General features: G+C 41.9%; 2 protein-coding genes and 1 pseudogene across 4 annotated transcripts; all 3 read left to right on the plus strand.

Moving 5' to 3' along the window:
- Positions 1-7,833: 7,833 nt before the first annotated feature.
- Positions 7,834-11,899, plus strand: LOC309622653 (protocadherin gamma-B7-like; the record flags this gene model as incomplete). The annotated part of the gene is made up of 1 exon (XM_082378648.1): positions 7,834-11,899. Exon 1 carries the CDS (start codon positions 9,464-9,466, stop codon positions 11,897-11,899), a length of 2,436 nt encoding a protein of 811 aa, XP_082234774.1. The 5' UTR covers positions 7,834-9,463.
- Positions 11,900-12,827: 928 nt separating this feature from the next.
- On the plus strand, positions 12,828-55,050 carry LOC309622647 (protocadherin gamma-A11-like). 2 transcript variants are annotated; one of them, XM_082378637.1, is made up of 2 exons: positions 12,828-15,267; positions 32,614-55,050. In XM_082378637.1, the coding sequence occupies exons 1-2, from the start codon at positions 12,838-12,840 to the stop codon at positions 32,626-32,628; spliced, it is 2,445 nt and encodes an 814-aa protein (XP_082234763.1). In that variant the 5' UTR covers positions 12,828-12,837; the 3' UTR covers positions 32,629-55,050. The 2 variants fall into 2 exon arrangements, with proteins under 2 accessions (XP_082234763.1, XP_082234762.1); XM_082378636.1 differs by lacking the exon at positions 32,614-55,050 and adding an exon at positions 18,929-19,369.
- On the plus strand, positions 19,111-22,844 carry LOC309623079 (protocadherin gamma-B1 pseudogene; annotated as a pseudogene). Its single transcript has 2 exons — positions 19,111-19,131; positions 19,313-22,844. The product of its transcript is annotated as a protocadherin gamma-B1 pseudogene (transcript).
- Positions 55,051-58,409: the final 3,359 nt, after the last annotated feature.

Below are 58,409 nucleotides of genomic sequence, written 5' to 3' on the forward strand. Positions count from 1 at the left end.
TTTCCGGAAAGACTGGGACCCAGCGAGAACTACAGCGCGCAATGGGAGGGAGCTGCACGCAGAGATGTCCGGCCCGCCGGCGGCAGGTACTGTTTTCCTTCCTGCTGCCTTTGTTCTACCCCGCGCTCTGCGAGCAGATCCGCTACTCCATTCCCGAGGAGCTGGCCAAGGGCTCTGTGGTAGGGAATCTCGCCAAGGATCTAGGGCTCAGTGTCCTGGATGTGTCGGCTCGAAAGTTGCGAGTTAGCGCTGAGAAGCTGCTTTTCAACGTAGACGCGGAGAGTGGGGACTTACTTGTGAAGGACCGAATAGACCGTGAGCAGATATGTAAAGAGAGAAGAAGGTGTGAATTGCAGTTGGAGGCCGTGGTGGAAAATCCTTTAAATATTTTTCATATCATCGTGGTTGTTGAGGATATTAATGACCATGCTCCTCAATTCGATAAAAAGGAAATACATTTAGAAATTTTTGAATCTGTATCTTCAGGTGCACGAATATCCCTTGACCCTGCCACTGACCCTGATATAAACACAAACTCAGTTAAAGATTATCAGTTAAGTCCTAACCCTTATTTCTCATTAATGGTTAGAGTTAATTCCGATGGTGGCAAATACCCAGAGTTATCTTTGGAGAAACCCCTAGACCGGGAAGAGCAGCAGTCCCATAGTTTGATATTGACTGCCTTGGATGGAGGGGGCCCGCCACGAAGTGCCACTGCTCATATAGAAATATCTGTCAAGGACACCAATGATAACCCCCCAGTGTTCAGCAAAGACGAATATAGAATCAGCGTTAGTGAAAATCTACCCCCTGGGTCCTCCGTGTTGCTGGTGACAGCCACTGACCAGGATGAGGGGGCCAATGCTGAAATACACTACTACTTCAGGAGCACTGCTCAGAGTACAAGGCACATGTTCTCACTGGATGAGAAAACAGGCCTGATTAAGAATAACCAGTCATTGGATTTTGAGGATATAGAAAGATACACCATGGAAGTGGAAGCAAAGGACGGAGGTGGTCTCTCTACCCAATGTAAAGTAATCATAGATATCCTAGATGAAAACGACAACAGTCCAGAAATAATCATCACTTCTCTCTCTGATGAGATTTTGGAGGGTTCTCTTCCAGGAATGGTTGTTGCCCTCTTCAAAACACGGGACCGGGATTCCGGAGGAAATGGAGAAGTCACCTGTCATATAGGAAGAGATGTTCCGTTCAAGATTTATTCTTCTTCTAATAATTACTACAAGCTGGTGACAGATGGGGCCCTAGACCGAGAGCAGACTCTGGAATACAGCGTCACCATCACAGCCACTGACAGGGGCAAGCCACCCCTCTCCAGCAGCACTACCATCACTCTGCACATCACGGACATCAACGACAACGCTCCGATTTTCCACCAAGCCTTCTACGTGGTCCACGTGGCAGAAAACAACCCGCCCGGCGCCTCCATCGCCCAAGTGAGCGCTTCAGATCCAGACTTGGGGCCCAACGGCCACGTCTCCTATTCCATCGTGGCCAGCGACCTGGAGCCGCGCGCGCTGTCGTCCTACGTGTCCGTGAGCGCGCAGAGCGGCGTGGTGTTCGCGCAGCGCGCCTTCGACCACGAGCAGCTGCGCGCCTTCGAGCTGACGCTGCAGGCCCGCGACCACGGCTCGCCCGCGCTCAGCGCCAACGTGAGCCTGCGCGTGCTGGTGGGCGACCGCAACGACAACGCGCCCAGGGTGCTGTACCCGGCGCTGGGGCCCGACGGCTCGGCGCTCTTCGACACGGTGCCGCGCGCCGCGCAGCCCGGCTACCTGGTCACCAAGGTGGTGGCGGTGGACGCTGACTCTGGACACAACGCCTGGCTGTCCTACCACGTGCTGCAGGCCAGCGAGCCCGGACTCTTCAGCGTGGGGCTGCGCACGGGCGAGGTGCGCACGGCGCGGGTCCTGGGCGACAGGGACGCGGCCCGCCAGCGCCTGCTGGTTGCTGTGCGCGATGGGGGACAGCCGCCCCTCTCGGCCACCGCCACGCTGCTCCTGGTTTTCGCGGACAGCCTGCAGGAGGCGCTGCCGGACCTCAGTGACCACCCTGAGCCCACTGACCCCCAGGCTGAGCTGCGGTTTTACCTGGTGGTGGCCTTGGCCTTGATCTCAGTGCTCTTCCTCCTCGCGGTGATTCTGGCCGTTGCCCTACACCTTCGTTGCTCTTCCATCCCCTCTGTATGGCGCTGCTTTCAGCCTGGTGTCTGTGTCAAGTCTGGACCCGTGGTTCCCCCCAACTACAGTGAAGGAACTTTACCTTATTCCTACAATCTGTGCGTTGCCAATACTGGAAAGACAGAGTTTAATTTTCTAAGATGTAGTGATCCTTTGCATTCCACTCAAGACATAGTTTGTGGTGATTCTCCTGGGGCCTTAATTCCACTTCAGAGTGGGAATGATTTGACTTCACATCCTGAGACCTTAACACCGGTGAGTTTCATTTTTTTGTCTTCTGTAACATTCTACTATTTTTTTCATATTTTGGGCATACTATTTCACTCTTACATCTAGAATCATATTTAGAAAATACACAACTAATTACTGTCTTGTCTTCTCAACGTTCAGTTTTTGCTGAGTACATTTTCAAGACTTACATGGTTCATAAATTGCTCTATAATTCAGAAAGAATTGGAGATATCTTGTCAAGCTTAGATTAGCAAAACAGAGGCTGTGGTCTTGGCTTCTTACCAAATAAATAAATAAATAAATTTAAATGAATAAATAATAACCTATTCAAATCTGCTGAGATTTAAGTTGAAATTTCCATACCCTATTTATATATTTTTTTAAAGTTTAATAATATTAGCTACTCATTAAATATCCAAGCAGGTGCTCATTTCAAAGAAACATGTAGTACAAATAATCTTGTATGTGCATTTGGGTATCTTCATTTATTTTAACAATTTTTAAAACTGTAAGCATTTGAGGGGGCATGGTGAGCGGATCCACGAATTCCTGAAATTGCATGTAAAGTTACAGACGTATGCATTTTTCTTGGTAGAGGAGTCAACACTTTGATTCCATTGCCAGGTTTTCTATGGGCCCAAAATCTTAATACTAACTACCCTAGAGGAATTTTTCTCTTCAATTTTTGGTCTTTCTGGCTTTCCTTTTACTTTTCTTGGTGCTCAAATTGTACTCTTTCCCAATCCTGTTTTCTCTACATTGCAAGATAAGGAGTTTTCAAGAAAGCAAATGAAATGCTATTGTGTTCTGTGCTCAATCTCTGTCTCTGATTGTCTGATATACAATCTTTGAAGACAAAAGGTAAAATCTTTGAAGAGTTCTATACTTGGGGGCATAGGGACATAAACGTTTCTGAACAACCTGTTCTCTCTGCATGAAAGAAGTCAACCTCCAAACTCCTCCTCTTTGAGGAAAAAACTACTACTGGGTTGGTGGGGATATAGAACTGAAGATGTGTACGCCACTTTATTTTGGGCTTCCATACAACATGCAAAGAAGAGATTATTTATATAGGCATCAACGCCCTGGTGAAAACAGGTCATTTGACATAAATACGTATTTTTCAAAAACCTACATCACTATTTCTAACTCCATTTTTTACAATTGTAGCACTTGTATGTATTTCTCTTCCCACTGCAATACAGAAATGTTCCTTTTAGTTTGTGATTACCAGCTCAACTCATTTAAATAGGTCAAGTTAACTTCTAATAATATATGCCTGTAATAAAAATATATATTTTTCAAAAAATTCATTGAGGCTCAGGAAAACTATTTTAGAAAAATTGAAAACTTTTTACACAATCTTAATGCTAAACAAATATAATTAATTAGTTGATTGATCAATCTAAAATTTAAAAATTCTAAGTGAAATTTTAAGGGGTATATCTCATAGTCTCTGTATAAATGTCTACTAAACACAGATGGACCATTTAAATCAGAATTTCAAATTAAATTGTAAGAATTTTCTGAATATAGCTAGAGGCTCATAGGAAAGAAAGTAAGCATTACTTACTTTTTAAAGTGGATATATTTCTATTGGGAAAATGAGTGTTGCAAATATATATTTAATCAACTATTATCATTTAATACTTTGAGGTACTTTCATTCCACTTTATTCCACCGAGTAAGAAAACTACAAATAGTAGTTGATTTAAGGATGTCAGTTGAGAAACCAAAGAAGTAATGTAAAATAAAAATATACAACAAAAAATAGAGTAGCGTTTGTTTTCTATTGCATACACAGTGGGTGCAGTAACTTCTGAGGACTCTGAGCGCCGCTGTTCACCCACTAGGAGAGAACCGCAGCAAGTGCTCAATCCGGATTCTCAGGACTCCAACTACACAAAGCTCCACAGTTCCTGCAAACAGGCTCCAGGGATGCAGCGAAACTCAGTCCGGAATTTAAGGTGCGCAGGCTGCAGAGACTCCCTGCAGCCAGAGAAAGAAAAAGGACCCAGTCAAAACACACAGCGTGCCCAGTGAGGACTCAGCGAGAATTCCGTCACCAGACAACAATGGCCGCTCAAAGGAATAGCTCCGACCGCAGCGCGCTGGTCCAGCTCTGCCTTTTCCTCTGTATGCCGTGGCAGGCCGAAGCTCGGCAGATCCGCTACTCCGTTCCCGAGGAGTTAGAGAAAGGCTCTTTTGTGGGCAGCATCTCCAAAGACCTGGGGCTGGAGCCCCGGGAGCTGGCGGAGCGCCGAGTCCGCATCGTCTCCAGAGGTAGGACGCAGCTCTTTGCTCTGAACCCGCGAAGCGGCAGCTTGGTCACCGCGGGCAGGATAGACCGGGAGGAGCTCTGCGCTCAGAGCGAGCCGTGTCTGGTGAGTTTTAACATTCTTATGGAAGATAGGGTGAAACTTTTCGGAGTAGAAATAGAAGTAACTGATATCAACGATAATGCACCAAAATTCCAAGCAGAAAATCTAGATGTAAAAATTAATGAAAACGTCGCTCCAGGAATGCGTTTTCCTCTCCCGGAAGCTCTTGATCCGGATGTGGGCGTGAACTCCCTACGGAGCTACCAGCTCAGCTCCAATAAGCACTTCTCCCTAGCAGTTCAAAGCCGTGTCAATGGCGTTAAGTACCCAGAGCTGGTGCTGGAGCACGCCCTGGATCGCGAGGAAGAGGCAATGCACCATCTGGTCCTAACTGCCGTCGACGGGGGTGACCCTCTCCGATCTGGCACTGTCCTCATCAGTGTGACTGTTTTCGATACAAATGACAATGCTCCGGTCTTCAGTTTGTCCGAATACCGAGTGAGTGTTCCCGAGAACTTGCCTGTGGGTGCACAGCTGTTGACAGTCACCGCCACTGACAGGGATGAAGGTGCCAATGGAGAAGTGACATATTCATTCCGAAAATTACCTGACACACAACTGTTGAAATTCCAACTAAACAAAAATACGGGGGAAATAAAACTATCAGAAAATCTAGATTATGAAGAAACAGGTTTCTATGAAATAGAAATACAAGCTGAAGATGGAGGGGCATATCTTGCAACTGCTAAAGTGTTGATTACAGTAGAAGATGTAAATGACAACAGTCCAGAGGTGACGATCACATCTCTGTTTAGTCCCCTGATGGAAGATTCACCTCTGGGGACTGTTATAGCTCTTTTAAACGTGCATGATCTGGACTCCGGGCAGAATGGGCAGGTCACCTGTTCTATATTGGGGAATCTACCATTTAAGTTAGAAAAATCCATTGACAGTTATTATAGATTGGTGACACACAAAGTCCTTGACAGGGAACAGGTATCTTCTTACAATATCACAGTAAGAGCCACAGATGGAGGAAGTCCACCCCTATCCACGGAAACTCACTTCACCCTGCAAGTGGCAGATATCAATGACAACCCACCCACCTTCTCTCACATCTCCTACTTTACCTATATCCCAGAGAACAACCCCAGAGGTGCCTCCATCTTCTCAGTGGCTGCACTGGACACAGACAGTGAAGAAAATGCTCGGGTTATTTACTCCCTGGCTGAAGACACTATCCAAGGGGCACCTCTGTCCTCTTACGTCTCCATCAATTCTGACACAGGAGTACTGTATGCACTGCGATCCTTCGACTTTGAGCAGTTTCATGACCTGCAGATGCAGGTGACAGCCACTGACAGTGGGGACCCACCGCTCAGCAGCAACGTGTCACTGAACATATTCGTGCTGGACCAGAATGACAATGCGCCCGAAATCCTGTACCCCACTCTCCCCACCGACGGTTCCACTGGCGTGGAGCTGGCACCCCGCTCTGCAGAGCCTGGCTACCTGGTGACCAAGGTGGTAGCTGTGGACAGAGACTCAGGTCAGAATGCCTGGCTGTCCTACCGCCTGCTCAAGGCCAGCGAGCCAGGACTCTTCGCGGTGGGGCTGCACACGGGCGAGGTGCGCACAGCGCGGGCCCTGCTGGACAGAGACGCGCTCAAGCAGAGCCTGGTGGTGGCGGTCCAGGACCACGGGCAGCCCCCTCTCTCTGCCACCGTCACGCTCACCGTAGCTGTGGCTGATAGCATCCCAGATGTCCTGGCTGATCTGGGCAGCTTGGAGGTCCCGCACGCCTCTGATGCTTCAGGCCTCACGTTGTATCTGGTGGTGGCGGTGGCCGCGGTTTCCTGTGTCTTCCTCGCCTTTGTCATTGTGCTGCTGGCGCTCAGGCTGAGGCGCTGGCACACGTCGCGTGTGCTCCGGGCTTCTGGAGGCGGACTGGCAGGCGTACCAGCCTCTCACTTTGTGGGCGTGGACGGGGTGCGGGCTTTCCTGCAGACCTATTCCCACGAGGTCTCGCTCACCGCGGACTCGCGGAAGAGTCACGTGATCTTCCCGCAGCCCAACTACGCGGACACGCTCGTCAGCCAGGAGAGCTGTGAGAAAAAGGATCCTCAGTCTTTGTTAGATGATTCGAAGTTTCCTATAGAAGATACCCCTTTGGTGCCAGTGAGTTCTATTTTTGTTCCTTTTCTCTCCTTTAAAAATTATGGTTGGTTTTACTTTTAGGTTTGCAGCATGTTGGTGGAAACTTAATTTTTTCACTTTTCCCTCCATTTCAGTGACATTTGCTTCTTGCTGAAACATTGAAGAGTAGAACTTGATGGTTATTAAGGCTGATTTGTTTTTACTTTCTGGTAACTATTCACCTAATCCCATGAAGGTTTATTGTGATAGGCTGTTATGAGCAGCTTCACGGAGTCTTGTATTTTATAGTTTTGTTGAGCATAATACTGACAGTTTCTAAGAGAGGACTTTCATACAGAAGTGTCTTGTCAATTTGTGTGCTCTCCCGGTGGCTACATGTTGAAATCCCAGCCCCTTAAACAACCCTGCCTCTTGCTTTGAAGGCAGGTCTGGTAAGAATAGGTAAATGTCAGAAACAAGTGCATTAGCCTCACTGGAAATCCTACCCATTTTCAATAATATTCTATTAACAATTCATAACAATGTGTGCTTAAATTTTTTCAAGTGTAATCATACCTGGTAACACTGCAGCATCCATTTTGCCTGTGATTCCAATTTCATACTGTCATGTGGGAGACATACCATTTTTAAATTTATTTATGTATTTATTTATTTATTTTTGGCTGCGTTGGGTCTTTGTTGCTGCGCGCGGGCTTTCTCTAGTTGTGGCGAGCGGGGGCTACTCTTCGTTGTGGTGTGCGGGCTTCTCATTGCGGTGGCTTCTCTTGTTGCGGAGCATGGGCTCTAGGCGCCCAGGCTTCAGTAGTTGTGGCGCTCGGGCTCAGTAGTGTGGCTCACCGGCTCTAGAGCGCAGGCTCAGTAGTTGTGGTGCACTGGGCTTAGTTGCTCCGTGGCATGTGGGATCTTCCCGAACCAGGGATCGAACCATGTCCCCTGCATTGGCAGGCAGATTCTTAACCACTGTACCACCAGGGAAGTCCCAGAAGACATACCATTTTAATTTTACTTTCCTTGCTCAATAGGGATTCCAGAGAGCCTGTAGAAACAAGTTTGGGGTTCTGTTCTCTCTGTACTTTTTGTTAAATTTTCCAATTTCTAAGGATGAAAAAATATATATAATTTGGAATTTGGGGAGATAGAGTGGTACATGTTCCCAAGTACAGGGGCAAACGTGTGTGCCAAAAGCATTTCAGTGACTCTTTATATAGAGAAAGAAAGGTCCACCTGAAACTCTGCAAACTCTGTAATTTAAAGTCAAAATAAACTTAAAGTCAAGAAAGAGATGTCATTTCTGTATGAGATCGGAATACAAGCAGAGAAGTACATAGAATTATAAGCGGATGGTCAGTGGAGTTACTGATGAGCCCATTTAGTTAAGTGAAGATAGTGATGTATTTGGTTTGATCTCTTATAATTTATTACTAATATTCTTCTAAACTAATATGGTAGCGTAAAGTCAAATCATGTCCTAATGTGTTTCAAAATATTTATGAGACCATGACTTTTTTCATGTCATTCAACTTTTGTTCAAGGATATGTCTGTGGAAGGAGAGCATAGTTATTATCTTTAGAGTCATAGTTATTAACTTTTATTTTTTAACTTTTAAATCATTGAAACTGTCATTTAAAATTTCTGCCCATGAGAGTCAAAATTAGTATGCATCTATTTCAAATAATTCTATTATTTTGAAAAATACAGGTTAAAAAAACCCTACTCTTTTGGCATGGTAACTATTGTAAGCAAATATGTTAAAATATAATTATTTAGAAGCAATATAGGACACCTTAGATGACTGTAATGAACATGACAGTGTTTGTATTCTGGTTCCTAAATATGGGGGGATGGATTAATACTTTTCTAGCCAAATATAAACCTGGATTGAAGACCAAAAAAAAAAAAAAAAAAAAGTTTTTTGCTTATCTTTAGTACTTTCTTTTGTGGATAATTACTCTTAAAAGCAGCAACAGTGATTGCCTCTGGATGGAAGAACTGGATAGCAGTAGGCAATGGAATAGGAGACCTACTTTTCACTCTACATTCTTTTGTGCCTTTTAGATTTTGAAAGAAATATTTCTACCTATTCAAAATATATGTAAAATTTTACCATATAAAATATATAATAGTTTTGACCATGTGAAAAAAATGTTTCATGATGAAAACGGGGTCACCGAGGAATAAGATTCAAATATTTTAGTTGCGGTCATCCTGCGTTTAAAGAAAAAGACTTACTTAAATACAGCAGAGAAAAACTAAACTGCGGTTCCACACGGAGCCTCTGGGCGCCGCTGTCGGCCAGTGCAGGGCAAGCGTAGACGCCCGGGATTCCTCAGCTTCTAGCCAGGGATTTCCAGCACAGCCACCAACACAGAGAGAAGGAAACCCGCTTACACGCTGGGGCTCCTGGCCGCGCAGACTCTCCCCAGCACACACGGATTCCCAGCCCCAAGCCTGGCGGCTCCGCCTGTCCTGGACCAAATGCTTTACCAGTGCGCCAGTGTACATTTTCTCCAACTATAAAGACTGGGACCCAGCGAGAACTAGAGCGCGCAATGGGAGGGAGCTGCACGCAGAGATGTCCGGCCCGCCGGCGGCAGGTACTGTTTCCCTTCCTGCTGCCTTTGTTCTACCCCGCGCTCTGCGAGCAGATCCGCTACTCCATTCCCGAGGAGCTGGCCAAGGGCTCTGTGGTAGGGAATCTCGCCAAGGATCTAGGGCTCAGTGTCCTGGATGTGTCGGCTCGAAAGCTGCGAGTTAGCGCTGAGAAGCTGCTTTTCAACGTAGACGCGGAGAGTGGGGACTTACTTGTGAAGGACCGAATAGACCGTGAGCAGATATGTAAAGAGAGAAGAAGATGTGAATTGCAGTTGGAGGCCGTGGTGGAAAATCCTTTAAATATTTTTCATGTCATTGTGGTTGTTGAGGATATTAATGACCATGCTCCTCAATTCCACAAGGATGAAATAAACTTAGAAATCAGTGAATCTGTCAGTCTAGGGACGGGAACAATTCTTGAGTCTGCAAAAGATCCCGATATTAGTATGAATTCACTGAGCAAATACCAACTAAGTCCTAATGAGTATTTCTCGTTAGTGGTGAAAGACAATCCTGAGGGTGGCAAATATCCAGAATTGGTATTGAAGAAGACCCTGGACCGAGAAACGCAGAGCACTCACCACTTGGTGCTGACAGCCTTAGACAGCGGGGATCCGCCGCGAAGCGGCACCATTCAGATCCGAATCCTGGTGGTGGATGCCAACGATAATCCCCCTGTGTTCAGCCAAGATGTGTACAAGGTCAGCCTTCGGGAAGATGTGCCCCCAGGTACCTTCGTGCTGAGGGTGAGCGCTACTGATCAAGATGAAGGCGTCAATGCAGAGATCACCTACTCATTCCTTGGTGTGGCTGATACAGCCCGGCACGTGTTCTCTCTGGATTCGGCTACAGGAAACATTGTAACTCATCAACCCCTGGATTATGAAGATGTGGAAAGATATGCCATGGATGTAGAAGCAAAGGACCGAGGATCCCTCTCTACACAGTGTAAAGTAATTATAGAAGTTTTAGATGAAAATGACAACAGCCCAGAAATAATCATCACTTCTCTCTCTGATCAGATTTTGGAGGATTCCAAGCCAGGAATGGTTGTAGGTCTCTTCAAAACACGGGACCAGGATTCCAAGGAAAATGGAGAAGTCACATGTAATTTAAGTAGAGACATTCCGTTTAAAATTCATTCTTCTGCTAATAATTACTACAAGTTAGTAACAGATGGGGCCCTGGACAGGGAACAGACTCCGGAATACAACGTCACTATCACAGCCACTGACAGGGGCAAGCCCCCCCTCTCCTCCAGCGTTACCATTACCCTACGCATCACCGACGTCAACGACAATGCTCCTGTTTTCCACCAGGCCTCCTACGTGGTCCACTTGGCTGAGAACAACCCGCCTGGAGCCTCCATCGCGCAAGTCAGCGCCTCCGACCCCGACCTGGGGCCCAACGGCCACGTCTCCTACTCCATCGTGGCCAGCGACCTGGAGCCGCGCGCGCTGTCGTCCTACGTGTCCGTGAGCGCGCAGAGCGGCGTGGTGTTCGCGCAGCGCGCCTTCGACCACGAGCAGCTGCGCGCCTTCGAGCTGACGCTGCAGGCCCGCGACCACGGCTCGCCCGCGCTCAGCGCCAACGTGAGCCTGCGCGTGCTGGTGGGCGACCGCAACGACAACGCGCCCAGGGTGCTGTACCCGGCGCTGGGGCCCGACGGCTCGGCGCTCTTCGACACGGTGCCGCGCGCCGCGCAGCCCGGCTACCTGGTCACCAAGGTGGTGGCGGTGGACGCCGACTCTGGACACAACGCCTGGCTGTCCTACCACGTGCTGCAGGCCAGCGAGCCCGGACTCTTCAGCGTGGGGCTGCGCACGGGCGAGGTGCGCACGGCGCGGGTCCTGGGCGACAGGGACGCGGCCCGCCAGCGCCTGCTGGTTGCTGTGCGCGATGGGGGACAGCCGCCCCTCTCGGCCACCGCCACGCTGCTCCTGGTTTTCGCGGACAGCCTGCAGGAGGCGCTGCCGGACCTCAGTGACCACTCTGAGCCCACTGACCCCCAAGCTGAGCTGCAGTTTTACCTGGTGGTGGCCTTGGCCTTGATCTCGGTGCTCTTCCTCCTCGTGGTGATTCTGGCCATTGCCCTGCGCCTTCGATGCTCTTCCAGCCCCAGCGCCGCTGGGGGCTGCTTTGGGTCTGTTCTCTGCTCCAAGTCTGGTCCTGAGATTCCTCCCAACTACAGTGAGGGAACATTGCCCTATGCTGATAATTTATGTGTGCCTGGGAATCAGACTAATCCGGAATTTAATTTTCTCACATCTGTTGAACATTGTCCTGCCACACAAGATATTCTCAACAAAGATAGCTCTTCAGTGCTATTGGCTAGCGTTTTAACTCTTAGTGTTGAAGCAGATAAGAACACTTTTAAGCAGGTAAGTATTTAAAATAATGCTTTTTATATTCCAATATGCCAATATATTCTAATATAGCACTGTTATTTCGAGATTCTAGATTCCCTCTCTTGATAAAGTTCCTAAAATCTAATTCACACCTATGGGTATTACTATTAAGACTAAAGTTTATGATGCTGCATTCCCTCTACTATTCAAGTGCATTTTAAGGTAAAATATATAGAGCACTCTCAGGTCAGTTTTTCATGAAATAGAACACCTTTTAATTAAGGATATGGAATACAGTTATATATTTATATTGTGGTATTTTAAATGACAACCCTAATGCCATCCAAATTTTCTCAAACATTTTATCTTTATTTTACTCAATAAACATTGGTAAGAATTATAGTCATAATCCTAACTGTTGATTTTGTTGAAACCATGCTAGTTACACAACCACAAATGCTGTTCCCTTCAGTCAGTAAAAATCAGGAGGAACCAAATCTAACCTGTAAGTTTTCAGTTCCAGTAGTATTTGAAATTTTTTATAATTAGCAAGCCTTTTAAATAATTACTCTTTTCATAAGTGCTCTTGGTAAACCTTTAACATCACATTACATAATACTTTATTGTCTGCAATTTTAAGCTTTACAAATACTTGTGATTCTCAAAGAGGTAAGTGTGATAACTTCAGGAACATTAGTTGAGTTTTTCTTTCTCGTTGCAATAATAAGATTGGGCTCTAGGCGCCGCTGTTCACCAATTAGGGAAACGGGAAGCTGCGAGCTAGAGTCCCTCCCTCCCCTACCTCTACAACACAAAGCAGAGTGAAGTGAATATTCACAGATCGTGATGCTGGAAACTTAAAAGTACTTCTCTTCGCTCTCTAATATATTTTGGATGCACTTAGCCAGTGACTTCGTAGATGCATAAGCTGATTCAGAACCAAACAGCTCAAGAAACCGCGGAATACAGGCTCAGCCACTGCCATGGCGAATCGGCAACTGCTCCTGGACCGCAGCGGGTTGGTCCTACTGTATATTTTCCTGGGGACGCTGCGGGAGTCTGGGGCTGGGCAGATCCGATACTCGGTGCTGGAAGAGACAGACAAAGGCTTCTTCGTGGGCAATATTTCCAAGGACCTGGGGCTGGAGCCCAGGGAGCTGGCGGAGCGCGGAGTCCGCATCGTCTCCGGAGGAAAGACTCAGCTTTTCGCTCTGAATCCGCGAAGTGGCAGCTTGATCACTGCTGATAGGATAGACCGGGAGGAGCTCTGTGAGGCGGTTTCCTCCTGTTTTTTAAACTTGGAGATACTTGTGGAAGATACCCTTAAGATTTACGGAGTGGAGGTGGAAATAATGGATATTAATGATAACGCCCCCAGCTTCCGGGAGGAGGAAGTAGAGATAAAAGTCAGTGAGCATGCAACTCCGGGATCGCGATTTCCTCTTCCTAATGCTAGGGATCCAGATGTGGGAATGAACTCCCTCCAGCGCTACCAGCTCAACCCTAATAATTACTTTTCTTTGCAAGTGCGAGGCAGAACGGATGGGGCCAAGAATCCTGAGCTAGTGCTGGAGGGGAGCCTGGACCGGGAAAAAGAGGCTGCTTACCACCTCCTCCTCACAGCCTTAGATGGAGGAGATCCCATCCGCCAGGGCACTGTTTCCATCCGTGTCGTGGTTCTCGATGTAAATGACCATATCCCAAAGTTTACACAGTCTGTATATGGAGTGAGTGTTCCTGAGAACCTCAGCTCCGGAACTCGGGTGCTTATGGTAAACGCAACTGATCCAGATGAGGGAATCAATGGGGAAGTGGTATATTCATTCCTGAATATGGAAAGCAAAGCTTCTGAGATATTCCAGTTGGATTCTCAATCTGGAGAAGTCTTAATACAAGGTTCTCTGGATTTTGAGAAATACAGATTCTATGAGATGGAAATTCAAGGCCAAGATGGTGGAGGTCTCTCCACCACTGCTAAGATGTTGGTCACAGTTGTGGATGTGAATGATAATGCTCCAGAAATAACTATCACATCTTCTACTAATTCAGTGCTGGAAAACTCTCCTCCAGGTACTGTGATTGCTCTTCTAAATGTGCAAGATCAAGACTCTGGAGAAAATGGTCAAGTCTCCTGTTTCATTCCTAACAATATGCCTTTTAAATTAGAAAAGACTTACGGAAATTATTACAAGTTGATAACAAACAGAGCACTGGACAGGGAGCAGGTACAGAGCTATAATATAACGTTGACAGCCACAGATCGGGGAAGTCCACCCTTGTCTACAGAAACTCATATTTCACTGAATGTAGCAGATGACAACGATAACCCGCCCACTTTTGCTCACTCCTCTTACTCTGCCTACATTCCTGAGAACAATCCTAGAGGGGCCTCCTTCTTCTCCGTGACTGCACTCGACCGGGACAGCAAAGAGAATGCCCAGGTCACTTATTCTCTGGCAGAGGATACCCTCCAGGGAGCACCTCTATCCTCCTACATCTCCATAAACTCAGACACCGGCATTCTGTATGCGCTGCGCTCCTTCGACTATGAGCAATTCCGTGAACTGCAGTTGTGGGTGACAGCGCATGACAGTGGGAACCCACCGCTCAGCAGCAACGTGTCACTGAGCATATTTGTGCTGGACCAGAATGACAATGCACCCGAGATCCTGTACCCTGCTGTCCCCACAGATGGCTCCATGGGCGTGGAGCTGGCACCCCGCTCCGCAGAGCCCGGATACCTGGTGACCAAAGTGGTGGCAGTTGACAAAGACTCAGGCCAGAACGCCTGGCTGTCCTACCGCCTCCTCAAGGCCGGCGAGCCAGGGCTCTTCGCGGTGGGGCTGCACACGGGCGAGGTGCGCACAGCGAGGGCCCTGCTGGACAGAGACGCGCTCAAGCAGAGCTTGGTGGTGGCCGTCCAGGACCACGGGCGGCCCCCTCTCTCAGCTACTGTCACGCTCACAGTGGCAGTAGCGGACAGCATCCCCGACGTCCTGGCTGAACTAGGCAGCCTTGAGTCTCCCGCCAGCCCCGACGACTCAGGCCTCACGCTGTACCTGGTGGTGGCGGTGGCCGCGGTCTCCTGCGTCTTCCTCGCGTTTGTCATTGTGCTGCTGGCGCTCAGGCTGAGGCGCTGGCACACGTCGCGCCTGCTCCAGGCTTCAGGAGGCGGGTTAGCGGGTGTGCCCGCCTCTCACTTCGTGGGCGTGGACGGGGTGCGGGCTTTCCTGCAGACCTATTCCCACGAGGCCTGGCTCACCGCGGACTCGCGGGGGAGTCACGTGATCTTCCCTCAGCCCAACTACGCGGACACGCTCATCAGCCCGGAGAGCTGTGAGAAAAGCGAGCCTCTTTTGATAGCTGAAGATTCAGCTACCGGTTTAGGCAAATGTGATCCTACCAGTAATCAGGTGAGATTTATTTCCTGCCTCCCAATTGTTGATATCTCTGCACAGGTCTTTTAAGTTACTTTTTTCTGAGCCTGTTATAAAAACTGTTTGGGGTGGGGCATATGTTCTTATATATTTAAAGCAAAACGTGGGTTTCTGTAATTTACCTTTCATCAAATTATCATCAATTTTCAGAAAGGTTTTGTGAAAGGCTTTTTTTTTTTTTTTGGTCCTGTCAGCGTCTTTTGTTTCTTTGTTTTAATTCAAAGGTCCAGTTCAGTTATCATGGCTTGCTTTGTTGTACGTTGAATTTTAGTAATATTTTTCTATCACCAGTGTCTGGCTATCAATGTAAACTGGTTATGATTCAAATTAATGATTCATAAACATCAATTCGACTTCATATTGCCTCCACTGATTTATAATTATATTCTACCATTATTTGTTTTACTTCTAATGTTCATATTTGAGCCTGTTGATTCAATAGCATACTTACTCTAGCTCTTTATCTATAATACATATACACACACATTCACACATATACACTTTTACACACGTACGCTTCTCTCTGAGCACAAAACAATTCTGTTTTGATTTTTGGTGGCTGGTAATACATTTAGATCCTGTTGATTATTTCAACTTTGTCTCATTTATTTACCCCACCAAAACAAGACATACTGACTGCCTTTTAGATATGAGGGTCTCTTGGGAGAGGAAATGTAGCGCACACTTTTTCGTCGTAAGTTCTAGACATCTTTTCTACTCCTACAGTGAAGTCATTAGATTGTTCTGAAGAAATAGTTGAATTGTAAAACTGGTGTTCTTTCCTTTTATTCTTTTACTTGTACTTTAGTGTCTGTGTATCGTTGAAAGGTTTATTTTTTTTAATGTAGTAAATTCTCCTACAGAAATAGCTTTTAATTTTGATCCAGTCCTTCTCAAAAAGTTATTTTCAAATCTGCTAAACATGCTTACATTTTTCAGATTTATTTGTACGGAACAGTTTGTGAATATAAGAGATGGAGTGGATATTTAGAATTCATGAGACTGATTTAGCTGGTATTCCTCTGGATATTTTTGTTTGTTTTCACTATGCTTAGGAGTCTTGGATTCCTTTTTTCATTTCCTTTGTAAACTCATTTTTTAAAATTTTATTGACGTACAGTTGATTTACAATGTTGTATTAATTTCTGCTGCACAGAAGAGTGATTCTGTTATACATATATATTTTTTTCAATATATTTTAAATATATATATATATTTTTTCTGCTGCACAGAAAAGTGATTCTGTTATACATATATATATATTTTTTCAATATATATATATATTTTTTCCTGTTATGGTTTATCACAGAATATTGAATATAGTTCCCTGTGCTATACAGTAGGGCCTTGTTGTTTATCTATCCATCCATATAATAGTTTGCATCTGCTAATCCCAAAGTACCAGTCCTTCCCTCCTCCACCCCTTCTTCCCCTTTGCAACCACAAGTCTATTCTCTAAGTCTGTGTGTAAACTCATTTTAAAAATTGAAGTATAGTTGATTTACAATGTTGTGTTAGTTTCATGTAAACTCATTTTTTAAATTAAGTATAAGTATACTCAATTCTTATATTCAGAACCAACTTGTTATTGAAGCCCTGATAGTTACCTAATAATGTGTTATCTGAAGCAATGTTTAGGAAAGTCAAGGGGGAAAAGGAAACTTATCTAGGGTACTGATCTCAGGAATCATCTCCACAGTCAATTCAGCTCAGCACTCTCACACCACTTCTAGATATTTCGTGCAAATTACTTGCATGTTCATGTTCCCTTTCAAGATATCCCTTCTCATTTCAGAATTGACCTTACTATAGTTAACTATAAATTGAGTATCTAATGTTTGGGCAAAAAGAATTTCAACTGTAGGAAAGGGAAGTCCTGCAACAGATGCCTAAATTTGTCTTGAAGTCAAGAAAAATGCTAGTGTTTTGAGCATCTAGGGATAGAATTTATGCTTATGGGATTCCAAACTGAGAAAAAAGATTTAAGGCCTTTTACTTGAACTGAAATTAGATGAATAAAAAGAATATGAGGTGTTTGCTGGAAGAGGGAGGTTGTTTCATTTTTTTTTTTTAACATAGCCTGAACCTGTTAGGAGTTGGCAGCCAAGATCTTAGAGAATAAAAAGGAAAGGTTGGTTTTGACACTTGAGATTAAGAAGGTTATTTTGATTAGAGGTAGTGATAAAGTTCTGTTGAGAGGCAACATATGGTACAGTTATAAAAGGATAAAAATAAAACCCTCACATTTCATGTCATTAAATTCCTATAGCCATCTACTAGGGTATGCTTTTATATTCTCTTTATGATGAAAGTGTAAAACACTTCATAATCCTTTACATAAATCTCTTTTATAAGTAACAAGAAGACTTTATGGTATTGGCTATCCTTATCCTGAGTAAAACCTATACAGCTTTGATCTCTCCTCCAGTTTTCTCTGATGAAAGGAGGAGGAAAATCATACACATATCAGATTGAAGATAATACTGGGTGTCATTTCATGGCTGTCAAAATTTCCCCATACCACATGGTGGGGCTCTTTTTCCACGTGGTCTTTGTTCTAAATCTGGAGAGGAGACTTTGCCTTGTTCTTCCAATATGTGCCTTGCCTCTAATGAGAAAATGACAAACTTTTCTCATTACTAGGTTAATGGCTCTTCTATAGGATCCCGTCTCTAAGGAACCCACTTTGGTAGTAAACACTGGAAAACAGACCTATCCAAAACTCCTAAACTGCCTCATTCCCTATACATCAGTTCAACATATCTGTTGGAATACCAAATCCCATTATTTACAAGGCTTCTGACTGCAGTTTTCTAAATAGACTCCAAGGGCCGCTGTTGGCCAATGCGCTGCAAGAGCTAGCGTCCAGTATCTACCCCAGTGATTTCTTGTGTAGTCACAGAAGCAAGTCGGAAAGGAGAGTAGCCTGGACTCAGGCTCTCTACTTGGCAAATCTGATTCCAGAATACAGATTGGGATGTGTTCAAACTGGGAGCATTGAGTTTTCTATGTAGTCGATGTAGGTATTTTAAACGAAATTTATAAATCATCTTTTCTTAACGTTGGAGCCTGCAGCAATGCACAGAAGGATGGGAAATAAGGGGAAGCAGAGAAGCGGTACCCAGCGGCGGCAAGTAATCTTCCCTTTCTTGCTGCCTTTGTTATGCGGGGCATTCTCCAAACAGATCCGCTATTCTATTCCAGAAGAAATGGACAGAGGCTCTGTGGTGTGGAATCTCGCTGAGGACCTGGGGCTGCATGTACGGGATTTATTGACCCGCAACCTCAGAGTTAGTGCAGAGAAACAATACTTGACTGTAAACATGGAGAATGGGAAAGTACTTGTGAGTGACAGAATAGATCGGGAGTCACCCTGCCCCCAAAACCCTCTGTGTGTCGTGCCTTTAGAAATTGTAGCAGAGAATCCTCTAAATGTTTCTCACGTAAACGTGATAATAGAAGATATAAATGACAATCCACCTCATTTTCCCCAAAATAGCATTGTTTTACAAATCAATGAACTTGCAATTCCAGGAACTCGGTTTGGCCTGGAATCAACTATACATGCAGATATAGGGCTTAACTCTCTGCAGTCACCAACTCAGCTATAGTGAGCATTTCTCTCTGATGGTTGAAGGTAAGACTGAAGGCAAGAATTCCCCAGAATTAGTGTTGGAGAAGCCTCTGGACCGGGAACAACAGAGCTCTCACCTCCTGGTCCTGACAGCAGTGGACGGGGCTGATCCGGTCCGAACTGGCAAACTCAAATCAGGATCAAGGTCACTGATGCCAGCGATAACCCCCCAGTGTTCAATCAGGATGTGTACAAAGTTAGCCTGCGTGAGAACTCGCCCTCAGGCACCTTTGTGCTAAAGGTGAAGGCCACTGACCAGGATGAAGGCATCAGTGCAGAGATCACCTACTCCTTCAAAACACTATGAGATATTGGACATATGTTTGTGCTAGATCATCAAAGTGGAGAAATTAAATCCAAAGACCCTATAGACTTTGAAATCAGTAGCAGTTATACTATAAGCATAGAGGCCAGGACGTTGGAAGCATAGGCACCGAGTGTAAAATTATACTGGAAATTTTAGTTGAGAACGACAATGGCCCAGAGGTGGTTTTCACTTCAGTGTCTAGTTCCATAACCGAGGTTGCAGAACCGGGAGCTGTGATTGCTTTGTTCGAAACATGATAAAGATTCGGGAGAAAACGGGGAGGTCACATGTCTCATAAAAGAGAGAGCTCCTTTGAGAATTGGATCTTCCGCCAATAATTACTACAAGCTTGTGGCAGATGGGGCCCTGGACCAGGAGCAGACCCGAGTACACTGTCACCATCGCAGACACCGACAGGGGCAAGCAGCTCCTCTCCTCCAGCAGAAGTGTCACTCTACACATCAGCGACGTTAATGACAACACTCCGGTTTTCCACCAGGCCTCCTACGTGATCCACGTGGCCGAGAACAACCCGCCTGGAGCCTCCATCGCGCAAGTCAGCGCCTCCGACCCCGACCTGGAGCCCAACGGCCACGTCTCCTACTCCATCCTGGCCGGCGACCTGGAGCCGCGCCCGCTGCCGTCCTACGTGTCCGTGAGCGCGCAGAGCGGCGTGGTGTTCGCGCAGCGCGCCTTCGACCACGAGCAGCTGTGCGCCTTCGAGCTGACGCTGCAGGCCCGCGACCACGGCTCGCCCGCGCTCAGCGCCAACGTGAGCCTGCGCGTGCTGGTGGGCGACCGCAACGACAACGCGCCCAGGGTGCTGTACCCGGCGCTGGGGCCCGACGGCTCGGCGCTCTTCGACACGGTGCCGCGCGCCGCGCAGCCCGGCTACCTGGTCACCAAGGTGGTGGCGGTGGACGCCGACTCTGGACACAACGCCTGGCTGTCCTACCACGTGCTGCAGACCAGCGAGCCCGGACTCTTCAGCGTGGGGCTGCGCACGGGCGAGGTGCGCACGGCGCGGGTCCTGGGCGACAGGGACGCGGCCCGCCAGCGCCTGCTGGTTGCTGTGCGCGATGGGGGACAGCCGCCCCTCTCGGCCACCGCCACGCTGCTCCTGGTTTTCGCGGACAGCCTGCAGGAGGCGCTGCCGGACCTCAGTGACCACCCTGAGCCCACTGACCCCCAAGCTGAGCTGCGGTTTTACCTGGTGGTGGCCTTGGCCTTGGTCTCTGTGCTCTTCCTCCTCGTGGTGATTCTGGCCATTGCTTTGAGCCTGCGACGCTCCTCTAGCCTGGCCACCTGGTGCTGCTTTCAGCAGGGGTTTCTCCCAACTACAACAAGGGCACTTTGCCTTATTCCTACAATCTGAACGTTGCCGATTCTCAGAAAACAAGGTTCAGTTTTCTCACCATGACCCCAGAAATGGTGCCCCCGCAAGATCTTTCTAATGAAGCTCTTTTGGTAGTAAGTGTCACTGAAGAGAATAACAAGTTAAGCTCTAACTCTGTTGCTTCCATTCACATGAGTTTCAATGAATGCCTTTCATCTGCATATGGGCTTGGTTTATTTTTTAAACCAATATTTAGGAAAGAAAATCTTAAACAGATTATATCTACTATCACTTCAGTTTTGTTTGCCCTCTCTCAGTCTTCTCTGTCCCTTTCTGGGTGGGTCAGCAACTCCATTATTAACCCTCAAGTATTTTAAATATTTTGACAATTTCATCTGAGTTATTCTTTATCCACAAACAAAATCTCTCTTACTGTGAGAAGTGGGTATTATGATGCCGCTGCCATTCAAATATTTTTCTTTTTTTACAAGCTTTATTTTATTTATTATTATTTTTTAATTAATTTATTTATGGCTGTGTTGGGTCTTCGTTTCTGTGCGAGGGCTTTCTCCAGTTGTGGCAAGTGGGGGCCACTCTTCAACGCGGTGCGTGGGCCTCTCACTATCCCGGCCTCTCTTGTTATGGAGCACAGGTTCCAGACGCGCAGGCTCAGTAATTGTGGCTCACGGGCCCAGTTGCTCCGCGGCATGTGGGATCCTCCCAGACCAGGGCTCGAACCCGTGTCCCCTGCACCGGCAGGCAGATTCTCAACCGCTGCGCCACCAGGGAAGCCCCATTCAAATATTTTAATGGAAGCATAATATTTTTTTCCTTTGGGCATTTCTCTTATTCAAAACATCAATATCTTGGCATATAAGGCTTTTCTTAAGGCCTTTCTTTACTCTAGGTACAATTTGCTAGGGATTATTTGAGTGCCATTGAATAGATCAGTTTTGTGCCCTACCTTTTCTCAGAGCTACCTGTAGATTTCATCCCAGTATTAAAGATATTATTTTATGGTATACTTGCCAAACATGTTTATCCTCAGAATCTAAATATTTACACACATGAAAGCACAATAGTGAGGATTTTTTTCCTGTATTCGGATGGGCTTCCAATATATTACCAGTAAATCTCAGTAACTGGAATTAGGTTTGTTTCCCAGAAAAAGGTAAGTTTATAATTTTCTTTGGGTTCTAATTTTCCTAAACATTCTCTCTCTTTTTTTTAATTGAAGTATAGCTGAGTTACAATGTTGTGTTAGTTTCTGGTGTATAGCAAAGTGATTCATATACCATATATATATATTCTTTTTCATATTCTTTTCCATCATGGCTTATTACAGGGTATTGATCCTAAATATTTTTTTGAAATATATTAGTAGAGTACTACCCTTATTTCAAGCAAATGCTAGTTGGAATGCTTCCATTTTGTTCTTAAAATGTTACTGTGTCTTCTTCACTTGATTTCCTGCCAGGTGTGATTCTGGTAATGTGTACAATCAAGTTTCTTATTTTTAGGTTTCCATATTATTGTGAAAATTTGATTCTTAAATGTTAAATGTCAACAACATGTTAAAGTAGTTCTTCCATTTAGGCAAATTTAAGAATCTACCAAAAAATTTTGCCACAGATTTTAGCTGGGTGAGAATTTTTTAATTATTCTGTTATATAATTTCTCAAAACATGAAACTCCTAAGGAGATTCCCATAATAGGTGTGTATGTGTGGTGGGGGTGATACCAAAGCAGGTGCACTAAAATATACAGTTAAATCTACTGTTTATAGAAACTTCAAATTCATGTAAAAGCTCATTGGAAAAATCAGAATACGCCTACAGGTACAGAAAATAATCTCAAGAAAGTGGCTCTGTATGAAAAATCTAGGGAAATAAAAAGAAGCTCACTGAAATTCCAAGTAAAATGAATACTGTAGTTTTGGTTGGCTCCGCTGCCATCCCTATTTGAAGAACAGTAGGTGGAGCTATTTAAGGTTTAAAAACTAAAATCCTTTCCCGGAGTTTAAGATTGTGCAGTAATTGGTTAGGACTCTGAGCGCCGCTGTTCACCAATCAGGGAGAGAAAAGCAGAGAGAGATCCTGCTAGCCGGGCACTCGCGTTGAAGCACAAAGCACAGATAAAAACTAACCATCTCCGGGACTGTGAGGAAACTGATTGGAAGAGCTTGGGTCCCCCAACTGTCGGATTTTAAGGACGGATGAGCTGATCCGGACTTCGGTGATCAAGGGAAGAATTGGAAATAATCCTCAAGGAAAGTGACAATGACTCCTGCGCGACTGCACCAGGACTGCAAAAAGCTGGTCCTGCTGGGAGTTCTCCTGGGGGTTCAGTGGGAAACTGGATGCACCCAAATCCACTATTCGGTTCCCGAGGAGCTGGAGAAAGGCTCTAGGGTGGGGAACATCGCCAAGGATCTGGGGTTGGAGCCCTGGGAACTGGAGGAGCGTGGAGTCCGCATCGTCTCCAGAGGTAGGACACAACTTTTCGCTCTGAATCCGCGAAGCGGCAGTTTGGTCACCGCCGGCAGGATAGACCGGGAGGAGCTCTGCATGGGGTCCATCAAGTGTCAACTAAATCTGGAGATTCTGATGGAGGATAAAGTGAAAATATACGGGGTAGTGGTAGAAGTGAGGGACATTAATGATAATGCCCCGTATTTCCAGGAAGGTGAATTAGAAATTAAAATGAGTGAAAATGCAGCCACTGGGATGCGGTTCCCCCTTCCCCACGCTTGGGATCCGGATATAGGGAAGAATTCACTCCAGAGCTACGAGCTCAGTAGTAATACTCACTTCTCCCTGGACGTGCAAAGCGGAGCGGATGGTAATAAATACCCAGAATTGGTGCTGGAGCGCGCCCTGGACCGCGAAGAAAAGGCCGTTCACCACCTGGTTCTCACGGCTTCCGACGCGGGCTATCCAGTCCGCACTGGCACCGCGCGCATCCGTGTGGTGGTCGTTGATGCGAACGACAACGCACCAGCGTTTGCTCAGTCCGAGTACCGTGTGAGCGTTCCGGAGAATGTGGCCGTGGGCACTGAGCTGCTTCTGGTAAACGCCACCGACCCTGACGAAGGAGCCAATGCGGAAGTGATGTATTCCTTCCGGTATGTGGACAACAAAGCGGCCCAAGTTTTCAAGCTAGATTGTAATTTAGGAACAATTTCAACAATAGGGGAGTTGAACCACGAGGAATCAGGATTCTACGAGATGGAAGTGCAAGCAATGGATAACGCAGGATATTCTGCACGAGCCAAAGTCCTCATCACAGTTTTGGACGTGAATGATAATGCCCCTGAAGTAGTAGTCACCTCTCTCTCCAGCTCCATTCTGGAAAACTCTCCCAGAGGGACGTTAATTGCCCTTTTAAATGTAAACGATCAAGACTCTGGGGAAAATGGACAAGTGACTTGTTTCATCCAAGGGAATCTGCCCTTTAAATTAGAAAAGGCTTATGGAAATTATTATAGTTTAGTAACAGACACACTCCTAGACCGAGAACTGGTTCCTAGCTACAACATCACGGTGACTGCCACTGACCGAGGAAGTCCGCCCCTGTCCACGGAAACTCACATCACCCTGAACGTGGCAGACACCAATGACAATCCTCCCGCCTTCTCTCATGCCTCCTACTCCGCATATATCCTAGAAAACAACCCCAGAGGAGCGTCCATCGCCTCTGTGACCGCCCAAGACCCCGACTATGGAGAGAATGCCCGGGTCACTTACTCCCTGGCGGAGGACAGCCTCCAGGGAGCTCCCCTGTCCTCCTACATCTCCATAAACTCAGACACTGGCGTCCTGTATGCGTTGCGGTCCTTCGACTACGAGCAATTCCGAGACTTGCAGCTACAAGTGATGGCACATGACAGCGGGGACCCTCCACTCAGCAGCAACGTGTCGCTGAGCCTGTTCGTGCTGGACCAGAACGACAACTCGCCAGAGATCCTCTTCCCCGCCGTACCCACCGATGGCTCCACGGGCGTGGAGCTGGCACCCCGCTCCGCAGAGCCCGGATACCTGGTGACCAAGGTGGTGGCTGTGGACCGAGACTCAGGCCAGAACGCCTGGCTGTCCTACCGCCTCCTCAAGGCCGGCGAGCCAGGGCTCTTCGCGGTGGGGCTGCACACGGGCGAGGTGCGCACAGCGCGGGCCCTGCTGTACAGCGACGCGCTCAAGCAGAGCCTGGTGGTGGCGGTCCAGGACCACGGGCGGCCCCCTCTCTCAGCCACTGTCACGCTCACAGTGGCAGTAGCGGACAGCATCCCCGACGTCCTGGCTGAACTAGGCAGCCTTGAGTCTCCCGCCAGCCCCGACGACTCAGGCCTCACGCTGTACCTGGTGGTGGCGGTGGCCGCGGTCTCCTGCGTCTTCCTCGCGTTTGTCATTGTGCTGCTGGCGCTCAGGCTGAGGCGCTGGCACACGTCGCGCCTGCTCCAGGCTTCAGGAGGCAGGTTAGCGGGTGTGCCCGCCTCTCACTTCGTGGGCGTGGACGGGGTGCGGGCTTTCCTGCAGACCTATTCCCACGAGGCCTGGCTCACCGCTGACTCGCGGGGGAGTCACGTGATCTTCCCGCAGCCCAACTACGCGGACACGCTCGTCAGCCAGGAGAGCCGTGAGAAAAGCGAGCCTGTCTTGCTCTCGGGGGATTCCGTGTTTTCTAAAGATAATCATGCATTAATTCAGGTGAGTGCATATCAAATATTCTCCTCTGAGATTTGAGCAAGATATCTCTTATTACAGGTAATTAGTATTTATTCGGAATTTATAAAACAGCGAGAAATTTATATAAACATTGCAGACACCATTGACAACCGGGCCAACTTCCTTCAGGCTTTCCCTCACGTCTTATTTATAATAATTTAAAAAATATATTTGTATATGTTATATATAAAATTTTATATCCATTTTATACAGTACTTTTTAATACTCTATATAATTTTTCTAATTTAATTTACCAACTGTACAGCTCTTCCTGCTTTTGATTGCTGTTTTTATTTCCCATTGGCCGTGCAGCAGGTTTATGTTGAACGTCTGATGCCAATTTATCTGTTAAGAACACAGATTCTTCTAGAGGGGATAAATCTAATTCAATCAAAAGTATATAAATGATATTTTAAATAAACGTCTATAAATAGAGCGGCTTCTGACTACACATGAAATTGCTTAACAAATTCATAAATTGCATTTAGTTTCTTTTCAAGTGCAATAATTCTGGTCATTAGGTAAGCATACATTATACTTTCTCAGTGTCCTAAGTTATTTCATGGTTTCACATCATTCATGAAATTCCAAACATCGTGAGTTTATTTCTTATGCATTTAAAACGTTCTCACTGAAATATGCACGGTGTAAGCGTTGTCATGAGGAAAAACTGAAGAGATTGTTCATTTTTCATCCCCATTATAGAGTTCAGGAATACAAGTCTATATGTGTTTCCAGTTTAGATATTTCTTTTGCCCATTATCCACACTGATGATATTATGATGACTCTGTGGAATATTCAGAGTTAACAGATTCTGTTTTGAGCACATTTTTGATATCGTGGTAAATTTGTAGTAATTCTCTCTTCTTATTTAAAATTTCCCATAATTCTCACACACGGACAATTTTCTCGACAATGCACAGATTCTGTTTCCTGAGAACCTTACGCTTATTGTAGAATGTTGAACAGAAATCAAATGCTAAAATATATTATTCTTAGGAAAGCATTGCTGGAACCTGTGAGAAGCCTGGTTTCTTTTGGTGAATTCTATAAAGGGGAAGGAAATCATAACATCCTAATTATTTTCTCCTGACTTGTTGCCTATCTGTTTTCAAAAATACAATAGTTAATTAAAACCAAGATTTATAAAAGAGATTGAAAACGATTTGGAGAATGAAAGATAATCAAGTTGCCCTAAAATAAGGCAGTTACTGCTACTGAAATTCACATATCACTTTATGCTTCTTGACAGCCAAGACAGAAAAAGGAAATATAGAGTGGATCTATTTGTCTTATTTTTTTTTTAAGGAATTTTTTTTTTTAAAAAACATCTTTATTGGAGTATAATCGCTTTACAATGGTCTGTTAGTTTCTGCTTTACAACAAAATGAATCAGCTATACATATACATATATCCCCATATCTCCTCCCTCTTACGTCTCCCTCCCACCCTCCCTATCTCACCCCTCTAGGTGGTCACAAAGCACCGAGGTGATCTCCCTGTGCTATGCGGCTGCTTCCCACTAGCTATCGATTTTACATTTGGTAGTATATATAAGTCCATGCCACTCTCTCACTTCATCCCAGCTTACCTTTCCCCCTTGAAGGAAGTTTTTGAGCATATCTAAAATGGCAAACTTCGTATTGACATTAAGTTCCAAATGGAATTTAATAAGTAGAGCTTTCTGAATAATACCAAGGAAAATAGAGCGAAATGTAACTTCTTTTGTTTTGTAAAAGCTATCAAAATGTTTATCACGTGGCCAGTTTTCTTGTGGTGGTTGATTCAAAATGAAAGACGTAACACACAATAGAAATTATTTGGGAAGCTGAACTAGTATAGTCCAATTATGCTGACTCTGTTAATGTAACTTGATTTAGGGACAAATCATTAAGAGCTAGGGCAATGAAGAGTGATGACCCTTAGGCTGTATGTCAGGTATCAGTGATCTCAATTATGCTTCCAGTATGAGCTAAATTGGCTTCATTAAATAGTTGCTGAGTGAATGAATGAACAAATGTATGTGCTCTGGGGATTACCTAATATCAGTCTTCCAAGATGTAGTGTGACAGAGAAACATTAGCTATGTAACAAGGTAACTCCTAACTGTGTGACTTTTTTTTTTTTTTTAGATTTATTTATTTATTTATTTTTAGCTGTGTTGGGTCTTTGTTTCTGTGCGAGGGCTTTCTCTAGTTGCAGCAAGTGGGGGCCACTCTTCATCGCGGTGCGCGGGCCTCTCACTATCGCGGCCTCTCTTGTTGCGGAGCACAGGCTCCAGACGCGCAGGCTCAGTAGTTGTGGCTCACGGGCCCAGTTGCTCCGCGGCATGTGGGATCTTCCCAGACCGGGGCTCGAACCCGTGTCCCCTGCATTGGCAGGCAGATTCTCAACCACTGCGCCACCAGGGAAGCCCTAACTGTGTGACTTTTGATGTTATTTAATTGCTTTCAGCTTCAGCAAAATAGGGATTGTAATATGTCATTTGAAAGACTGTGGTGAAGCCTAGCGATAACATATAAACCATCTGGCTCATAATATGTACTTAATTAACAGTAGCCCTTTTTTTTTTAACATTGTTGATAGAAAAATGAGTCCTGCTTTCAATATCAGTACACTTTACATTCTGTTGGGAAAAGTAATAATGATTTGTGTGCTCCTCCAGACGATAACAATGGGATGACTTGTGAGTGGAGGTAAAACTGTTCTAACAGTTTTATGAAAGCTACTGTAAAAATCTTAAGTGCTTAGGCATGTTCTTGATTGAGAAGGCCCTGTTTGGGGTCATGAAAGATAGGGGGAAGATTGTTTTTGATGAGACAATTTTATGAATGTTAATTTTTCTCTCTCTGAATGATAGTTTAACTTAAACAAGGGTCCTGTGTAACTTATTATTTAAGGACCAATTTACTCCAATAGAATTGCTAGGATGATTTAAATGGAAAATGGATCACCAAAACCTGAAAGCTGGAGTTATTTGGTTTTGCCCACATGAGAATTTAAGTTAATGGCTGCACAAAATATCAATCTTAGCTTTAGGATATTTGTTGATAATTTAGGATTGATAATTAGGTTATTTTTTGATTGGTTTTTTTAGAGTAATTGGACAATGGGTTTGGATGTTTGTATTTCCTCTGGTTTCAGTAATGAAATTATGTCAAGGACTTTTCTTATCTTCCTTTGTGTTATATGGAAGGTGGGTATGCACTCACTTAATCTAGTTAATCAAAGTATTCAGCTATAACTTAAAAGTTGTAGTTCCTCTATTTTATAGCACCTAAAATTGGAATGTAATCTATCAGCATTCTTCCCCTACTTCCATTCTATAAGAGATACCCTCCGTGAAGCAGCAATGGCCTAGGATCCTTGCTGAGTCTGTACAACTTGTTGAGACTACTCAACCCATAGATTATTTTAAGCTGCATTAGAAGACTAATGATAAACGAGTGGATTGTATTACAGTTTTCTCAGTTATATGTAACAGAGTATAGCTGTGATCATGAATTGATTAGTTCTGGTGAAAAATCTGCTTTATCCTTATGCAAGGTATCAAGTTCAAAAAAGTAAACGCCTTCACATTAAATATGTGCCACTCTTTGTATATCTATTATACCTCAATAAAGCTATTTTTAAAAATTTTAAGCAAACACATAGTTGTGACGGGATGTTGATCAAACTAATGACTGTATAAATTAGGAAAGAGACAGATTTATTCTCTAATGTTACATTTGGAGTTCATTTTTAGGAAACCATACCTAATGAAAAGTTATCAATAACAGAGCACACTCTTTAGGACACATTTTTAAAACACTGATAGGAAAAGATAGCCAATGGCAAAGATAATTGAAAAAAATCTTTGATAGAGGATAAGTTTTCTGGATACCAAATTGGAAGAGCTCTAGTTCAGGAAAATGTGATGAAATTGCCATCAGATGGACCATAGAGCAGATAAAATAATTTATCTATATGTAAAAAGAAATCAGTACCTCCACAATTTCTCTGAGAGAAGCCATAAAAAGATCTACTATGTTTAATAATCATTGAGGACAAGCATAATTTCTTAGTTCATCTTTAAGTCTCTGAAGAATTTCACACAGTGGTTTGTATACCTTCTAAATACTCAATAAAAGGCTTGAATTCAATGATTAGAAAGTAATCTCTTGGGGAAAAATCATAGTGCAAATCCATTTTACTTGTGCTTTCCCTCTACATCAAACTCCTAATAAGAGCCAACTCTCTGATCTATCTATATAAAGATAAGGAACTGAAGATTTATCAAATTTTTTAAATAGGTGCCACAATCCATAAGATTTCTATGTTGTGAAACTTGCTAGAAGCTTTCTATATATTTATAGCTGAAGATCCAACCAATAGTTCATCCTGAGACTGTGTACATGAAAAAAGTAAAGCCTTTTCCCCTACCAAAAAATAAAAAGAGAGACTCAATCTAAAAATACTCTTAAATGTCTAGAAGAAATAAAAAGAAGTCATTGCTTTGATTTCATATGCTGGAGTCATTGAGAATATAAATTTCCAAGAATATTGAATTGCCTGAATAAAACTGTACTACTGCTTTTCAACTTGCAAATTCCAGTGAGAAACATCTTTCTCTTTGCTCTCAACTCTTCAGAACCTCGACCTCTAATTTCTTCAGGTTGCAGTTCTAGAGTAGGGACTCAGAGCACTGCTATCAGCCCACGTAGAAACAGGGGTAAACAAGGAGATCCCATAATATTTCCACTGGGTGACTTTCCTAATCGCACCTTGCCAGAGATCTGGGGCTAGGTGTCCAGGACTTAGTGGGCTCAGAAGCTGCAAGTTAATGTGGAAAAAGAATACCTCACTCCAAGTGAAGAAAGTGGGGATTTACTTGTGAGTAACAGGATGGACCTGGAGCAGATATGCCCACATACTATACTTTGTATCATACGTTTATAAGTGGTAGTTGAGAATCCTTTAAATGTTTTTCACATTAATATAGATATTCAAGATGTAAACGATAGTACTCCCCAGTTCAGCAGGAGTGCTATTGAGTTAAATATGTGAGTTGATCCAGCCTGGAGCAAGATTTGCAATAGTACCTGCAAAAGATCCTGATGATGGAAGCAGTTCCTTTACAAAGTTATCACCCTAACAGCAACTGTATATTTGTCTTTGAAGTAAAAGAGACCAACAGTGGAAACAAATAGATTGAACTTGTGTTAGAGAAGCCACTAGACTGGGAAGAGCAGAGGTCGCATCACTTAGTCCTGACAGCATTAGATGGAGAGGAGCGCCAGAAGCAGAACCACTCGGATCCCGACCCTGGTGGTCGACGCCAACTGCAACCCCTCAACCTCCGATTTCAGCCAGAATGTATACAGGGTCAGCCTTCAAGAAGACCTGCCCCTAGGCACCTCCATGGTGAGGCTGAGGGCCACTGACCTGGACAAGGGCATCAAAGTGGAGATCAAGAATGTCTTTGCAGCCCAGAGTACCCATATCTAGTTTGGCCTTGATCATGGTAGAGGAGAAATGAAAACCTTAAGTACATCGGAATATGAAGAGATTAAGAAGTATTCCATAGTTTTGGAAGGAAGGAATGGGGGTGTGTGGGGGGATTGGTTTCCCAGTGTAGCTGAGATCAAAATTCTAGATGATGATGACAAAGTACTGGAGTTTTTTTTTTTGGCCACAACTGGCGGCTTGCAAGATCTTAGTTCCCCGACCAGGGATTGAACCCTCGACCTTGGCAGTAAAAGCACGAGGTCCTAACCACTAGACTGCCAGGGAATTCCTCCCAGAGATTATTTTTACTTCTATTTTCATAATAATTCCTGCAGATTCTGCACCTCAGATAGTAACTGCTCTGTTTAAAACACAGGATCCAGATCCAGGAGAAAACAGGGAGGTCAAATGTCTGGTACAAGAAAATACACTTTTTAGAATTGAATCTTTCACCAATAATTACTACAAGCTTGTAACAGTTGGGGCCCTAGAGTGGGAGCAAACCCTGGAGTACAATGTTACCATCACAGCTGCTGACAGAAGTAAGGCACCACTCTCCTCCAGCAGAAGCATCACACAGCACAGTGGCGATGTCAACAACAATGCTCCAGTTTTCCGTCAGGCCTCCTAAGTGGTCCACGTGGATGAGAACAGCCCTCGTGGCACCTCCATTGCCCAAGTCTGCACCTCACATCCCAATCTGGGACCCAATGGCCGTATCTCCTACTCCACCGTGGCCAATTCGAATACTTTGAGTGAATTTGAGCTAGCCCAGAATGCCAAATCGAGACATTCCTTGTAATCAGGTAATTGTACAAATGGATCCCAATAATGGTAGTGTGGCATTTCACCAAACTTGCAGTTTATAAACACTTAAAAAATTATGTACTAACATTTGCATATAAAATTCCCCATTATATATGTTACTGTCAGTCTTTTTGGAAGCTTGCCGTCTAAATATAGCAACAACGACCACACACAAAAAGGGAAAAACAGTTACCTTTGGAAGGTGAAAATACGTAAAATGGATAATATGGAAACACTGAACAGAGTGAAAGGAGAATTACTGGTAAGTCAAAAGAAAGAGAATATTAGGAGGAAGATGCATTAGAGTGTGTCTAATTGGTTAGTCACGGTAGGGTTCCTTGTTGATGTGGGTTTTGTTGTCCAAGATATGTTAATTTTATTATAAATTCCACCTGGCTGTTGGTCCCCAAAAGGAATTCAACAAATCAGATAATTTGGCATCTTCAACCTGGATTCTGATGCTCACCTGAAAAGTTTGCTAAAGCTTGGAAACCAAGAAAAGGCAAGCATCTCAACAAATACGTGTCACTTTCATTTACTGGATTTACCTTATTTAACATTGTTCTAGCAGTATGTTAGAGGAGGCAGTGAATATTCCTGGTGAACAAGGGGCACTTGTTTTATACCTACTGACTCTTCTATTTACGTTATTTAAAGTAGTTTTTGCATATGTGGTATGAGGCAGTGATTCAGTGAGGTAGGGGTTAAGGTTCTTTTTTCCCATATGGATGCCCAGTTTTTCCAGCATCACTTGTCAAAAAAATTTTCGTTTTCCTATTGAATTGCTTTGGTACCCCTGTTGAAAATCATTTGATCTATATATATGGGTCTATTTCTAGACTCTCCATCGTGTGCCATTGATCTGTCCATCCCTTTGCCAATACCACTCTGTCTTGATTATTGTAGCTTTATAAGTCTTGAGGTCAGGTAGTAAGTCCCCCAAGTTTTTTCTTCTTTTTCAACACTGTTTTGACTATTCTTAATTCTTTGCCTGTCCAAATAAATTAAAATTGTCTTGTCACTTTCTAGAGGGCAAAAGCCTGAAGGGATTTTGAATGGGATTGATTGCCTTGAAACCATAAATCTACTGGTGGAGTGGTCATCTTAACAATATTGAGACTTCCAATCCAGGAGAATAGTATGTATTTCATATTTCCATTTATTTAGGTCTTCTTTAACTTCTCTCAGCAATGTTTTAGGTCTTATATATCTTTTATTAAATTATTCCTACACATTTGATGCTTTTGGATGTTATTGTAAAATGTATTTCTTATTTCATTTTCTGATTGCTAGTTTACAGAAAAACTATTGATTTTTGTATATTGCATATGCTTTTGAAAAACAAGAGGTGTAGGGTGCTCTATTCTCATACTGTATGAGAATATAATGTAAGAGAATATAGTATAAGCTTAAATCACCTCTACGTAAGTTCAGGCTTACATTCTGTGCAGGAGTAGGTTGGAAGAGTCCATCCCAAAACAGAGCAAACACTAGTGTCTGCCCCAAGTCTAGTAGAGTGGATCATTCATTCATTTCTGTAACAAATATTTATTAACTGCCTATTATATGCAAGACATTGTCCTAGGTGCCGAGGGTGCATCAATGAACAGGCAGATATGATTTCTGCATTAATGGGCCCCCATTCTATGATATGATCTTTTACAAGCCTGATAAATGCCACCAAGGAGAAAAACCAGGTGCTAAGAGAGCTTGTAATAGAGAGGCCTACTCTAGTCTGAAGGGTCAGGTAAGTCTTCTTTCAGGAAGTGATTCTTAGTGTGCTATCTGAAGGATGAATATAAGTTAGCTAGGTAACTTATAGGAGATTAAAGAAGAAAGTGTCAGGCAGAGGAAATAGCATGTATAAAGGACCTTTAAAAAAGAAAAGAAAAGGTGAGCAAATTAAAAAGGGCTAGGGAGGTTAGAAATGGAAAATAAGTAAGTGAGGTACATTTTAAGTAACCTTGTACTTAGGAGCTATTGAAAGGTTTTAAACAAGGCAGAGACAAGATATGGTTTAAATTTTTAAAAGATTACTCTGGCTGCTGTGTGGTGAATTGATTTATGAAGGTTATAAATGGAAGTAGGGAGAACAGAGGGGAGACTACGTTCCTGGTAAGAAATGGTGCTGGACTGGATTCAAGGGAAGGCGGTGGATATAGAAATAAATGGATAGGGACTTCTCTGGTGACACAGCGGTTAAGAATCCGCCTGCCAATGCAGGGGACATGGGTTTGAGCCCTGGTCCGGGAAGATCCCACATGCCACAGAGCAGCTAAGCCCGTGCACCACAACTACTGAGCCTGTGCTCTAGAGCCTGTGGGCCACAACTACTGAGCCCTTGTGCCTAGAGCCTGTGCTACACAATAAGAGAAGCCACCACAATGAGAAGCCGGCACACTGCAACAAAGAGTAGCCCCGGCTCACCAAAACTAGAGAAAGCCCGTGCGCAGCAATGAAGACCCAATGCAGCCAAAAATAAATAAAATAAAATAAAATAAAATAATTTATACAAAAAAAGAAATAAATGGATAGATTGGAGATGTATTTAGGAAATATATCCAACAAGACAATAATGGAGTGGGTGGAATGTAAATTCTGTAAGGGCAGGGACTGTTTTCTTTATTATTATATTCTTCATATCATTGCCTAGCACGTGATAGATTCTTTTTTTTAAAATTTATTTATTTATCTATTTATATTTATTTATTTATTGGCTGCGTTGCGTCTTCCTTGCTGTGTGCGGGCTTTCTCTAGTTGTGGTGAGCAGGGGCTACTCTCCACTGTGGTGTGCGGGCTTCTCATTGCACTGACTTCTCTTGTTGGGGAGCACAGGCTCTAGGAGCCTGGGCTTCAGTAGTTGCAGCACGTGGGCTCAGTAGTTGTGGCTCGCAGGCTCTAGAGCACAGGCTGAGTAGTTGTGGCGCACGGGCTTAGTTGCTCCACGGCATGTGGGATCTTCCTGGACCAGGGCTCGAACCTGTGTCCCCTGCATTGGCAGGCAGATTTTTTTTTCCCTAGGGGAAGGGTTAACTAGTTCCTGAGGCAGTAGACATGACAGGTTTTTGACCTGTGATATTAGATTTGGTAAATTTATAAGTAGTGTTTAGAGTCCATCCTGTGGATTGGAACTGAGGAAGACTCTAGGCAAGAAACTGATTGGGAGGCTGCACTAAAATTGAAGGCAAGCTTTTTTTTTTTTTTTAATTTATTTTATTTATTTATTTATGGCTGTGTTGGGTCTTCGTTTCTATGCGAGGTCTTTCTCTAGTTGTGGCAAGCGGGGGCCACTCTTCATCGTGGTGCGTGGGCCTCTCACTCTCGCGGCCTCTCTTGTTGCGGAGCACAGGCTCCAGACGCGCAGGCTCAGTAACTGTGCCTCACGGGCCCAGCTGCTCTGTGGCATGTGGGATCTTCCCAGACCAGGGCTCGAACCCGTGTCCCCTGCATTGGCAGGCAGACTCTCAACCACTGCGCCACCAGGGAAGTCCTCTTTTTTAAAAATTTTTATTTATTTTATTTTATTTTTTGGCTGTGTTGGGTCTTTGTTGCTGCACGTGGGCTTTCCTCTGGTTGCGGTGAGCGGGGGCTACTCTTCATTGCGGTGCATGGGCTTCTCATGTGGTGGCTTCTCTTATTGTGGAGCACGGGCTCTAGGCGCGCGGGCTTCAGTAGTTGTGGCACGTGGGGCTCAATAGTTGTGGCTCGCGGGCTCTAGAGTGCAAGCTCAGTAGTTGTGGCGCACGGGCTTCATTGCTCCGTGGCATGTGGGATCTTCCCGGCCCAGGGCTCGAACCCGTGTCCCCTGCCTTGGCAGGCGGATTCTTAACCACTGCGCCACCAGGGAAGCCCCACGTGATAGATTCTTAATAAAAAATTGTTCACTGAATAAAGGATGAAAAGGGGGGCATAAGAGTTATTTCCAGGTTTCTGAATTAAGGAACTGGATGGACAAAGGTACCATTTAGTGAGATGTGGAAGACTAGAGAAGGGTAGATTTCAAAGAAATCTAGAGTTGAGTTAGTTGTAAGCATGTTAAGTTTAAGAGTCTGAGAAACATCCAAGTGCAGATATTAAGAGTGTGGTTGGGCATATGGTCACCATTCTTTTACTCTGATTTCTTCCATTGTGATAATCCCTTCAGATGCGTAGATCTTTACCAGGTTGAGCATGATAAACTTCCTGATAGCTCTACACAGGTATGTTTTTGGGGCTCATGGCAGAGCTACTCCTGTGTTTTATTTTTCTTATTGATCTTTTTTTCACTATTAGAAACATCCAGCACCCAGAGAACCTCACTGTCTCTAATTCATACTCACCCCACTCTTGTGACTAGTCTTGGTACCCAGTTCTTTTCTGCCTCTGGAATTCTGTTTGGATTATAACTTATCAGGCTTTTAAAATTTGTTGTTGTTTAATTTTCTTTCACTTGATTGTATGTTTTCCATGGACATTTTTAAGCTCAGTTTTTCTTCACCATCAATTTTTGGCTTACAAACAGTAAAATTTCAGATAAGGAATGTTTAGGATAAAAAGTACATAGCAATAATAATACAATTTTTGGATTTTAATATTGTGAATATACTTGGAAGATTGTATACCCACACCTACCTTAAACATCCTATAGAGTCCCCAGTAACATTGTAAAAAAGATACTGCTTCTTGTTCTATGACTTTCATCTGGTACATACTTGCTTCCTCATCAATGTGTTAGCTCTCTCTCACCAGCAAGTATATAGCTCCTAGATGACAAGGATTTATTTATTTTTTCATGCTATGTTTTTAAGGCCTGTAACAGTGCTTGACACTATTAAGCTCTAAATAAATATTCCTTAAGTGAATTAACAGTGACTAAGCATTTTAAGCTGAAACCAACAGTATTAATGATCATAGAACTTCTTTTGCCCTTGAGGGTATAGAAATTTTCCATATTTTGATGGGGGTAGATTATATGGGTGTATACACTTGCCAAAACTCATTGAACTTAAGATCCTTGCATTTCACTGTATATAAACAATATTTCAATTTAAAAGGAGATTTAAGAAAATAAAACATCAGATTCTCCTCACCACCCTCACCTTGCCTCCAGACTCACCCCCAAGAGGTCGCTACTGTTAATACCTGATTATGTATACTTCCAAGCATTTTTCTGTATATGTAAATGTGTGTGCTGTTTGTTTGCACAACAGGGATCGTCTTACAGTACATATACTGTTCTGCAACCTGCTTTTCCCAGTTAATAATATCTCAGGGACACCTTTTTTGAATCCTTATAGGTCTGCTATCTATCTCAATCTTACTAATTTTCTTTTATTTATTTTACTTTGGGGTAGGAAGCACATTTACATGGTTCAAGAATCAAAACTATATAATAGGCATGTATTTTCTCATTCCCATTCCTGTCCTTTTTCTATTCCACTCGTTTCCTCCTACCCCCTTGTATGGTCAGACCACTCAAGATGGCTGTTCTCTTGCCCTCTGAAAATCCCCTGCTCGACCAGTCCCTGTTTCACCTACACACTACTCACATGACTATCCAATCCTCTTAGTCACAGAGCTTAATCACCTATGTGTTTGCCCCCTGCCCCAGCTGCTGGTTTCCCTGGTAACTGATGAACCAATCTGACATCAACTGCACTATAAATGGTAGCCTCCTTCTCCCCCTTTTCCTATAACTGAACATTCCAGGAGCAATTGTCTCAGTGTTGATGGCTTGTCAACCCAGAGGCAACTAGTCAAACCGTCTTAGTTCAACTGTCGACCACTGAAAGGCCATTGCCAACTATCGGTCAGGACGATAACTGACTTTTGCACTTGCCACCAGATCTCCCCACCAGAGGAAAACATTACAAATTGGCCCTGGGACTGGCAGTTAAGTCCCCAGTGGTTTGGGTTTGCATACTCCACAGTGTATGTGGGGAATAGGATTAGAAAGGGACTTATAGACTTCACCTGTCTTCTACCCAGCCCTACTTAAACTACTAAGGTAATTAATCAGAGACCCTTACTAGAGAACATCAGCATTATATTAACCTCCTGGTCTTGTTATACCGCCTCTTCAGTATTCAGCACCAGCTGAGGGTACTGAGGGTGGATAGGCAGTAATGGTACTGCAGGCCAAGACAAAAAACCACAGGCAGGGGTGGTATTATCTCAGAGTGCTGTTACTGCTTGTATTTTGCTCAAAGGTCATGATATTTTCTGTGTTGTACCTGTTAAAAATCTTACATTTCATCCCTAGCCTGTGCAGAGGGAGTCTGTTCACGGACTGGGCAATGGCAGCGGCCTCACTGTGAAATGTGTCTGGTTGCTGGGTCTGCAGCGAGATGCCTCTATTGATGTAGAATGGCAAGTAGAAGCCCTGGCTAAACATACAGCTGCTGCCTTAAATAATACTAGACATGCAATTACCCTCCTGTCTGAGGAGACCACCCAAATGAGACAAGTGGTCCTTCGAAACAGGATGGCTCTGGACGTGCTAATGGCAGCACAAGGGGGGACCTGTGCTCTCATTCAAACTCAATGTTGTGTATATATACCCAATAACTCCCACAGTATTTCCTCTGCTACGAAAGCTTTAGACCAGGACAACCCTGCCATAGATTCCCTCTCCATCAACTCGGTAAGCGCTTGGCTCCACAATTTGCCCACATGGCGAATGAGTATTTTTCACATACCAGCTGTCTTACTCTTGATACTCTTCAGCTGCTGGTGTCTGTGTGGCATTTGTGGTGTGTGGTTGTGGTGCACCTCTACATACCAGACATCAGGGATATCGTGGAAGAGGGGGTGAACCAAGATTGTAAGGGTCACGCAGAGTATGTAGGGGTGGAGTGTATGGTCAGGCCACTCAAGATGGCTGTTCTCTTGCCCTCTGAAAATCCCCTGCCTGACCAGTCCCTGCATCACTTACACCCTACTCACATGATTATCCAATCCTCTTAATCATGGGGTTTAATCAGTAACTACGTGCTTGCCCCCTGCCCCAGCCGCTGGTTTCCCTGGTAACTGATGAGCCAACCTGACGTCATTTCCCCCTATAAATGGTAACCTCCATTTCCCGTGAGTAGTGAAGGTTGTTGCTCAGTCCTGTTTGCTGTCTGCTGTTCATGGCGGAGTGTTGCTCCACGACCTTTTGCTTCTGACTTGTAGGATTCCCTATCCAACAAATCATTGATGTCTCTGTCACGGTCTCCGGGCTTTTTCTTCAGTCTTGCAGTTGGGCAAGTACAGAGCTTGTAGGCCTGCGGGCTGCAGCCTAACACCTGTAGAGGTAAACTTAATTAGTTTCTTAAGCATCCTTTAAGCATTTCTTTATGCAAATGTGGGTGAATTATGGATGTATGTTTGGTTTTTTAAAATTTAATTAATTAATTAATATATTTATTTTTGGCTGTGTTGGGTCTTCGTTTCTGTGCGAGGGCTTTCTCTAGTTGCGGCAAGTGGGAGCCACTCTTCGTCACGGTGCGCGGGCCTTTCACTGTCGCAGCCTCTCTTGTTGCGGGGCACAGGCTCCAGACGCGCAGGCTCAGTAGTTGTGGCTCACGGGCCTAGTTGCTCCGTGGCATGTGGGATCTTTCCAGACCAGGGCTCGAACCCGTGTCCCCTGCATTGGCAGGCAGACTCTCAACCACTGCGCCACCAGGGAAGCCCCCGGATATATGTTTTTATTTCCCCACTTTTCTTACAAAAGAGATAACATGCTATACATTGTTCTGTATCTTGCTTTCTTCACTCCTCAATGTATCCTTTAAAAATATTCTCATATTAATACATAAGAAAGCTGTTTTTTTAAACAGCTGCTTAGTATTCTATTGTGCTATTAATCAGTCTCCAGGTTAATAAATTGATACTTGGGTTGTTCCAGTCTTTGAGTATTACAAACAACTGCATTGAATAGCCTTGTACCTGCATGATTTTGTACATATGCAATATATTTGTGGGATAAATTTTCAGAAGTGGAATTGCTGGGTAAAAGAAAAAAATGGGCTTGTAATTTTGATAGGTACCTTCACAGCAAGTTTTTTTTTAACTTTTTATTTTGAAATAATTTCAAATTTATAGAAGGGTTGCAAGAATTGTACAAAGAACTGTATACACTTTACCCACTTATTGTTAATATTTTGTCTTTTGCTACATTTCCTTTATCATTTCTCTTTCATTCTCTATCATTCCTATGTGTGTGTACACATGTGTACACGTATTTATGAGTGTACACAGGTTACTGTTTTTATGAACTATTTGAGAGTAAGTTGTAGATATCATGTCTCCTTATTCCTGAGCACTTCATTGTGTATTTTCTAAGAACAAGGACATTCTTTATATAACTGAATTTCAATAATGAAAATAAGAAAGTTTAACATTGATACAGTGTGATTATTTATAGTCTGTACTCAAACTTTACCCATACTTTACAGTAATTTTTTCAAGTCCAGGCTCACACAATGCATTTAGTTGTCATGTCTCTTTAGTTTACTTTAATCTGAAACAGTTCCTCAGCCTTGTTTTGCCTTACACTGACAGTTTTAAAAGACTATAAGCCATTTATATCATAGAATGCCCTTAATTTTGGTTTGTTTTATGCTTCCTCGTGATTATATCTAAACTAGGCATCTTTTGTTAGTATATTAGTTATCCATTCCTGTGTAACAAATTAGCCCAAAATTTAATCGTTTAAAATAACAAACATTGGTTATCTTAAACGTTTTGTGGATCAGGAATCTGGCTATGGTTCAGTTCCTCATGGGTTGTTGGAATGAGGACCTCAGTTTCTTGCTGGCTGTTAGCTAGAGTCCTACCTCAGTTTCTTGCCATGTGGACCTCTCCCATAGGGCAACTCAAAATATAGTATCTGGCTTCTATCAGTCAAAGTACAGTGTTCATAGTTACTTGCAGTATGGTTATGCTATTCATTTGAAATGACGTTTATTCATTTCTATTGTATGCAATTTTAGAGTTTTTCCACACTCTGAAATTGCTGAGAGTGTTGATTGGTATCTTTTTGAATATGTAAAACATTTAATAATTAAAGTCAAAAGTGTTTGTTTTAAGGTGTACTCAGGAAATTGTTGCTCCTCCTCTCTCTCTTCTGCCTTGTTCATACCCACTCACTGTGTGTCTTTTTGCAAAAAATAAACACATATATTTATATTGTCTTCTTTCTTACACAAAAAGTAACAAGCTATGCAGTCATTCCTGGCTTTAAACAGTTACAGTATACATACATTTCACTTACCACACTTGAAATAATACGAGTCTCCTAAAAGCAATTCAAACTTCGGTTACCATGCTATATTAACTGAGTAACTGCATAAAGTACAAGTTTTGCTGTTGGCCCTTCAGTCCACAAATTACTTTGCAAATAATAGATTGGTCACTGATCGTGGTGCATATCACATGGCTTCTTCCAGTCTGTTAGTGATTGGTTACTGTGCATCTGTTATTTAGTTCATGCACAAACAGCAGAGCGTGTAGTTGTTTTGGCTTCTTGCCTCCAAGTAATAAACCCACATGACATTGTACAAAAGTGTATGGAGGGAATTGACCAACAAAGATGAAAGTGCAGCCAAGAAACAAAAGTGATAAGGCTCTAAGTGAAATTTGAACTGAACATAAATGGAGTCACAATAAATAGCTGACCATGGGAATGTTGACACTGCTGCCTTCAAGAGTCTCTAGACATGCAGCCAAAGGAACTTAGTGAAGGTGCTTTAAGGTGAAACTTAATGACATGAGTGAGGTAAGGGGTTTTGATGAGAAAAATGAAGATGTCCCAGAAAAAAAATGACACCAGCAAAACGTTCGCATTACAGGAACTCTCAGAGATATTTCATGACATTGAAAACTCAAAGGATACATAAAATGTTGGAAGTTGATCCAAACATAAAAAGGTGTATGACAATTCACCAAGGCATAAAAAAGATGCTTGCTCTGTATTGTAAGTTATAGGACTAGAAGAAACCAAACCCTCTTCAAGCTCTTCTTGTTAAGTTTTTTATTAAGAAATAAAACCCTTTAATTCTCAGTGGTTCTAATGTTTTGGGTTTTTTTTGGCTGCGTTGGGTCTTTGCTGCACGCGGGTTTTCTCTAGTTGCAGCGAGAGGGGGCTACTCTTTGTTGTGGAGCACGGGCTCTAGGCGCACGGGCTTCAGTAGTTGTGGCACGTGGGCTCAGTAGTTGTGGCTCACAGGCTCTAGAGCACGGGCTCAGTAGTTGTGGTGCATGGGCTTAGTTGCTACGTGGCATGTAGGAGCTTCCTGGACCAGGGCTCGAAGCCATGACCCCCTGCACTGGCAGGCGGATTCTTAACCACTGTGCCACCAGGGAAGCCCTGGTTCTACTGTTTTAGATTACAATGTACTAAATAAATATTAGTTTTACTATTTTACTTCCCTACAAGAGATTCTTTAATGTTTTCATTAAAACATTTTTAAAGATCATGGAAGAGTCTTAATTTCCCCCATTGTTTATTAAGATCACTTTACACAGTTTCAGTTTGCATGGTCATTTTTACATCCTGCACTACCATGCAAAGTGAGAACTGACTGTATATACTCCTTTGCACTTTGCTTTAAAATTTTTAAAAATCAATTTCATTGCAGTATAATTTATGTATAATGTAACTTAAAATTATACATCTAAATGAATTTTGGCAAGTATTCACACCTGTGTAACCACCACTATAATCAAAATACAGAACACTTCTATAACCTTCAAAAGTTCCTTCATGCCCCTTCAAAATCAATTCCTCACATGCCCAGCTCCAGGCAATCACTGATCTGCTTCCTGTCACTGTAAATTAGTTGTGCTTCTTCCAGAATTTCATCTAAATGGAATCCTGCAACATATACTCTTTTGTGTCTGCCTTCTTTTGCTCAACTTATTTTTGGAACTCATTCACATTGTTGCACGTACCAGTAGCTTGTTCCTTTTTATTGCTGAGCAGTATTGTATTATATAGATAGCACAATTTGTGTATTCACCCACCTGTTGATGGACATTTGGGTTGTTCCCAGTTTGGTTTTACTCTGGATTAATGTGATATGAACATTTATTTACAAGTCTTTTTGTAGGCATATGTTTTTTATTTCTTGGATAAATACCTAAAAGCACAATTGCTGGGTCATATAATATGGAAGGTCTATATTTAGCTTTATACGAAGCTGAAAAACTATTTTTCAAAGTTGTGATATCACTTTACATTCACATCAGGAGTGTATGAGACTTCCACATTCTCTGCATCCTCATTGATGCTTCCTATTGCCAAACTTTTAAATTTTAGCCATTCTACTGTGTGTGTAGTACTGTATCATTGTGACTTTAATTTGTTTTCCTGTTGACTGAAGATATTGAACATCTTTTCATGTGCTTATTGGCTATTTGTATATTTTCTTCTTGAAGTCTGTTCAAATCTTTTGTTCATCTTTAACTGAATTATTTTTCTTCTTAAAATTGAGTTATGAGAGTTTTCAAAAATAAATTCTAGATCTGAGTTCTTTGTCACATACATGTTTTGTGGTTATTGTGACTTGTCTTAAAGACTGACTTAACTTTTCATTTTCTTAGTGTCTTTTGAAGAGCTGAAGTTGTAATTTTGATAAAGCGCAGTTTGTCAGTTTCTTTCTTTTATAATTTATATTTTTTATTTTCTGTTTAAGAAGTCTTTACCTACTGAAAGTTCTGATGATTTTCTCCTATGTTTTCCTCCAGAAATTTTATAGTTTTATCATTTACAGTTTGGTGTATGATTCATTTTGAGTTTTTGCTTGTTTTTTGGTGTGAGGTAAGGGTAAAGTTTCATATTTTTCCAAAGGGATATCCAGGTGTCCCTTTGAAAAATTTTGCTGAGAACACTATCCTTTCCCCACTAGATAATCTTGGCACCTCCTTAAAAATCATTTGACCATATATATGTGAGTCTTTTCCTGGAATCTCTGTTCTAATACATATATATTTGTAGCATTTTAATAAAGTCTTGAAACCAGGTAGTGTTAGTTCTCCAATTTTGTTTTCCTTTCCAAATTTTTTTTTGCTATTCTAGATCTTTTAATTTTTATATAAATTTTCATATCATCCTGTCACTTTGTTTAAAAAAAAAAGCTTCTGGAGTTTGATCAGAATCTATTGCTTCAATTTGGGAAAATGTATTGAATTTTTCAATCCATGAATATGGTATGTCTCTGAAGAATTCTTTAATTACTTGAAGCACTGTTTTGTGTTTTTCATTGTGCAGATCATCTTACTTTGTTTTAAATTGAAGTATAGTTGATTTACAATGTTGTGCTAATTTCTGCTGTACAACAAAGTGACTCAGTTATACACATATATACATTATTTTTTAAATATTCTTTTCCATATTGTTTATCCCAAGGGATTGGATATAGTTCCCTGTGCTATACAGTAGGACCTTGTTGTTTATCCATTCTAAGTATAATAGTTTGCATCTACCAACCCCAAAGTCCCAGTCCATCCCTGTCCCTCCCCCCGCCCCTTGGCAACCACAAGTCTGATCTCTATGTCTGTGAGCCTGTTTCTGTTTTGTAGATAGGTTCACTTGTGCCATATTTTAGATTCCACATATAAGTGATATCACATGGTATCTTTCTCTTTCTGATTTACTTCACTTAGTATGCTAAACTCTAGTTGCATCCATGTTGCTGCAAATGGCATTATTTTGTTCTTTTTATGACTGAGTAGTATTCCATTGTATATATTTACCACATATTCTTTATCCATTCATCTCTCAATGGACATTTAGGTTGCTTCCATGTTTTGGCTGTTGTGAATAGTGCTGTTATGAATATAGGGGTGCATGTACCTTTTTGAATTATAGTTTTGTCCTGATATATGCCCAGGAGTGGGATTGCTGGATCATATGGTAATTCTATTTTTAGTTTTCTGAGGAACCTCCATACTGTTTTCATAGTGGCAGCACCAACTTACATTCCCACCAACAGTGTAGGAGGGTTCCCCTTTCTCCACACCCTCTCCAGCATTTGTTATTTGTAGATTTTCTGATGATGCCCATTCTAACCGGTGTGAGGTGATACCTCATTGTAGTTTTGATTTGTATTTCTCTAATAAGTAGTGATGTTGAGCAGCTTTTCATGTGCCTCTTGGTCATCTGTATGTCTTCTTTGGAGAAATGTCTATTTAGGTTTTCTGCCCATTTTTTAAATTGGGTTGATTGTTTTTTTTAATATTGAGTGGCATGGGCTGTCTATATATTTTGGAGATTAATCCTTTGTCCATTGATTCGTTTGCAAACATTTTCTCCCATTCTGAGGGTTGTCTTCTCATCTCGTTTACAGTTTCCTTTGCTGTGCAAAAGCTTTTAAGTTTCATTAGGTCCCATTTGTTTTTGTTTTTATTTCCATTACTCTAGGAGGTGGGTCAAAAAAGATCTTGCTGTGATTTATGTCAAAGAGTGTTCTTCCTATGTTTTCCTTTAAGAGTTTTATAGTGTCTGGTCTTACATTTAGGTCTTTAATCCATTTTGAGTTTATTTTTGTGTATGGTGTTAGGGAGTGTTCTAATTTCATTCTTTTACATGAAGCTGCCCATTTTTCCCAGCACCACTTATTGAAGAGACTGTCTTTTCTCCATTGTATTTCCTTGCCTCCTTTGTCATAGATTAGTTGACCATATGTGCGTGGGTTTACATCTGGGCTTTCTATCCTGTTCCATTGATCTATATTTCTGTTTTTGTGCCAGTATCATATTGTCTAGATTACTGTAGCTTTGTAGCTCCCTCAAGACTGCTTTGGCTATTCGGGGTCTATTGTGTCTCCATACAAGTTTTAAGATTTTTTGTTCTAGTTCTGTAAAAAAAAATGCCATTGGTAATTTGATAGGGATTGCATTGAATCTGTAGATTGCTTTGGGTAGTAAAGTCATTTTCACAATATTGATTCTTCCAATCCAAAAACATGGTATATCTCTCCATGTGTGTCGTCTTTGATTTCTTTCATCAGTGTCTTATAGTTTTCTGAGCACAGATCTTTCGCCTCCTTAGGTAGGTTTATTCCTAGGTATTTTATTCTTTTTGTTGCAATGGTGAATGGGATTGTGTCCTTAATTTCTCTTTCTGATCTTTCATTGTTGGTGTATAGGAATGCAAGAGATTTCTGTGCATTAATTTTGTATCCTGCAACTCTACCAAAATCATTGATTAGCTCTAGTAGTTTTCTGGTGGCATCTTTAGGATTCTCTATGTATAGTATCATGTCATCTGCAAACAGTGACAGTTTTACTTCTTTTCCAATTTGGATTCCTTTTATTTCTTTTTCTTCTCTGATTGCCATGGCTAGTGCTTCCAAAACTATGTTGAATAATGGTGGTGAGAGTGGACATCCTTGTCTTGTTCCTGATCTTAGAGGAAATGCTTTCAGTTTTTCATGATTTTGAGAATGATGTTTGCTGTGGGTTTGTCATATATGGCCTTTATTATGTTGAGGTAGGTTCCTTGTCTGCTCACTTTCTGGAGAGTTTTTATCATACATGGGTGTTGAATTTTGTCAGAAGCTTTTTTTGCATCTATTGAGGTGATCATATGGTTTTTATTCTTCAGTTTGTTAATATGGTGTATCGCGTTGATTTATTTGCATATATTGAAGAATCATTCATCCCTGAGTTAAATCCCATTTGATTATGGTGTTTGATCCTTTTAATGTATTGATGGATTCTGTTTTCTAGTATTCTGTTGAGGATTTTTGTGTCTATGTTCATCAGTGATATTGGCCTGTAATTTTCTTTTTTTGTAGTATCTTTCTCTGGTTTTGGTATCAGGGTGATGGTGGCCTCATAGAATGAGTATGGGAGTGTTCCTTCCTCTGCAGTTTTTTGAAGGAGTTTGAGAAGGATGGGTGTTAGCTCTTCTCTAAATGTTTGGTAGAATTCACCTGTGAAGCCATCTGGTCCTGGACTTTTGTCTGTTGAAAAATTTTTAATCACAGTTTCAATTTCATTACTTGTGATTGGTCTGTTCATATTTTCTGTTTCTTCCTGGTTCAGTCCTGGAAGGTTATACCTTTCTAAGAATTTGTCCATTTCTTCCAGGTTGTCCATTTTATTGGCATAGAGTTGCTTGTAGTTGTCTCTTATGATGCTTTGTATTTCTGCGGTATCTGTTGTAACCTCTCCTTTTTCATTTCTAGTTTTGTTGATTTAAGTCCTCTCCCTCTTTTTCTTGATGAGTTTGGCTAAAGGTTTATTGATTTTGTTTATTGATCTTTGCTATTGTTTTCTTTGTTTCTATTTCATTTATTTCTGCTCTGATCTTTATGATTTCTCTCCTTCTACTAACTTTGGGTTTTCTTTGTTCTTCTTTCTCTGGTTCCTTTAGGTGTAAGGTTAGATTGTTTGAGATTTCTTGTTTTTGAGGTAGGATTGTATTGCTATAAACTTCTCTCTTAGCACTGCTTTTGCCGCATCCCATAGGTTTTGGATCATCGTGTTTTCGTTGTCATTTGTGTCTAGGTATTTTTTGATTTCCTCTTTGATTTCTTCAGTGATCTCTTGGTTATTTAGTAACGTATTGTTTAGACTCCATGTGTTTATGTCTTTTACGGTTTTTTTTCTCTGTAATTTATTTCTAATCTCATAGCTTTGTGGTCAGAAAAGATGCTTGATATGATTTCAATTTTCTTAAATTTACCAAAGCTTGATTTGTGACCCAAGATGTGATCTATCCTGGAGAATGTTCCGTGTGCACTTGAGAAGAAAGTCTAATCTGTTGTTTTTGGATGGAATGTCCTATAAATATCAATTAAATCTATCTAGTCTATTGTGTCATTGAAAGCTTGTGTTTCCTTATTAATTTTCTGCCTGGATGATCTGTCCATTGGTGTAAATGAGGTGTTGAAGTCCCCCACTATTATTGTGTTACTGTCGATTTCCTCTTTTATAGCTGTTAGCATTTGCCTTATGTATTGAGGTGCTCCCATGTTGGGTGCATATATATTTATAATTGTTGTATCTTCTTCTTGGATTGATCCCTTGATCATAATGTAGTGTCCTTCCTTGCCTCTTGTAACATTATTTTAAAATCTATTTTATCTGATATGAGTATTGCTACTCCAGCTTTCTTTTGATTTCCATTTGCATGGAATATCCTTTTCCATCCCCTCACTTTCAGTCTGTATGTGTCCCTAGGTCTGAAGTGGGTCTCTTGTAGACAGCATATATATGGGTCTTGTTTTTGTATCCATTCAGCGAGACTGTGTCTTTTGGTTGGAGCATTTAATCCATTCACATTTAAGGTAATTATCGATATGTATGTTCCTATTACCATTTTCTTAATTGTTTTGGGTTTGTTTTTGTAGGTCCTTTTCTTCTCTTGTGTTTCCCACTTAGAGCAGTTCCTTTAGCATTTGTTGTAGAGCTGTTTCTTTGTTTGTTTGTTTTTAATTTATTTATTTTTGGCTGCATTGCGTCTTCGTTGCTGTGTGCAGGCTTTCTCTAGTTGCAGCGAGCAGGGGCTACTCTTCATTGCAGTGCTAGGGCTTCTCATTGTGGTGGGTTCTCTTTTTGTGGAGCACGGGCTCTAGGCCCAAGGGCTTCAGTAGTTGTGGCATGCGGGCTCAGTAGTTGTGGTGCGCAGGCTCTAGAGCACAGGCTCAGTAGTTGTGGCACACGGGCTTAGTTGCTAGGCAGCATGTGGGATCTTCCTGGACCAGGGCTTGAACCCATGTCCCCTGCATTGGCAGGCGGATTCTTAAATGAGCCACCAGGGGAGTCCCTAGAGCTGGTTTGGTGGTGCTGAATTCTCTTAGCTTTTGCTTGTCTGTAAAGCTTTTGATTTCTCCGTCGAATGTGAATGAGATCCTTGCCGGGTAGAGTAATCTTGGTTGTAGGTTCTTCCCTTTCATCACTTTAAATATATCATGCCACTCCCTCTGGCTTGTAGAGTTTCTGCTGAGAAATCAGCTGTTAACCTTATGGGAGTTCCTTTGTATGTTATTTGTCATTTTTCCCTTTGTCTTTAATTTTTGTCAATTTGATTACTATGTGTCTCGGCATGTTTCTCCTTGGGTTTATCCTGCCTGGGACTCTCTGCACTTCCTGGACTTGGACGGCTATTTCCTTTCCCATGTTAGGGAAGTTTTCAACTATAATCTCTTCAAATATTTTCTCGGGTCCTTTCTCTCTCTCTTCTCCTTCTGGGACCCCTATAATGTGAATGTTGGTGCATTTAATGTTGTCCCAGAGGTCTCTTAGGCTGTCTTCATTTCTTTTCATTCTTTTTTCTTTATTCTGTTCCACGGCAGTGAATTCCATTTTGTCTTCCAGGTCACTTATCTGTTCTTCTGCCTCAGTTATTCTGCTATTGATTCCTTCTAGTGTATTTTTCATTTCAGTTGTATTGTTCATCTCTCGTTGTTCGTTCTTTAATTCTTCTAGGTGTTTGTTCTTTAATTCTTCTAGGTCTTTGTTAAACATTTCTTGCATCTTCTCAATCTTTGCCTCCATTCTTTTTCCGAGGTCCTGGATCATCTTCACTATCATTATTCTGAATTCTTTTTCTGAAAGGTTGCCTATCTCCACTTCATTTAGCTGTTTTTCTGGGGTTTGTCTTGTTCCTTCCTCTGGTACATAGTACTCTGCCTTTTCATTTTGTTTATCTTTCTGTGACTGTGGTTTTCGTTCCACAGGCTGCAGGATTGTAGTTCTTCTTGCTTCTGCTGTCTGCCCTCTGGTGGATGAGGCTATCTAAGAAGCTTATGCAAGCTTCCTAATGGGAGGGACTGGTGGTGGGTAGAGCTGGGTGTTGCTCTGGTGGGCAGAGCTCAGTAATACTTTAATCCACTTGTCTGATGATGGGTGGGGCTGAGTTCCCTCCCTGTTGGTTGTTTGGCCTGAGGCGACCCAGCACTGGAGCTTACAGTCTCTTTTGTGGGGCTAATGGCAGACTCCAGAAGGGCTCACGCTAAGGAGTACTTCCCAGAACTTCTGCTGCCAGTGTCCTTGTCCCTGTGGTGAGCCACAGCTGTCACCTGCCTCTGCAGGAGACCCTCCAACACTAGCAGATAGGTCTGGTTCAGTCTCCTATGGGGTCACTGCTCCTTCCCCCTGGGTCCTGATATGCACACTATTTTGTGTGTGTCCTCCAAGAGTGGAGCCTCTGTTTCCCCCAGTCCTGTCAAACTCCTGCAACCAAATCCTGCTAGCCTTCAAAGTCTGATTCTCTGGGAATTCCTCCTCCCATTGCCAGACCCCCAGGTTGGAAAGCCTGATGTGGGGCTCAGAACCTTTACTCCAGTGGGTGGACTTCTCTGGTATAATTGTTCTCCAGTTTGTGAGTCACCCACCCAGCGGTTATGGGATTTGATTTTATTGTGATTGCGCCCCTCCTACCATCTCATTTTGGCTTCTCCTTTGTCTTTGGATGTGGGGTATCTTTTTTGGTGAGTTCCAGTGTCTTCCTGTCAATGATTGTTCAGCAGTTACTCGTGATTTCAGTGCTCTCGCAAGAGGGAGTAAGCGCACGTCCTTCTACTCTGCCATCTTGAACCAGTGTCCTGTCACTGTTTTCTACTTTAGCAGTTCTAATAAGTGTATGATATCTCTTGGTGGTTTTAATTTACATTTCTATAATGGCTAATGATGTTGAATCTTTTCATATTCTTATTTGTCATCGCTTCTTCAGTGAGACGTCTGTTTTTGTGTTTTGCCCATTTTCTATTTGGATTTTTTATTACTGTTGAATTTTGAGAGTTCTTTATATATTCTACCTATGAGTCTTTTGTCAGATACGTGGTTTGGAAATATTGTCTTCCAGTCTATAGCTTGTCTTTTCATTCCCTTAACAGGATCTTCCTAAAGCAAAAGTTTTAAGTTTCAGTGAAGTGCAATTTATTTTTTGGATCATGCTTTTGGTGTCAGGTCTAAAAACTGTTCACATACCCTAAGCCCTGAAGATTTTTCTCCATGTAATCTTCTAACATAGGGGGTATTTAGGTATTTATCCAAGAAATAAAAAACATATTCTATCTTTAGGTTGAGAGTCAATTTTTTATCTATGGATGACCAATTGTTTCAGTACCATTTGTTGAAAAGACTACACTTCCTACATTGAATCACTTTTGCAATTTTGTCAAAAGTCACTTGGCCATGGGAGTTCCTGGTGGTCCAGTGGTTAAGACTCAGTGCTTTCACTGCCATGGCCTTGGTTCCATCCCTGTTTGGGGAACTAAGATCCAGCAAGCCACGTGGCCAAAAAAAAAAAAAACCCCAAAACAAACAAGAAAACCACTTGGCCAAACTAAGTTGAAGGGAGGGGTATGCTGGGATTTAAGAAAGATGTTTTTTATTCCTCAGGAAATGGAAGCATGCAGGAGTTAGTAGCAACCATGTTAAGACCACAGAGGAGGCAGGCAGCCTTAGTGTGGAGCTATACCAGGAAGAATACCATTGTATGTTAAATAGAGGAAGGGAAGAAATCAGGTCCTTTGTGACATATTTATGCTACTGGAGCAAACTAATCATGACACCTACTTGCTTCTGGACTTGAGTTGTGTGAACCAGTAAATTTTTATGGCTTAAAAAAAAAAAAACTAGTTGGCCTTACTTGTGTGGGTCTATTTCCCTGTTCTCTGTTTTGTTTTGTTGCACTGTGTGTGTGTGTCTCTCTTCCAACACCACACTGTCTTGATTACTGTAATATTTTGTAAGTCTTAAAATTGGTTAGAGTAATACCTCCCACTTTTTCTTCTTTTTGAAGATTGTTTTAGCTATTCTGTAGGGCCTGTGCCTTTACATATAAATTTTGGAATAAGCTTGTCTATATTACAAAACATTTGCTCGTATTTTGATAGGAGTCACAACCTAGAGATCAAAGTGGGGGGAATTGACATCTTTACTATATTGAGTCTTCCAATCCATGAACATTGTATGTCACTCTCTCCATTTATTTACTCTTTAATTTCTTTCATCAGCATTTTTTAAGTTTCAGCCTACAAGTTCTGTGCATATTTTGTTAGAGTTATATCTAAGAATTTCACTTTTTGAACAATTGTAAATGGTGCTGGGTTTTTCATTTCAATTCCACGTGTTCATTGACAGTATATAGAAATAGAATAGATTTTAATATGTTGATCTTGTATCCTATGACCTTGCTGAAGTCACTTTCTGGTTCTAGGAGTTTTCTTGTAGATTCCTTGGGATGTTTTATGGAGACAATCATGTCATCTGCAGATAGCACAGTATTACTTCTTTGTTTCAATCTGTATGTCCTTTCTTTTCCTAGCCTACTGCACTGTCTAGAACTTCTAGCATTATGCTGAAAAAGAATAGTGACAGTGGACATCTTTGGCTTGTTCCTAACCTTAGGTGGGGGGAATTTAGTCTTTTACTGTTAAGTATAATGTTTGCTTTAGGTTTGTGTGGATGCTCTTTATTAAGTTCAGGAAGATCTCCCCTATTCCTTGTTTATTTATTTATTTATTTTTATTTATTTATTTTTGGCTGTGTTGGGTCTTCGTTTCTGTGCGAGAGCTTTCTCTAGTTCCGGCGAGTGGGGGCCACTCTTCATCGCGGTGTGCGGGCCTCTTCACTATCGCAGCCTCTCTTGTTGCGGAGCACAGGCTCCAGACGCGCAGGCTCAGTAGTTGTGGCTCACGGGCCTAGTTGCTCCATGGCATGTGGGATCTTCCCAGACCAGGGCTCGAACCCGTGTCCCCTGCCTTAGCCGGCAGATTCTCAACCACTGCACCACCAGGGAAGCCCTCCCCTATTCCTTGTTTTCTGAGAGTGTCTTTTTCTTTTTCATAAATGGGTGTTAAATTTTGTCACATGCTTTTTCTGCATCAATGTATATGATCATGTGGTTTTTCTTATTTAGCCTGTTGATATAGTAAATTACATTAACTAACTTTCAAATATTGAACCAGGCTTGCATCCCTGGAATAAACTCCACTTGGTCATGAAGTGTAGTTCTTTTTGCATATTGCCGAATTCTATTTGCTAATGATTTGTAAAGGGTTTTTGTACCTACATTCATGAGGAATATTGGTTTGTAGGTTTCTCTTTTTTTTGTGCTTTCTTTGTTTGCCTTCTGATATCAGGGTAATAGTTGCTTCATAAAATGAAAGGGAAAGTGTTTTCTCCTCTTCTATTTTCTCAGAGACATTGTAGAATTGGTTCTAATTCTTCTTTAAAAATTTGGTAGAATTCTCCAGTACAACCATCTGGGCTTAGAGATTTCTTTTGGGGAATTTTTAAACTATATATTCAATTTCTTTACTAGCTATAGGACTACTTAGATAATCTGTTTTATATTGGGTAAGTTGTGGCAGCTTTTATTTTTGAGCAAGTGGTCCATTTCATCTAAACTGTCAAGTTTAGATGCAAACAGTTGTTCATCATATTCCCTTATAGTCCTTTTAATGTTTGTTGGGTCTGTAGTGATATCCCCTGTTTCATTGTGGATATTGGTTTGTCAGTCTTGCTAGAGTTTGTCAGTTTACCAGTTTTACTGCTTTTCAGAGAACCAGCTTTTTGTGCCATTGATTTTCTCTATTGTTTTTCTGTTTTCAGTTTTATTGATTTCTATTTTTTCTTTTAAAATAGTCTTATTGAGGTATAATTCACATATCATAAACTTCACCCATTTTAAGGGTGACAAGTTAGACTAGTTTTAGTACTTTGTACTGCCATGCTACCATCCTCACTATCCAGTTTTAGAACATTTCCTTTACACCAGAGATTTCCTTTGTGTCTGTATGCAGTTAATTCCTACTCCACGCTGAGCCCCAGGCAACCACTGACTTGATTTCAGTCTCTATAGTTTTTCCTTTTGTAGAAATTTCATATAAAATATGTAGTTTTTTGTGTTGGCTTTTTTCACTTAGCATAATGTTTTTGAGGTTCTTCCATACTGTAGTATGTATCAGCACTTCATTCCTTTTACTGTTGAATAGTATTTCATTGTAAGGTTATACCACATTCTGTTTATCCATTTAACCATTGATGGACATTTGGTTGATTCCAGTTTGGGGCTATTGTGAAAAATGTTGCTGTGAACATTTGCTACAAGTCTTTTTATGAACATATGCTTTAATTTATCTTGGATATATACCTAGGAGCTCAATTTGATTGATTTCTTTTTTTTGATAAACTTATTTATTTATTTTTGGCTGTGTTGGGTCTTCGTTGCTGCACACGGGCTTTCTCTAGTTGCGGCGAGCGTGGGCTACTCTTTGGTCCGGTGTGCAGGCTTCTCATTGTGGTGGCTTCTCTTGTTGCAGAGCATGGGCTTTAGGCATGCGGGTTCTAGAGTGCAGGCTCAGTAGTTGTGGCGCACGGGCTTAGATGCTCCACGGCATGTGGGATCTTCCCGGACCAGGGCTCGAACCCGTGTCCCCTGCATTGGCAGGTGGATTCTTAACCACTGCGCCACCAGGAAGTCCCAATCTGATTGATTTCTGCTATTGAATTTATTATTTTTTGCTTCTGCTTGCTTTGTGTTTATTTAGCTCTTTTTCTAGTTTCTTGAGGTGAGATCATAGTTTATTGATTTGAGAATTTTTATCATTATTTAGTGCTATATATTTCCCTCTAGGAATGCTTTAGTTGCATCCCATAAATTTTGATACATTATATCTTCATTTTCATTCACTTAGTGTATTTTTAAATTTTCTTTAAGACTTACTCTTTAACCCATGGATTATTTAGAATTGTGTTTATTTCCAAATGTTTGGTGATTTTCCTGTTGACTTTCTGTTACTGAATTTTAGTTTAATTTCAGGATGTTCAGAGCATATATTTTGTGTGATTTCCATTCTTTTAAAATTGTTGAGCTTTGTTTTCTGACCCTGGGTACAATCAGAATGTTCCATGGGTGCCTGAATAGAATATGTATTCTGTTTTGTGGGGGTGGGATGTTCTGTAAGTGTCAATTAGGCCCTATAAGTTAATGGTGTTCCTCACTTTTTCGATATTCTAGTTAGTAATTCTATCAATTATTGAAAAAGTTTTATCAAATGTTCACTTCTTATACATTTTTGTTAGTAGTTCTGTCAATTGTTGTCAAATTGAAGTCTCCACCTATATTTTGGTGGATTCGTCTATTTTACCTTTCAGTTATATGTTTTTGCTTAATGTATTTTGAAGTTCTGTTGTTAAGTACATACACATTTAAGATGGCTATGTCTTCCTGGTGGACTGACACTCTTATCATTATATAATGTCCCTCTTTGTCTCTTTTAATTTTCTTTGGGTAAATAGATATATGAGATTGTTAAATATTCTTGATACTTGATACATTGACCTTTTTGTCATTTTGAAATATCTCTCTTTATCTCTGCTCATATATCTCGTCTTAAGGCCTAATTTTTTCTGATATTAACCTGGCCACTCCAGATTTCTTATAGTTAGTGCTGCATAGTATATCTTTTTCAATTCTTTATATATAAAGTATTTTTTCTGTAGAGGGACATAGTTGAGGGTTTTTTATCCACCACTGATCTTTTTTTTTTTTTTAAACATCTTTATTGAAGTATAATTGCCTTACAATGGTGTGTTAGCTTCTGCTTTATAACAAAGTGAATCAGTTATACATATACAATATGTTCCCATTTCTCTTCCCTCTTGCATCTCCCTCCCTCCCACCCTCCCCATCCCACCCCTCTAGGTGGTCACAAAGCACCGAGCTGATCTCCCTGTGCTATGCGGCTGCTTCCCACTAGTTATCTATTTTACATTTGGTAGTGTATATATGTCCATGACACTCTCTTACCCTGTCACATCTCACCCCTCCCCCTCCCCATATCCTCAAGTCCATTCTCTAGTAGGTCTGTGTCTTTATTCCGTCTTGCCACTAGGTTCTTCATGGCCTTTTTTTTTTATTTTTCCCCTTAGATTCCGTATATATGTGTTAGCATACTGTATTTGTTTTTCTCTTTCTGACTTACTTCACTCTGTATGACAGACTCTAACTCCATCCACCTCATTACAAATACCTCCATTTCATTTCTTTTTATGGCTGAGTAATATTCCATTGTATATATGTGCCACATCTTCTTTATCCATTCATCTGTCGATGGACATTTAGGTTGCCTCCATGTCCTGGCTATTGTAAATAGAGCTGCAATGAACATTTTGGTACATGACTCTTTTTGACCTATGGTTTTCTCAGGGTATATGCCCAGTATTGGGATTGCTGGGTCGTATGGTAGTTCTATTTGTAGTTTTTTAAGGAACCTCCATACTGTTCTCCATAGTGGCTGTATCAATTTACATTCCCACCAACAGTGCAAGAGTGTTCCCTTTCCTCCACATCCTCTCCAGCATTTATTGTTTCTAGATTTTTTGATGATGGCCATTCTGACCGGTGTGAGATGATATCTCATTGTAGTTTTGATTTGCATTTCTCTAATGATTAATGATGTTGAGCATTCTTTCATGTGTCTGTAGGCCATCTGTATATCTTCTTTGGAGAACTGTCTATTTAGGTCTTCTGCCCATTTTTGGATTGGGTTGTTCGTTTTTTTGTTATTGAGCTGCATGAGCTGCTTGTAAATCTTGGAGATTAATCCTTTGTCAGTTGCTTCATTTGCAAATATTTTCTCCCATTCTGATGGTTGTCTTTTGGTCTTGTTTATGGTTTCCTTTGCTGTGCAAAAGCTTTTAAGTTTCATTAGGTCCCATTTGTTTATTTGTGTTCTTATTTCCATTTCTCTGGGAGCTGGGTCAAAAAGAATCTTGCTGTGATGTATGTCATAGAGTGTTCTGCCTATGTTTTCCTCTAAGAGTTTGATAGTGTCTGCCCTTACACTTAGGTCTTTAATCCATTTTGAGTTTATTTTTGTCCATGGTGTCAGGGAGTGTTCTAATTTCATACTTTTACATGTAGCTGTCCAATTTTCCCAGCACCACTTATTGAAGAGGCTGTCTTTTCTCCACTGTATATGCTTGCCTCCTTTATCAAAGATAAGGTGACCATATGTGTGTGGGTTTATCTCTGTGCTTTCTATCCTGTTCCATTGATCTATATTTCTGTTTTTGTGCCAGTACCAAACTGTCTTGATTACTGAAGCTTTGTAATATAGTCTGAAGTCAGGGAGCCTGATTCCCCCAGCTCCATTTTTCGTTCTCAAGATTGCTTTGGCTATTCGGGGTCTTTTGTGTTTCCATACAAATTGTGAAATTTTTTGTTCTAGTTCTTCCACCACTGATCTTTAATTGGCATGTTCAGATCACTTACATTTAATGTAATATTGATATGATTATGTCCACCATTGTGCTCTTTGTTTTCTCCTTGTCCATGCATTGTTTTTTTTCCTTATGGAACTTTTTATTAATTTAATTTTTATTTTATATTGGAGTATAGTTGATTTACAGTGTTGTGTTAGTTTCAGGTGTACAGCTAAGTGATTCAGTTATACATATACGTATATGCATTCTTTTTCAGATTCTTTTCCCATATAGGTTTTTACAGAATATTGAGTACATTTCCCTGTGCTATACAATAGGACCATGTTGATTACCTATTTTATATATAGTAGTGTGTATATGTTAATCCTAAACTCCTAATTTATCCTTCCCTGCCACGTTTCCACTTTAGTAACCATAAGTTTGTTTTCAAAGTCTCTGAGTGTGTTTCTGTTTTGTATATAAGTTCTTTGTATCACTTTTTAAAAAATTCCACAGATAAGTGATATCATATTATGTTTATCTTTCTCTGTCTGACTTACTTCACTTAGATGCACCTAGAGAATATTATGCTATGTTGCTGCAAATGGCATTATTTCATTCTTTTTTATGGCTGAGTAATATTCCATTGTGTGTGTGTGTGTGTGTGTGTGTGTGTGTGTGTGTGTGTGTAATTGCACATCTTCCTTATCCATTCCTCCATCAGTGGACATTTAGGTTGGTTCCATGTCCTGAATATTGTAAATAGTGCTGCAGTGAACTTTGGTGTACACGTATCCATGAGGTTGAGATAGCAGTCTATATATATATATATATATATATATACACACACACACACACACACACACACACACACACACACACACACACATATATACACAGAATTGTTTTAAGTTGCTTGTCTTTTAATTTCAAATGCATTTCCAATATCCTGCATTTGTACTCTCCTTTTCTCACAATTGCTGGTTTTGATAGCATATTTGTGTGTGGATGATTTCCTTCATTTACTGTATGCTTGCATTTACCAGTGAGCTTTCCCATTTGTAATTTTCTTGTTTCTATTTGTGGCCTTTTCTTTTCCACCTAGAGAAGTCCCTTTAGCATTTGTTGTAAAGCTGGTTTGTTGGTGCTGAATTCTCTTAGCTTTTGCTTGTCTGTAAAGATTTTGATTTTTCTGTCAAATCTGAATAAGATCCTTGCTGGGTAGAGTAATCTTCGTTGTAGGTTTTCCCCTTTCCTCACTTTAAATGTATCATGCCACTCCCTTCTGGCCTGCAGAGTTTCTGCTGAAAAATCAGCTGATAAATTTATGGGGGTTCCCTTGTATGTTATTTGTTGCTTTATGCTCGTTGCTTTTATTATTTTCTCTTTGTCTTTAATTTTTGTGAGTTTGATTAATATGTGTCTCTGTGTGTTCCTCCTTGGGTTTATGCTGTATAGGACTCTCTGCACTTCCTGGACTTGAGTGAATGTTTCCTTTCCCACGTCAGGGAAGTTTTCAGCTATAATCTCTTCAAATATTTTCTCGGGCCCTTTCTCTGTCTCTTCTCCTTCTGGGACCCCTATAATGCGAATGTTAGTGCATTTAACATTATCCCAGAGGTCTCTGAGACTGTTCTCCTTTCTTTTCATTGTGTTTTCTTTATTCTGTTCCACAGCAGTGATTTCCCCCCATC

This window comes from Balaenoptera borealis (genome assembly GCF_965194805.1).
Source record: "Balaenoptera borealis genome assembly, chromosome: 2".
In the NCBI taxonomy this organism is placed as follows: domain Eukaryota; kingdom Metazoa; phylum Chordata; class Mammalia; order Artiodactyla; family Balaenopteridae; genus Balaenoptera; species Balaenoptera borealis.

What these genes read in the sequence shown, in the direction of transcription:
- LOC309622647 (XM_082378636.1), top strand. Translation starts at nt 12,838, where the DNA reads ATGGCGAATCGGCAACTGCTCCTGGACCGCAGCGGGTTGGTCCTACTG. An exon ending in GTGATCCTACCAGTAATCAG is followed by an intron (nt 15,268 to 18,928) that starts GTGAGATTTATT and finishes TGATGGTTGAAG; the next exon opens with GTAAGACTGAAGGCAAGAAT.